We start from the raw sequence: 61,834 nt of genomic DNA on the forward strand, positions 1-61,834 counted from the left end.
TTCTCTCTCCAAACGCCATCTTTCTGGCTTGTTTCTGCTCAGAGCAAGGATACTTGGGGGCAACCAATGGAACTCTTGTGATATTAACTTTGGCTCACACTCAGGAACGTTGGCTTGGCTAAAAAAATGAACCCTTTCCATCTAGAAGAATTAGGGGTATGCCTACCATTAATTGAGCTCTTATTATGGGCCAGATGCTATGATGCATTTTTAAAGTTCTTTACCATATTTCAAGATAATTTTAGACTTATAAAACATGCAAAAATTGTACAAAGTTCCCACATACCCTTCGCCAAGCTTATTGCCCCATTTTACACACCAGTACTTTTCCTCATTACACACTTGCCTCTGGATGTGCTACAGCCAGATCCCTGGGTAGTTATTTGTAAGGCATTTCCCTCTTATTCTTAGTTGTTTGCTGTTGTACATGACCTCTCCACCTTACAACAGTTAGACCCTCTGCCCTGGACAGGAAGTGTCTTCCTCCATAGTTCTTCCTTCCCCCAGAGAAGAAGTAATAAGTAAGGCAAGGCCGCTCAGCAATCTAAGAGGATCCCTTGTATTGGGGCTGGTAAAATGCAGAGTTTCCTCTCATTGAAAGGATCGGGGTTGTTCTTAAATTAGAGGTTTATATCCCGGGCTTCTCTATTAAAATCACAGAGAAAAGAGTTGTAATTAGAAGAATAAAAGGAGAAATCTAACATGAGCCAGGCAAAGGAATTATTCTCTGGACATCTCACAATATCTACCAAATACCGCTGGCTCTGCCTTAGCGGAATCATCTACAACCAATAAATGCGGAAAATCGTTTATTAAGCACCAACAATGTATGAAACTCTTAGCTAAGTGCATTACATTTATTATCTTCTCCCTCAGAAGAATCCTAATGGTTAACTATTCTATTTTCATTTTGCAACCGAAGATACTGAGACTTAGACATAAAAATACTTTGCCAATATCACACAGATGCATTAGAGAACTCATGCTTGCCCTTCCACACATTGCACTTAAATTTTTTAAAGCATGGGTAGTTACCGTTTCCACCTTACCTTTATTTCTTGAATGAGTGTTTCATCTTCCGGCACATCGGGGTCAATTGCAATGACAATGCCTTCATAGCCATTGTTATTCAGCTGAATGAGTGAATTGCTCAGGGCCCCTTCCAGAAGGTGAAGGACCAAGATGAAAACAGAACTCTTAAATGGCCCCATTACTACACATCTCCCTGTGATTATTCTCTTGGAAAAATTTTGGTTCTAGAGTCATCCTTCTTTACCCCTATTTATATGACTACAGAGACACACATTTTCCCAAGTTATCAGAGGTGGTTTATCACAGGACTTTAACCCCTTGACCCAAAATTGTTTCACTTTTTCATTTGTCTCCAATATGAGGAACAATGCCTTAGTCTTAAATCTTGTGTACTTTAAATATTTTATTTGAGAGGGTCATTAGCCTTGCCCTCACCTTTGCCAGATGCTGGGAAAGAGGGTGGGAAGACCACATCCGGTTCCCTAGAAGGATTCACAGGTGTCAAGCGGCTTAGCCACTGAAGGATGTTTACTTCTTATAAATGATTGCCCAACTAGGGATACTGGCCCACACAAGGTCACCCTCCAACCTCTGCCTGCCCCGGGGTGGCCTGGCTGTTTTATGCATTCAATAACTATTCATTAAGTGTGAGTCTTATATCCAGTTATCCCTCGATGTGGTCATTTTTATCCTCATCGATCTTGACATAACCTTAGCACTTCTTGGTGCTTCCTTAGATAATCCCTTGTACCAAAAGCATTAGCAAACAACATAGATATTATTGAATATTTCCTATTTGTGAGAATAGATAAAAATTTATATATCACTGTGCAAAGCAAACTCAAGTTTCCTCGTCAGACCTCTATTGCTCAATAAAATTCAAATTACATTATTTTACTGAAATTCAAATTAACACCATTATTTTACTGAAATTAAATGTCTCTCAGAACATGAACTATGGGCTGCCAGCTACTACCTACATTCATTGAAGTTTGCCAAACTTCAGATGAAAACTCAAATTAGTTCACCACTTTCCTGTAGTATTCAGATTACTTGAAATAGCCCTTCATCCCATCACTTTATTTGGTCTTCACAGGATGCTAAGCATCAGTTTCAACTTGTCTGTCCCTTTTCATTGACATTGGCTCATAAAAATTAAATTATTACTTACCACTAATAATTGGGCTTAAGTATGTAATATTTATGCATTCAAAAGTGAAGCATTTAATAGAGTGGATGTACTCAATTTCAAAGTGGTTGTGCAGATAATCCTAAAATGCTTTTATATAAAAATAATTTATTCAATAAATGTATGCATTTATTATGCATATGATATAAAAATTTTAGATTCTAAAATATCTCAAACCCCTAACCACAGGTATCTTTCCTGGGTTCCCTAAAAAACATAAGGCAAGCTTATGTGTTAATGATTTGAGAGTCTGATCCCAGAGCAGTGAGAATGAGGGAAAGGGGAAATGAATAAGGGAAGGCTGAGAAGCAATGAAAGATAAAGTGTTACTAAGCTGACTATTGGGGTACAATGAAGAAACCCAGCAAGTCAACCTGCTGGTGCACCTGCCCTGCCATCTGGGATGTCTCCTAACAGGCTATACAAAGAAACCATGCCTTGGGACAGTCCATTGGAGGGAGGAAGGGAAAGTGTCTGCCTCCTTCTCATATCCTACAGGTGATCAACTTCCCTGAACTTCCTAGGCTGGGTCATCCAGTCCTTCAAATAGCGACTGTACAGAGAAATCCCGTGCCCTGAGGTGTACGAGGAGTCAAGGATTCCCAGTGATGCCTGGTTGGTCTCTGGCAGTGGAACCACTCAGGCCTGTAAGGAGTGTGTAATGATAGAGGTGGAGCAAGTGACCGAGGATCCAGTAGATTAGGTGGTGGTTCTCAACCTGTGGGTCGCGAACAATGAAAATACATCCGCATATCAGATATTTACATTACGATTCATAACAGTAGCAAAATTGCAGTTATGAAGTAGCAACGAAAATAATTTTATGGTTGGGTGTCACCACAACATGAGGAACTGTGTTAAAGGGTCACGGCATTAGGAAGGTTGAGAACCACTGGATTAGAGGAAGCCAAGCCCAGGGAGGTTCCAGGAGACGAGTCCAATACAACTCATTGCTTGAACTGCTCAGATCCACTCATACCCTTCCTTCATGTCTAGCTCCAATATTATAATGTAGAGTTTGGGTTAGTGTGTGTGTGTGTGTGTGTGTGTGTGTGTGTGTGTACAAGCAGTTTCACTTATACCCTGAGAGATAGTACAGGTCCAATCATTCATAGATTCTCCTCCAGGTGGTGGCCAACTGCAATCTCCTGAGAAACCTAGAGCAAGTGTTATTGAAATAAATGGTAGTGCCTAATGCTACAGCATGAATCAAGGCCATTATAGATATTTATTTCCTCCTTCCTTCATCTTCATCACCAATCTCCCTCTTTTAGTCAGCATTTTGGCTGATCTGTGTTGTTTGTTTGCCTGTTGCTGTAACTCAACCCTTTATTTCTGAGGGCTCTAAACTCTTGTTGGGCTGTAGCTCCCGCAGTTGCCTATGACAGGGTCACCTGGTGTGACGGATCCAGTTTAGGTGCTTGGCCTTCCCTGCTGGCTAGGCCTTTGCTGCTTGCTCAATGGAGAGTCCTTGCTGCTGCCACAGTTTCTTTGTCTTGTAACACCACGGGCGTGTCTCTGATTCCCCAGGGAGAGGGCCTAGTTTGGCATGGCCTCCACTGGGCAGGCTGTGGTGGCAGCGCCTCAATCTCTGGTGCCCAAGTCCAGTTTAAACAGATTCTCGGAGGCTTTTGCTCACATAAAGCATTGCACCATGGTACCTGGAATCTGGCTTTCTTGGAGGCAGTTTGGATGGGCCAGGTGACAGGGAGGAAACTTGAGGAAAAGGCAGTTAACACCCTGAGAGACAAACTTTCACCAAAGATATGCTGGATCTCTCTTATGTTTCCTTCTAGGGAAAACCCCCAAATGGTAATCACTATTCTGACTTCCATTGCCACATGGATTAATTTTATTTGTTTTTGTATTTCATATAAACAGAAATATACAGTATGTCTTCTTGTGTCTGGCTACTTTCACATAACATTTTCTGCATAAAGTTCAGCCATGTTATTTTAGGTAGCAGTAATATGTTATTTTTTTCATTGTACTTCATCGTAAAAATATGCCACAATTTACTTACCAATTCCTGTTAGTGAACATGTGTATTATTTCCTGTTTGGGCTATTATAAGTAAAACTGCCATAGGTGCAAGCATTGATTTTAGTTGGATATGTACCAAGAGTGGTATTGCTGGGTTATAGGTTGTATATATGCCTAACTTTAGTTGATCTGCCAAACTCTTTTCAAAGTGATTGTACCAGTTGTTCCACATTTCTACCAGTACCTGGTACTGCCAGTTTTTATTATTTTAGCTACCCTGGTACAAGTGCAATCATATTGTACTGTGGTTTTAATTTACATTTTCCTTTATAACTAACTAGAGGCTCGATGCATGAAATTTGTGCAAGGGGCTCATCCCCACCTACCGCAGCGGCTGCCGGCCTCTGCCCTGGCCCCCGCTGCCGTGGCTTCATCCAGAAGCCCGCCCGGAAGGATGTCCAGTCTAATTAGTATATTACGCTTTTATTATTATAGATGTTACATACCTTTTCACATACTTATTTTCATTTTGATATCCTCTATTGTGAAGTGCCTGTTCAAGTTTTTTTGCCCAACTTTTAATCAGGTTGTCTTTATCTTATTGATTTATTGAGTCCTTTATTGGATATATGTATTGCAAATATCTTTTTCAAGTTTGTGGCTTGTCTTAATGGTACCCTTGAACGAGCAGAGATTCTTAATTTTAATGGAGTCCAATTTAACCTTTTCTTTTATGGATAATGTTTTATGTGGTCATATTTAAGATAGCTTTCCCAAGTTCATAAAGATATTATGCAGCCCTGATCGGTTTGGCTCAGTGGATAAAGCATTGGCCTACGGACTGAAGGGTCTCCGGTTTGATTCCGGTCAAGGGCATGTACCTTGGTTGCGGGCACATCCCCAGTAGGGGGTGTTCAGGAGGCAGCTGATCGATGTTTTTCTCTCATCGATGTTTCTAACTCTCTATCCCTCTCCCTTCCTCTCTGTAAAAAATCAGTAAAATATATATTTTTTAAAAAGATATTATACAATATTCTGTACTAGACACTTTATTGTTTTACCTTTCACTTTCAGGTCCATGATCTACCTCAAATTATTTTTGTGTATATTATGTAAATTCAGGATTTTTGTCTTGTTTTGTTTTCCTTTATGTACAGCGATAGGCCCAGTTCATTTATTGAAAGGACAACACTTTCCTCCACTGAATTGCAGTTGTTCTTTTGTTGTGAATGATGTGACCACAGATGTTCAGGTCTTTTTGGACTCCCTGTTCTGTTCTATGGTCTATGTGACTGTCCTTATCCTGGTGTCACAGTGTCTTAATTCCTGCTGCTTTGTAAGTCTTGATATCTGGTAGTGTGAACACTCCAGATTTTTTTCTCTTTAAAATTATTTTTGCTATTTTAGATCCTTTTTATTTCAATATAACATTTAGAACCAGCTTATAAACTCTACCCCCAAAAATCTGCAGGCTTGGATAGAATTGCATTGAATCAGTTTGAGGAGAACAGACATCTCTATAATACTGAGTCTTTTAATCTATGGACACGGCATAGCTCTTCATTTTAAGTTTTATTTAATTAATCTTAACCATGTTTTATAATTTTCAGGGTAGAAGCCTTGTGCATCTTTTATTAGATTTATTTCTAGGGTTTTTTTGGTGCTATTGTAAGTGGTATTTTTATAAAATTTTATTTTCTAATTGTTTATAGGTGGTATATAGAAATATAATAGATTTTTATGTATTGATCTTATATTTAGTGAGCTTGCTAGATTCACTTATTATTTCTAGTATGTACTTTGTAGATTCTCTTGTATTTTATATGTTAATTAGAAGCCCGGTGCATGAAATTCATGCACTTGGGGGAGGGGTTCCTTAGCACGGATTGTGAGAGGGCACAGACCAGGCTGAGGGACCCTACTGGTGCAGGATTAAGGCTGGGGAGGGATGCAGGAGGTTGGCCAGCTGGGGAGGGACTGCAGGAGGGCTCCAGGGCATGTCCGGCTCATCTCGGTCAGTCCCCAATCAACCAGACCCCAGCAGCAAGCTAACCTACCGGTCAGAGCATCTGCCTCCTGGTGGTCAGTGTACATCATAGTGAGAGGTTGAGTGGCCTTAGCATATTACACTTTGATTGGCTGAATGACCAACCAGACAACTGGACACTTAGCATATTAGGCTTTTATTATATAGGATAATTATGTAATTTGTGAATACTTCTTCCTTTCCAATCTCATATCTTTTATTTTGTTTCCTTCCCTGATTGCACCAGCTATGACCTCCTGTTAATGTTGATTACAAATGGAGAAAATATCTTTTTTCTTGTTTACAAACTCAGGTGGAAAAGCATTCTATATTATACCATTAAATATACTATTATCTAGAGATATTTTGTAGATACTTTTATCAAATTAAGAAAGTCTCTATTTCTAGATTCCGAAGAAGTTTCATTTTTAAAAATCATGAATAGGTGTAGAGTTTTATCAAATGCTCTTTATGCATCTATTGAGAAGTCAGTGTGATTTTTCTTCTTTATTTACTTCTAGAATAATTCCACTTCATCATGATGTTGTATCTTTTTCAAATTGCAAAGATTTTGTTCAGTATGTTTGCACCTATGTTCATGTGAGAGAGTGGTCTTACTTTTCCATTTTTATAATGCCCTTGCCAGATATTAGTATTAAGGCTATCTGGCCTCATAAAATGAGTTGGGACTTATTTCCTCTTTTTCTATTCTCTGGAACAGTTTATTTAAAACTGTAGTACTTCTTAAGTTTCATTCTGATATTGTTTTAGCTTTACCATGTAAGTTTTGAATATTTTCTTTTTTATTACATTTTTTTGGGTGACATTGGTTAATAAGATCATATAGGTGTCAAGTATACATCTCTATGATACATGATTTGTATATTGAGTTGTATGCCTACCACCCAAAGTCAGATCATCTTCTAACTTTCATTTTGAGTTCTCTCTCTCTTTCTCATTTGCATATAAGTCATATAGAAATGTGTTGCTTAATTTTCAGACATTTGGGGATTTTCTAGTTACTCCATTATTGATTTCTAGTTTTATTCCACTATAGTCAGAAAACATATTAAGATTTAAATCCTTTGAAATTTTTTGAGACTTGCTTTTTGCCTCAGCTTATGGTTTATTTTGGTAAAATGTTCCATATGCTTTTGAGAAAAGTGTGTATGCTGTAGTTGGTGGGAAAGTGTTCTATTTTGTTAGGCCAAGTTGGTTAATCATGTGATTCATATATTCTCTATTCCTATCAATTTCTTGTCTACTTATTCTTTCAGTGACTGTGAGGTGTGTTAAAATCTCCAATTTTGATTGCGAATTTGTTCATTTCTTTTTTTTTTTTTTAGTTCCATCAACTTTTGCTTTATATATTTTAAGGCTTTGCTTTTGGTGCATGCAAATTTTGGATTGCATTACAAAATGTTTTTCTATCTCTAATAATATCACTTGTATCAAAATCTAGTTTATAGGATATTTGCTACGGCATACTGGTATTTTGAAGGTTGAATATTTAAAACAAAACAAATACAACTCAGCTAATACAATGCCTGACATGCAGATTCATTCAGTAAACAAAACATCTTTATATTTCCCCTTCTCTCTCAATTATCCAAGTCTTAGCCTTGAAGGGAGAGATAGGAGAGAATCCATCAAGATGGAGAAAGCTGGGACTTTACATTAGTTGGCAACACATAAGGATGACCAAGGTATATTTTAAGGACATTGATGTTCAACCCCCAGTTCATTACTTGTTTCAGGCCATGAGGAAACAGGTATTCATAATTACTGGTGGAAGAAAAATTGGTATAGATGTTTTAGAAGGAAATACTTATCAATATTTAAGGATGAGTATCTTTTTTAAAAATATTTTTTTATTGATTTCAGAGAGGAAGGGAGAAGGAGAGAGAGATAAAAACATCAAGGATGAGAGAGAATCATTAATTGGCTGCCTCCTGCATGCCCCCTACTAGGGACTGAGCCTGCAACTCCAGCATGTATCCTGACCAGAAATTGAACCATGACCTCTTGGTTCATAGGTCAGTGCTCAACCACTGAGCAACACCAGCCAGGCAATGATGTGTATCTTTTAACATAGCAATTCTACTCTTAGGAATTTACCCTACAGATAATACTTACATAGGTACACAAGATTACATATTCAAGGGACAACACACAGGAACATACAATTATATGTACAAAGGTAATAGAATTTGTCTCAAAACCTACTTTATAATAATAAGAAACTAAATTACCAATGTCCATTAATAAAATAAGAAGTAAGCTTATTTGTTTTATATTTATTTTGTTTGTCACATCTTACTTAAACATCTGAACTTTCTATAATAGCATGTATTACTTTTTAATGGAAATAAATTTATACATAAAAATAAAAATATTGGACTAATGGCCATCATTTTGAAATCCTAACATATTAACATAAGAGTGGTGGTCTTGTCTTCTCTACTTTTAATTTCTAATCTTTTCCCTCCTCTTTTCCATTTTACTCTCTTCTTTTCCTTTTATCTTTTTTTTGGGAGGGCTCTCACATCTTCTTTCCTTTATTGGTGTGAAATAAGATCATGTCAATTTTAAGAAATGTTTCTTTTGGATGTTTGTTCATTTATCTTGCTTCTGTTCCACAGTGTCAAGTAGATAGAAAGCAATTGCCCACTGTATGGGATAGCTTTCTTCTTTTTGTGCAATTGAGTCAATTGCTTTGAGGCAATTGATCTCAGAAAGTAGTGTTTTGATAAGACTCATCAGCTTGTAGCTAGGAGGGAGTGGGAAATGAAATTGGCCACCATCTGGGTCACTCCCCACCCATCCCAGAAACCCTCTTGCTGATAAGAGCTAGACGTTTACACACAGGAGGGATTTATAGAGGGTGCCATTCCTTTTGACCTTTGAGGACAAGCTCTAATTACCTTCCTGGTAATATGATCATCTGTTTCTGTGTCCTTGACTGCTTCTCACTCTACCATCATCTGTATCCCTCACTTTCATGTTTTATTTTGTCTTTTTCTTTGTGCCTGATCTGTGTCTTTTCTCCTTCCTATGATACATACACAGTAAATCAGATTCTCAATTCTTCAGAGCCCACTACTCATCTGACTTCCTCTCTGCTTCTATTCCTATTTTCCTGTATTTTACATTCACAGATCTATTTATTATTATTATTATTATTATTATTATTATCCTCACCTGATGATATGCTTAGAGGGAGGAAGGGAGAGAGAGAAACATTGATGTGACAGGGAAACATTGATCAGCCATCCTCCACACGCTCCCTAACCAGGGATCAAATCAGTAACCCAGGTATGTGAACTGACCAGGAATCAAACCACAACCCTTCGCTGTAGGGACTACACTCACTCAACTGAGCCACGCTGGCTGGGCCATAACACAGATCTTAACACATAATGCAGCATCTACCCAACTTTATATCCATTCCCTGTCTTCATTTTTTCATCAGTTGGAATTTCTACCAGCCTTATGAATCCAATTCTTTGACATGGACCATCTTCATCTTATCTAAAATATTTTTTTCTCTTCTTTCTTGTATTCTCATCTTCATTTAAATCAGGCTCAGTATTGTGACCTTTGTTCCTTTCACTAAGGCCACTTTATTTTCATGAATCAAATATCCTTATAAATGACCCCCTTTTCTTCCTCTTTATAAACAGGATTTCTCAATCTTGGCACTGTTGACATTTCTGTCCAAGTAATTCCTTGTTGGGACTCTACTGTGATTGTGGGATATTCATCATCATCCCTGGCCTCTACTCATTTGATCCGCTGCAGTGTGCAGGCATTGCTGAATGTCCTCTTGGGAAGTAACCAGCCAAGCTGAGAACTGTTGCTATAAAGCTTGCTAACAGACAAGGGTACAATAAGTTTGTTCATATTAAGTTTCTCTTGGAGCGAAACTTACATAAAATAAAATGCACTTGGCAAATATACACAGATAAATTAATTTTGAAAAATATATACATCCAGGTAACCAACATCCCAATCAATAAATATAACATTTTCATTGATCCAGAATGTTTTTTGTGCCCCTTCTAGTCAACTTTTACACTTTTGCTCTGAGATAGCCACTGGTATGATGTTTATATCTTTTGCCCATTTTTATTGGCTTCTTTGTCTTTTTATTACTGATTTATAATATTTTTTATATATTATGGTTATGATTTCTTTGTCAGGTATTTGTGTTGTGGATATTTTCTTCCACTCTGTAGCTTGCCTTTTTCATTTATTTATGTTGCCCTTTAAAAAAATATATATTGGTATTGATTTCAGAGAGGAAGGGAGTGGAAGAGAGAGATAGAAACATCAATGATGAAAGAGAATCATTGATTGGCTGCCTCCTGCATGCCTCCTACTGGGGATCAAGCCCACATGTGTCCCTGACTGGGAATCGAACTGTGACTTCCTGGTCTATAGATTGATGCTCAACCACTGAGCAATGCTGGCCAGGCATTAATGCTGACCTTTGATGAGCACAAATATTTAGTTTTAATGCAGTCCAACTAATGTTTTCTTTTATGCTTTGTGTTTCGTCTGTTCTGAGAAGTCTTTCAACACTATAACTGTGAAGATATTATTTTCTATTTTTAAAAGTTTATATCTTAACTCATTTATTTCTATAATCTACCGTGAATTCATATTTTATTAAGGTTGGAATAAAAATGTTTTCCCAAATATGTGTCTAGTTGTTCCAATATCATTTATTGACAAGAACTCTTTCACTCATTGGGTTGCCTTTCCCCACTGACTTGCACATGCCTTTATAGAAAATCTATTGACCATAGGTGTATGTATTAAAATAAGTTTAGAACTATGTCTTTATTTTTTACTTAAAGCCTTATGAAAATTATAACCATTCGCTTGGAATAACACCTAAGACAATAACCTGGAAAGCTACTTTGATGAGAGTAAAAACTGAGAAACAATAAATTCAACAGACCTCTGTTACAAAACCAGTGTCAGGGGAAAAGGATAATACCCACATTTTAAGGTTAATTTTCACAGTGATCTGTGGTATAGCTAACCAAATGGCTAGAGGTAAAGAATTTTACAAGAGGCACCATATATAAAATGCACATTGATCTTTAGTCATAAACAAGCAATCTGTTCTGAAGAGATAGAGAGAATGAAAATTTAAAGTAACTAAACAATTGCTTATATCATTCAGACGTAACCTCCTCTTCTCTACTTTGGGCTATTTTTTTCTCTTCAATGAAAGGAGCTTTTCTTGACTCTGATTCGACTTTGACCTTGCCTTGTTTGTCTTTAAAGAATTATCTTGGAAAATAATTTTTATTATTTTATTCATAGCCTAGACGTAAGGGCTTTCTACTTTACCCTCAAAATGAGGGTCATAAAATATTTTTTGTCTTTTTATTACGTAAAAACATGATCTGTAGTATGCAAAATTCAAAGCACTTTTAACAGTTTTGATGTTAATTTGTTTTTATTGGTATGTTTTTGTAAAATGCAAAGGGCATGGTTTTTACATTTAAGAACCAAGGTAATTTTGTTCATAGTAATTCTATTTCATTCTCTTTTCTGTCTGCTCTCCTTTTCTTGTTTAAAATACAATGTGTTACAACTATAGTGAGGCAAATGATTCCTATCAAACCCATTGCTATTAAAACTCCTTTCAATATAAGATCATCTCTGGCAAGTACAGGAGCAGAATTTGGAAGAATAAACAATGATGCCTGAGCAATATTAGATACTGCAGATTTTAAGGAGTTCTTATCTATTGTTCGTATTGCCACATAAATTCTGTGGCTTTCTTGTGTCTCTCCATCAGGTTGATGTTCAGGTCCATTTATGAAAAGCTTTGGTGAAAATGTAAATATCTCCTTGGTGCCAGCTGGTTGGGGATTTAGCTTTGATGTATTCACTAAAATGGCATTGTTAAAATCATTTTGAATATTCTGTAGACTTTTACTCATTCTTATTTCATAGCTGTTAGCTGAAATTAAAAATATAAATGGGAAGGTTAAGTCATTCTGAGTAGGTTTTTTAATTAGCAACAAAAAGTCAAGAACAAACATAACAAGAAATATACACATGAAAAAAACTTTAATGCATTATCTAAGAACTCATATTAAAACCTAAACAAGAGGAAAGACATTGTTTTTTGAATAGTAAGACTCAGCATAATAAAGATAGTTTTCTCTTATTTTTTGAATTTTATAGGATTCTATATTGAAAAGTTTAAATGGAAAATAAATAATCAAGATTGGCCATATGAAGTCTAAAAAATAGCAATGTTGAAGGACTAACCTTATCAGATATAAAAACACTATAATGCTTTAATAACAAAAATTTCAGTACTGGTACATGAATAGACATACCAAAAACAGGCCAAATCCATTCAGGAATTTAGTATATAAATAATAGAGATAGAATTCATTAATGGGGGAAATACAAATTTCTTGATAATGGTGGTGTGATAATTGGGTAAAAAGCTGGAAAAACAATATGACCTATACTACAAACTTTTTTTTTTCAGGATAAATTCTGAAGTGATCAAAAAGTTTGATGTAAAAAATAAAAATATTAAGTATTTAGTAGGTGACATGGATGGATTCCAGTTAATCTTGAAATTCGAGAGGCTCTTCTAATTAAAATTCAAAATTCAGAAGACATAAACAAAAAATGGATAAATTTGAGTATATAAAATGAAAAACTTCTGCATGAGGAAAAATTCCTACCTCTTAAGCAAAATATAAACATAAATGTTAAGTCACAAAAATATTTACGATTTAAATCAAATGTAAAGCTTAATTCTGGTAATAGCTGAGTGGCTTCTCTTGGACTAACTCTCCAGCAGACAACAGGCATGAACTCTGAAGAAAGGAAAAAATCTATTGAAGCACTGGACTTGGATAAAAAGCAGATAGAAACCAGAGGAAAGAGAACCTTTAAAAGAAGGGAACCAGACTGGAAATGATTTACATTTATGTAGCTTTTCTTCTGAGGGCACTTACCACTTCAGCACATATAACTGACACTGATACAAAAAGCCACTATCTTATTGGGCTAAGAAGTCAGAGAACCAAGTATGGGATGACCAGACTGTTTGAAAATGGAAGGAGGCCCAGAAGGACGAGTTCAAAATATTCTCTCAGATCATTTGAAGACTCAATATTATGCATGTGTGGGCACAAAATCAAGGGATCAAGGGAAAAGCAATAGCTGGAAGCTGAGAACTGAGCAGTTTTATGCTAATGCCCACCACAGGGGAGATACAGAGTTTGGAGTATGAGTCTTGCCAAGTTAGAAAAATTGGCAAAACTCTTCAGAAGAATACCGGATTCCAGAGTCTGTAATTTGAAACCACATGTCCGATATATACCAAAAAATTACTAGCCAACAATTTGTGAAAAACGAAAGAGGTGACAAAAGCACATATTTATGAGTTAAACGTTTACCTTCTTGCTAGTTGGTTTATTCATGGCTAGTTGGTTAATTTTAGCATTGCTGATTGCTAAATCAGTTAAAGCTGAGTGATCTCAGCAACTTAATCCAGCCATTCCCCCCAGGTATTTTTTGTGTTCTGAGGTTTTGTGTAACAAGTTTGAATCATCATGTTCATCAATAAGGTCTCTCTATTGGAGAAAAGTTCTCTCTATTCCCTTCTAATGTCCATTATGATATCAATTATATACTAAGGTCCCATTTGGTTGTAGTTATTCTTTTCAAGCCATTAAAAACCAATAATTCCACATCTTCACTTTCTTTCTTCTCTTTTAACAGTGGTGTAGTCGAAACTATTGGGGGTTTTGAAAAAAATGGTTCCTAGTAGTAATGGGAGTCTGAGCTCCTGTTTGTCTCTTTTGACACACTGCCATGCTTCTGAGGGCAGTGAGAGAAAGGGGGAATACTAGAGAGCAGGCATCACTCTTCCCTTTATTTATTTGTTTTTAAATATATTTTTATTGATGTCAGAGAGGAAGGGAGAGGGAGAGAGACAGACAGACACATCAATGATGAGAAAGAATCACTGATTGGCTGCCTCCTGCATGCCCCACACTGGGTATCTAGCCCTCAACCTGGGCATGTGCCCTGACTGGGCATTGAACCATGACCTACTGATTCATAGGTTGATGCTCAACCTCTAAGCCATACCAGCTGGGCTCACTCTTATATTTAAATAGAAATGGGATTGAGTGTTTCTGGCCCTTACGCCAATAAGACACTAGAGAAGTTTCTAGCAATGCAAACTAGTAGCCCAGGGAACTTACTGGGCACACTTTCTCTTCCTTTTCTGATTTCATATGTATCATTTCATTTCTTATACACAATGTCTTATGAAATAGAGAGCTTTAGTCCTCTTTTCCATATAAGGAAACCGAGGCCAACAGAATTTAAGCAACCTGCCAAAGACGAAACAGCCGAACTTAAAACCAGAGTGGGAATGATTTTTTCCCCTTACATCTAAGTTACAGCTGTTTCCGCTATATAAGGTGCATGTCCATCCCACAGTTTCACTCCTTTCTTCTCTGGCAAGAACAGAGATTTTGATAAAAGAATAGAGGATAAACCTACAATATTGACTGTTTCTCAGCGGCACAGAATTATTTGTAATTGAGACTTTTCGGCAGTGTAGTAAACGGAGACTTATAAACCAAAGAAAGATGGTCAAAGTTGGAAGCAAGACTGGCAAAGGTCCAAGGTGGTCACTATCATTGTCAGATATTGAACAAAACAAAACAAAACACCAGCAGTCAATAAAATTGGCTCCTCTAGGCTCCCAGAGGCATCAGGAAATAAGCCATTTAATGTGTAATCAACGATAATGTTTTTGTGTGTGTGACGGCAAATGATTGGGAAGATTTTCTTTGAGGAAAGTTATTCTGTTGAATTACCATGGAGATCAAAAGATGAGGTAGGTGGGAGCCTGAATGCTGGAAAGTTAAAAAGGAACTTCATCAACATTTGCCCAAGCAATGGTAAGAAAGCCCCGAGCCAGGGAATGGGTCCCAGCCTTCCCAACAAAACGATGGCCAGAAGTAGGAGAGGAAAATGTGCCAACTTTACATGACTTATGGAAATTATTGTCTTAAACCCATCTTCTAAATCTGAACAAGTAGTCACTATCTTCAGAAAACGAATTTCCTGCAGTCCGTGCTCTGTGATACAGAATCTGTTTCTGCTGATAAGACCACCATTGCATGTGGTATCCATGTTTCCAGTCAAGGTTTCTGTTTGATTAGTGCTGGGCAGTGTACGAAGGCCTCTTCAATCCTGGGGGAGCTGGCATACTCTCATTCCTGGACTCCACGATATGAAGCCTTAGCAATAAAAAATTTTCATGACAACCCCCTGTCACTTTGTCATCTCTAAACTCCCGAAGTTAATCTTATTTCATTCACACCGGATATAATTATTAGAAATGCCTCTTGGTAGAAAAATAGGTAATGAAACCAAGAAACCTACCCTGGCCCTGATCGAAGTCTTCTCCAGGCGCTGTCCAAGATAAAGTCACCTCCTCTTCCACCTGTACAGCTTCCAGGTCGATGATTCTGCATGGTGGAAGCGCGTCAGGGTGGGGGCCAGCCGGAACTCCCAGCACAGAAAAGGAGCCCCCCGAACTTGTTCGGCTAAAGCCCCACTTTTGCTCCTCCTCACTCCTGCCCAGTGATTTTCTTGGGACATTCATCTGAATATTACCTGGGACACCGAAGAAAAGAATAGACAAAACAACAAATTACAACCTCCTGAATAGCTTGTTTTTGACAGATTGTTGATATTTTAAAACTTTTTTTCTTTACTACATTTTTAGAACAACTGAGTTTGTTTAGTCCACAATTCATTCATTCATCTATTCATTCATTCAATAACTATTTTGAGGGCATAGCGTCCACAATTCATTCATTCGTCTATTCATTCATTCAATAACTATTTTGAGGGCATATCCTGTGCCAGTAATCATGAATGTAAGAAGGAAAAAAGGCAGGGTACTATAAAATAAAATAAAATAAAATAAAATAAAATAAAATAAAATACTATAAATTAAAATAAAACAAAACAAGTATATAATTTACAGTGTTATCAAGGAAATTATGTTTAAAGGTTTCCTAAAGTATGAGTATGTGTCAGCTGGGTAAAGAGTGGAGGTAAGAATATCCTAGGCTGAAGGAAGAGGTTGTATAAAAGTCTGAGGTGAAGAAGAGATATGCAGATTAGAAAAACTTAATTAAGGTGAGGAGGATAGTAGTTTGACATGAGACAGGAGAAAAGTTCATGCAGGACCTTGTGGGCCATGTAGTGGTTTTAGAGTTTAGTCTTTCATGCTGCAGAAGCAGAGCAGTAACATGATCACAGTTGTCCTCTAACACAGCGGTTCTCAACCTGTGGGTCACGAACAATGAAAGTACATCCTGCATATCAGATATTTACATTATGATTCATAACAGTAGCAAAATTACAGTTATGAAGTAGCAACGAAAATAATTTTATGGTTGGGTCACCACAACATGAGGAACTGTATTAAAGGGTCGCGGCATTAGGAAGGTTGAGAGTCTAACAGGTTCCTCTGGCTGCTCTCGGTGGAGAATGGATTCAAGCACAGCAAGTAAAGAGGCCACTGAGATAGCCATTGCCAACAGTCCAGACGAGAAAAGATGGCAGGTTGGGCTGGGCGAGAGCAGTGGAGAGGAGGCAAGAAGTAGGCAGTTTGAGGTGTGTTTTGGAGATGAAATCAGCAAAAGCTGGTGGTAGATTTGAATCTGTCAAAAGAGAAAATTGGTGAACAACAACAACAAAAAAGTACCTCCCAAGTTTTTAAAGTGAGTTACTTGGGCCCTGGCCAGTGTTGCTCAGTGGTTGCAGAGTTGGCCCACACACCCAAGGGTTGCAGGTTTGACTCAGTTTGGGGCCTATACCTGGGTTGCAGGTTCAATCCCCGACTCTGGTAGGGGCATGTGTGGGAGATAACCATCAGTGTGTCTCTCTCACATCTATGTTTCTCTCTCTCTCCCCCCTTCCCACCTCCCTCCTTTCTATTCTCTCTTAAAAATATATCAAAGGGAAAAATGCCCTCAGATGAGGATGAACAAAACAACAAAAAAGAGTAAGCTACTTGGGAGGAGAAGCAGTTTAATGTGAAGGAGACTAAAACTGTAAGTTTTACAAGGTTTGTGATTCCTGGAAAACATCTCATCGAAATGTCAGTCAGTTAGAGATGGATTTTAATCTCCCAAAGAGGTTTTAGCTGGATTTAATAATTTAGAAGTTATGAATTTGGAAGTTAGAGTCTTATAGATATTATTAAAGCTATATGGATTAATGAGATTATCTAATAACAATTTCAACTATAATGATAAATTGCATTTATTGAATGCCTGGCTTACCATGTGCCAGGCACTTTTCTAAGTATCTGATGTGTATCAAATATTTAATTTTCCCAGCAATGCTATGAGGAGGGTATAATTATTACACCCATTTTTACCAATGATGAAACTGAAGTACACAGAAGCTAAGTAACTTGCCCAAAGTCACACAGCAAAGAATTCAGGAGCATAAGAGGTAATCAAGAGAGGGTCCTATCAGAGAAACAAGGAAATGACAAAGGAGAAATCAATCAGTTGTGTCAGATACTGCTAAAGTCAGGTAAAAAGGGAATTGAACTGTGTCCTTTGAATTTAACAGTAGGGAGGTTATTGGTGACTAGGGCCAGAGCTAGGCCCGTGGAATGATTTGATAGGAGAGTGATTCGAATGGAAGTCGTTGCAGTGAACAGAGTAGTAGATGGGAGGTGAGAAAGTATAGACAGCAGGTTTACTTCAAGGAACCTGACGATGGGGACTAGAAAGGTGGGCAGTAGCTGAAGAGGAACCAACAAAACGTATTTAATATGGGAAGGAATACATCATACTTGACTGCTGCTCAGAGGGATGAGGGGCGCACACAGGAGGCAGAGCCCGCCCTTGGGGAGGAGGAAAGGAGTAGATGCTATTGTGTCTGGAGATTTGGTGGTGTAAACAGCAGCTTTCACTTTTCAGTGAAGTGTGTGCTCAAGGTCATCATCTGAAAATTAGCTGATAAAGTGAATATTGTGTATGGCAGGCATGCCTAGGGAAACCTAACTTTTCTTTCTAGGCTATTAAGGGCCCATATGAAGGACGCAGATAAAAACACAGTTGAATATTACTTTTCTAATCTCACAGTACGCGAGATGATGATATTTTTATCCTGTAAGAGTATGAGTTTTAAAAAGATTCTCAGACCAGTCAGTAACCTGTAAACTCCTTGAGTGGAATCAAGTCTCATTCTACCTGGTGTCCCAAGATCCTAGGACTGAGCCTGTCACCTGGTAGGCCTTCAAAAATCTGATTTATAAATGAAAGAGGGAATATCTATTTAGAAATGAAGTATTATATTTAGATACAAAAGAATTCATTATAGCTGATAAAATACATGAAAAGTACTCGTAAACATTCTGCAGTTTTGAAAATAAAAGCACTTAGAAATGTTTCTGAGATTTTATTTTATAAAATAATGTAGTATATTTCTGTTTGTTATACTTTATTCACTGTTTTCTATCAGGAACTATAATAATGGTGTTGAAAAGATGTGGATCTTCTATTTATTTGGCCCTTTTATCTTGAAGGAAGACATAGCATCTTCAGGAAGCACTCAGTTATTTGTAATATCCAAACTCTTGTTTTTTCGGGAACTCATTTCCTGTGTGGATTGTTTGGGTTATTTGCTTCCCTCTTCTAACTGCTAACTACCAAGTGCCTCTTTCTCTTGCCTAAACTGCTGTAGAGGAAAAGCAGGAGCTGGAACTGAGAAAACTCAATAAATCTCTTTATCTGTTAGTAATTCTGACAAAACAGTCACAAGAAGGAGCTCAAAATAATGACTAAAATGGAGGTAGGAGACATCTGTGGTAATTACCTATTCCCTTCCTGTAATCTACTACCATGAATCTTTGAAGAGTAAAGAGATAGTCAACAACTTATGCACTGACTTAAGTATAAAGTTTTGAAATTCCATCTCTCTTTTTCTTTCACTTCTTTTCCCCTCCTCTCTCAAACACACACACACACACACATACACACACACTCACTTATCAGTTATATACATATTACATGATGTTACTCAAATAGCAGTGCTAATGATTCTTACCATTGGTTATGTAACCTGGTACATACATAGCATGACTCCCTGGAAAAGAGTGGAGGCCTAGGGCGCTTATGCTGGGAGAGTGATTGACATGCACTTTCAAGCTATATCTACCATTTACAGCAAAGGAGAAAAAATACCTCGAGTAAATTCCATCATTTTTTATAACATCAGCACCTGTAGGTATATAAAAAAAACTCAATGTCAACATGTCATCACAGCTGAATACTAATATTTAATTAAATCATTAAGAAATAAGAGTCATGCCCTAGTGGTTTGGCTCAACGGATAGAGCGTCGGCCTGCGGACTGAACGATTTGGGTCAAGGGCACATGTCCAGGTTGTGGACTCGATCCGCAGTGGAGCGGGGGAGGAGGGGAGGGAGGAGGGGTGGGGAGGGTGCGGGGCGTACAACAGGCAGCCCTGATCAATGATTCTCTCTCATCATTGATGTTTCTATCTCTCTTTCTCCCTCTCCCGTCCTCTCTGAAATCAATAAAAATATGTTTAAAAAAAGAAATAAGATTCACTCCCCTTATGTCCATAGTAATGGTCATAACTATTTCTGATATTATCAGGTGGTTAAAAATCTAATGGCTCCATAATTTCTCCATGTAGTTCCTTAACCTATGAAAAATTATTTTCTAAAAATAAATGAGTTGTACCTGCTTCAGTGCTAAGAAAGCATTTAATTATCACCTTTAGAGCTCTCCTTCCTATCCCTGAATAATACTAGTTTCCCACAGAAACCAAGCATATTTTAAAGCTTGTTTACAGTCATAGATCCTTTTAAGATAAAAGTGATCTGTTCCCAGGAAATTAATATGCATGCACATATGCATATTTTCATATAATTTCAAGGAGTTTATGAATATCCTTGAAGCCCTGATTAAAAAAAATATTCCTGATTGAAAAAAATATTTGTAGTTGATTTTTAAAAGTGTGAAATCATTTAACTTTTTCATTAGAGGGTACATGGAACTGCTGTTCTGATTGGAAGGGGCTCACTGACTTGGCGTTTGACAGGGTTTGGTTCCACCCAACGCTGCCTTGCTTCAGGAGACCGCTGAAAGCTTGGCCCGTGCTAGACTTCTCTCCTTTTGTATGGAACCTCAGGGAGCAGTTCGGTTCCAAACCACGTCCGGGACTGAGTGGCAGGAAGGCTTAGACTGCAGGGCAGCAGGGAGGTACAGCTCAGCCCAAGTGCAGATCACACTCCCTGTGCAAGTGCAGTGGCCACACTGGTCAAGCAGCCTGTCCTGTTCCCATACCACACACCCAGCCTGCACGCTGGCTTTGCATCTTCACTAAAGTGAGTGTCCTAGAGTCCCTACGGCAGAGGAAGGGCTGCTCCTCAGCACGAGAAAAGTAAGAATATATTTAATTAAAATAAAAAGTGCTGAGCATAGTAGGTTTAGAAATTGTTTTGTGTACTGACTGGTGATTTAATGCTGAATAAGGCCTATCGTTGTTGAGAAATGATAATGGAAAATTTCTCTAAGCCGTGGTTTATTTATCGATTTTATTTAGCAGATAAATACCACTTCCAATATAAAAATAAGTATTAGACAATACATGTGTGCTAAGGAAAAAAAATCTAAATTGACACTTTAATGCCTAAACAATCTTTTTTCATTGTTTCTTTCATTAGAGTATAAATTTAGACATCAAATAAAATGGTTCCAGGGAATAAATATTAAAGCCTATTGAGTCTATTCAAGTGATCTTTCCTAAGATAACGTTCTCCTGGAGGCCAGCCTGCAGGCTGGGCAAAGTGGGAACATTCTGCAAAGTGCAATTTTGGACTCCATACAAAAAATGAAAGGTGTGGCCAAGGGTAAGCAATCAAGGGTATGCAAGGTCATTTGGATCCATTCCAATGGACAAAACAAGAGGACTTCTCTGGTATCCCTCTGAGGTAGACTTGAACTAACATCCTTTAAATGAATGTTTGTTTCATAAATGGCATACAAGATTGCCATGGCAACATATTCATGGGTTTTCTCTGAAACAATAGAGGGAAGGAAAATGATTTTATTAGAAGATCCTACACTTGGGGTTGCTAACATAGACTTTGAGGCCCATTGTCATTCTGAGAATTTAGTTTAGGAAAAAACCCCAAAACAGAACAGGAAAGATAAAACAGCCAAGGAGTTTGTTTTTAGAGGTCAGAAAAGTTCATCAGGAAGAGCCCCAGATGCTGCTGTTTGCCAGCTGGCTGTCGTGCTGTCTGTGTGTGAGGAGGAAGCTCTGACTCTCCCCGTGCGGAGTGAGTGCTTTAAAGTCGGGTTTTGTTTTGCTTTTCTGTATTTTCCCAGCAGTGGCAAAATCTCTATCTGGATTCCACTAGGCTTGCTGGCTTGGCCTTCTTGTGACCAAATCACACGTGCAAACGGCACTGGCCATGCCCTCTTATTGACCCGGCTACTTGGCTAAAGAAAGTCGAGGGTAATCTTGTGGGTTACAAGTTCAATTTGCAATTTTCTCTTTGCTATTGGGTTCAAGGAGAGAAAAATGGGTTCATCGTCATTGCATCCCCCTTCTTGGGTTTCCATTTGCTCTTTTAATTGTTCAATCTGATGAGTTCAGTGAATAGTGAAGCTGGTGAGTCTTGGCGGAATGTGGGCCAAGAGCACAGGACCTGCTCCCGTGTGGCCTCACTGAATGTGGCCAGCGTCACTGGGCAGGTGGGAGCCAGGACCTAGCGACTCTCCCACCAGTTTGCTCACGCACAGACACTCTGCAGAGCTTCATGGATACTCTCTTTTTCCAAGTTCACGTTCGCTTTCCTTGTGCACATGTAACCTGTAGCTACTTTGTGTATCAGTGATGCTATGAGAATTTGAGAACCTCACTAGACTTGGTGAGCAAAATGATTGAACTGAAAGAATATTAAAGATGAGCTTGATAAGGATGCTGCAGCATCACAGCAGCTCTTGAGCACATGAGAAATGACATGACATTGCTTGTTACCTGCTCCATCATCAAGAAGTTTCAGCGTAACGGGCCCTTCAGTCTCTGGCTCAATAGTAGCAGTTACAGTGGCGTTGAGGATGGGGTAAAAGCCCTTCCTCACATTGGCATAGATCATCACGGGGTCGGGAAAAGAGGTGCTGTCTTTTTCTACAAAGGCCTCCACAGTAGCAGGAGGCTCGGCCGAGTGGGAGGCACGAGAGGTCACTGTCACTTTCAAGGACTGAAGAGAATGGTGGGTGTTGTTCAGTGCGTAAGTCCAGGGCCCCGGCTGCAAAACAAAGGGGTTCTGCTTTGTCAGATGTGAAGAAAAAGTTAAACCCTTCATTTTAAACCATAAATCTAGGTGCCTAGAGTTTTTTGTTCTTATCTTATTGATGTTGCATTTTCTAACATACCACAAACGAATGTCAGGAATAGTAATATTGCTTAAAATTCAGTATTTACATGGCTCTCACAGCACAACCCATTTACATTATTCGGCACCTCTTTAAGGAATTATAGCCTGAATTTATCTGTGGAGAACGCATCTTGAGTCACATTTTAGAAGATGATAACATTGTTTCAAAGCTTTAAAGTACTTTGCAAATATTAATCTGAGCCCCTCCACCCAAAAGGATAGTCAATGTTTTTATTTCTTTTATGTAAGGGAGAAAATTACAGTAAATTAAGCAGACAATTGTGATTTACATGGATAACCTTTCCTAGAGGCAATATTATCCTACCTTTCCTCCACTTCCCATAAACCCTCAACATACCCCAAAATCTCAAGCAACAAAACTCACCTACACTATTAGGGATGAAGAAAAGGAATACTCTTTTTAATTGGTCAGGATTCTATAACATCTTTGTTGAGTTCCTTATAAAAATATTGCTAAATGTCATCCTATTTTGCTTGTCTAAACTACTGGGGCGGGGGGGGGCGGGGGGGCGGGGGAGACATACAAAATAATGTCTGAAAAAAAAAGCTTAAACGGCAATGTAGCAGAAGTTTGTTCTTTTGATTAAACTGTACATAAATCCTCCTTTTCCTCTCTTTCCTGCTGCTGCTCCTTAAACCCTGGAAGTAGGAGAAGGAACACAATCGAGCAGGAGGAACAAGAGAGGAAACAGTGGGTGGGGTGTGACTGTGACTCAGTGTGGAAAGGTAAGATGCCACCACACCTCACCCAGCCTTCTTTGTGAGATTCATGTGCTTTACCATTTTCCAGTGAAGTCACATTTCAGGCATCAAGATCATCTATATCTATCTACCTACCTATCTCTATTGTAATCATAAAATTAGTAACAGATACATAGCAGGAAACTCCACATCAGAAACTTCTCTTTGGGTGTAATATGTGTGTTCCTATAGGCCAGTGGTTCCCAAACTTATTTGGCCTACCGCCCCCTTTCCAGAAAAAATATTACTCAGCGCCCCCTGGAAATTAATTTTTTTTTAAAATTTTAATAGCAATTAAACAGAAAGATATATGTATTAATGTTTCTACCTTTTTCGTAAAATATAGTAAAGAAAGGTGTAAATTAGAAACATTGAAGTTTAAAATTATGAAACTATTTATTGAACTCAGAATAGAAAGGTAATACAAAAAAAGTTAAAACAAATGCACCTGTGGCCATCACCGCCCCCCTGGATCGCTGCAGCGCCCATCAGGGGGCGGTAGCGCCCACTTTGGGAATCACTGCTATAGGCCTTATAGGGCACCTCATCCAGACTAAGAGGTCAGGCAAAGGCAGTGAGAAGCAGGTAAAGTGTTCCTGGCCCTTGTGCACAGGTGTGTACAGAACATGATGAGTTTGAAGAAAAGTTCAGTAGGAGCAGAACACAGGATGTTTGGGAGAAGGGTTAAGAGATAAACTTGGGCAGAAGCTGGAAGATGAAGGGCTTGGTATATAAAAGTAACCACATGGGTTTTATCCTGAGACCACCAAAGAGTTTTGAATAGGAGGCAGGTTTGACTTGGGTAGTGCTTCAATGCAGAAGGATCACCTGATAGAGAGATGAATGCTAGCCTAGAGGCAGGGAGGCTGGGGGAGGGAGAGCCACCAGTTATGAGGGGGGGCTGCATTCAGTTAGTGCAAGAGTAATTGTGGTCAATTCACCACCCTGCTTAGAACCTTTAGTGGTTTCCCTTTGCCTTTAGAATTCAAACTTCTACTCCCTTCAAACTCCTACTCCCTTTACTGTCCTGCGGAGCCCCCTCCTGTTTATCTGTCTAGCTCTAGCCTCATCACTCCCTCCACTTTTCTCCCCCTAAATACCCATCTTACATGCTACTCAGTAGCTCATCCATATTGAACGACTTGTAGTTCCATGAAGAGCCATATTCCTTTTCTCTGAGCCTTTCTGTGTGCTGTTCACTCTGCTCAGAATGCCATTCACACCTTTGTCCCCTTTATCCTCCATATTTCCATTTTTATATTTTCACTTCGGGAAGCATTCTCCCACCCCCACACCCGTCCCATCTGCACATCCCTCCTGTATGTCTGAGAACCCTGTTCTTGTTCATATCATGGCATTTTATTATGAAGCACCTAAAACAAGACTCAACACATAGTAGGTGCTTAAAAATATGTATTGCATGTATTCATAACATAAATTCTAAGTAGAGGGTTTTTCTAAGTGCACAGATAAGTCTGTCTATGTAGATTTTGTAAAGACGGAAGTAAGCAAAAATAAATTATTTTTACTGCATACATACTAATTTCCTTTGTTAAAGTTTTGAACATACATTAATTGTTCCCCTTAAAATTTTAGCATTCACAAAATGCCCTCATAATTTAAAGTAAAATTTTGCTATATCAGAATAGGATTTCCTTTACACAATGCACTTAATTATGTGATTCAACTGAAAGTGTTTTACTTGACTAAATGTTGTCATTATGAACAAGCTCAGAACACCTACCTGAGCAGTTCCTGGAATCCAGAGACGAGCAGTCCTCAAAGCTTGATTGATGGTAAAGTTATGTGTGTAGTATTTTCTCCCATTAGGTTCAAACAGTTCAATGTCAGGGGGTCCACTGGTCTGCCATGTGACTAGAAAGGTAGTATCATTGCCCATACTGTTATCCACAGTCACAGTGCTTTTCAATTGATGGTGAGGTTTAACATTCTCACCCATACTTTCAAGCTGTTCAAAAGAATACATATATATGAAGGTTTCTAGTGTATGCATAATCATTCCATCTTTTTCTTTTGTGACAAAAATGAATAGTAAAAAAAATTACTTAATTCTGACATGTTTTATATTTACATAAATCATTTTTCATGTAAAAATTTATTGCCAAAGCAAAATATAGTATATAAGTACAGTAGTTGTAAAATATTTTGTTACAGTTAATACAAGTGTCATGCAACAGCATTTAATCATTGTCTATTCTCAATGGATACAAGTTTATAAATAACCTCGAAAAATTTTATTTATTCAATAAATACATTGGTAACACTGTAAAATTCTCAAACTTGGGAAACATATAAACTTTTTTTGGTGAGTGACAGCAGAGACATTGTGGACTATTTGCTAAAATCAGTTTAACAAGGGTTTGTGAACTGCTGACCTCTATACCATATTCTGTGCTGGGCCCTGAGCTCTTGAAGGAGGTTAGATGTGGTTTCTGCTCAGAGTCTAGTGGGGCTAATGACAAAAGCAAGTGGGGAGAGGTGGCCAAATTTGAGAACATAAGTTTGATTTGAGCCATATGAATAATATTTTGTTACTTTTTAACACATTTGTTTTTATTTCATACTAGAAGCCCGGTGCACAAATTCGTGCACAGGTGGGGTCCAGCCCACCAGCACCCATCAGGGCTGATAGGGCTGGGCTGGTCAGGGGGAGGGGCCCTGGGCAGTTGGCGGGCTGGCCCCACCCCCTGGTCGAACTCTGGTAGAACTCCCAGTCGAGGGGACAATTTGCATATTACCATTTATTATATAGGATTATCGAAGAGGAAATCACAGGTAGGAAGATCATTCAGAAAGCCAATTGCAGTCTAATATATATTGTCATTTATAATTCACCTTTCTTCACTTCTCTTTAAAAATTTTTTTTTTATTGTTGACAGTATTACAGATAACCCCCAACACCCTCTCCCTTTTAGACTTCTAATCATGGGATGATGGTTATTGCCTCTACTGTGTACATATAATTATGTTAAAAATTTTCTAGGAATAATTTACTGACTTCATTGTTCCTGTGAAGCCATTAACTTGGCAGGTTCACTTACCATCTGTGAGGAAACAGCAGATGAAATTTTGTTCAGTTGTGTTCAAAATATCTTTAAACTACTTAGAAGAAAAATTTGAGCCCCTTTAAAAATTAGCTTGATTAGAGGATGCTTTTGTGAACAAAATCAAATAAACTGTGGTTGTTAAAAAGATATTTAGGAATTTTTAGAATTTAATGGAATAGTTGATACTTTTTATATGCGAGAGGAGCTTCAAAGAAGTTTTTGGATAAGCTAAAGTAAAATGGATTCTGATTTATGGAAAGTTATTATGGAACTGAAACTAAATACATGATTTTTAATTTTTCTCCTGGGCCTTACCTCCACTGCATTCCCATCCTCACCCCCATTTTGAGCCATGAGGAAGGAGCAAGTTCTGCTTATAGAACTTGAAAAGCAATTACAGAAAATGACTCCTAGGGCTGAGAAGTACGGACATCAGGTAGAAAGGAAGCCTGGCTCTGGTGATGCCAGGAAGCTCATTACATATTCAAATAAGGTGAATGAGGCAATGAACCCAATTGATCTATTTTCGTTGTCCCCCTCCTCCTCCCCGCACCAGCTATAAGTATAACATTGAGGAGATTCTGACCTGAATACATTGTTGAAAAATGTCTCCAGTTCCTGAGGAAATTCTACTGAAAGCATCAATCATGCTATTGGAGGTTGATTTATCTGGAACAAAGAACTTTAAACCCCCTGAAATACATGATTTGGATGTTAACTCTTAAAATGTATAACAGAATACAAAAATAAAATTTAGGCCGTTTCCAACAACTTTTCTGTGCATAAGGGGGTTGGTTCGGGAGAGCTAGGAGCAGTGCTTGATTTGCTTTGCATGGCGCCCTCACAGTCACATAGTGAGCAGCCCAGAGGGGTGGTTTTGTCTCTTCTGTCCACAGATGTAATATGAGGGTCTAGAACTCTACTCCGTACATGGTAAAAACTCAATACATACATGTTTATTAGTCTTATAATGAATATAATTCCTGGATAATCTAGGTTAATTGTGATCTATACTGCTATATATTTATATTTACATTTTGAAAACATTTTCAAAAGTAATTCAGTAAAACTTAACTTTCAGTTTTCAAGTCAGCATACCCATTTTCATTGAATATAAGAATATAAGATAAGATTATTCTGTGCCTCATTTAGAAAAAGACATGTGGCTTACAATATAATATGTCTTTATCATAGAAGTCAGTGCATTTCATCTTAAACATATTTTTAGTTCCATGATCATACATGCTCAGGCTGGTTTAACTAAGAAATTATAAAAAATATTTTCATTGGATGAGTATAATTGTCACCTTCCAAGTAAAATGGAAAAAAATATTCAGCAAAATTTAGGCAACTTTTAGCAACGATTCGTGTGTATTTTTCCTTAAGAAAGCGGTTTGTATTTTTTTTTCAATTCAGCCATGTATTCTGTTGGCATAATCTGGTTTTACTGTTGTGCTTTGAATATTCAAATTGAAAGGAAATGCTTTAAGGGATACATTTTTAGGAATTTATTTACCTGTAAGATGTGAAAGTTCCTCCAGGTTTTTGTCCGCAGATGCACCCAGGGCAATGGTGTGAATGGTTGAACCACTGCTGAACACAGTGAGTAAGCAGTTGCTGATATGCTCATCATGTCCACTGGTCACTAATATCAACACAGAGCCGTAGGCTTTTCCATTCAGTTTTTCAGCCACCTGAACATGGAGTATCGGTCATTCGGAAGGAAATGCAATTCAAATTGTCTTATTGAGGAGAAAAATTCATCCTGAAATTCCCCACCAGTGGGCATATGCCTCTCTGAGGTCCTCTGTAGCTCCTGCACTCCATGCGCATCCCCATTTAGTCCTCACCACCCCATCACAGCACCTGTCATCCTACACACCCTTGCCCGTGTGCTTGTGCTCAGGGACTCTTCTGTTCCAGTCACCATGATGTGCCACTAGTTCAGAATAGAGTGCCCCAAGGAGGATATGAGGGAACTTGACCGTGTGAGATCTGGCTTTTGAGAGCCAGTGAGTGACCAATAGGGCCCTAGAACAGTGGTTCTCAACTATGGCTCACATTAGAATCAGATGGGGAGCTTTAACATTTTTAGTGGCCAGGCCACACCCCTGATCAATTAAATCAGACTCTCTGGAGATGAGACCTAGGCATCAGGATTTAATTCCCAAGTGATTTCAATGGGCAGCCAAGGTTGAGCAACATTTGCCTATAGGCAGCAACAATGGCAATTGATGTGTCTTGCTTGATACCAGATGTTTGATTAATGGCTGCATCCCAGACGCTGAATCCAAAGTTATGCTAATTTAGATGAACTCTAACATTCCTGAAACATATCTCTGTTCTTGAGTTGTATATGCTTGAAGTCTGGTATGACTGCAGGCAGGAGCCAGATAGGCTGATTTTGACTGGAAAACCCAAGGGTAAGATTGGCCACAGCTAGGATAGTCCCAGAATTGACAGGGACAGTTTCAGCAAGTCTCCAGATGATGCTGAAGTCTCCCCATCTGGGCCATTCTTTTCATTGATTCACTCCTCCCTTCAACAAGCAGTTATTAAGCAACTATTGCATGTCAGGTATTTTGTTAGGCACAGGGAATACAATGGTGAACAAGACATGGTTCCTGACCTTAACGATGATCCATCATTGCTCTCCTATAGTGAGGCTGTATGACCACATTGTAACAGACTGCCCCAAATCGGATAAAAACACGAAGGAAAGGAATGTGATAGTGATCCCAGACTTGGGGTACTGTACCTCAAATCCCCTCTTAAGCCCTGAGCAGATGCTGGTTTCCGGGTCAGCTGACACAGTGGCAGGCAGATGTGAAACCAGCAGCTTTCGGTCGTCATCATTGTTAATTTGGTGTAGCTGGGCTCTGATCTCCCCGTTGCTGTTGAAACTGACAATGCCCACAAAGGTATGACTTTCAACAATCTGCATCAAGTAAAATTCTGCTGCTTGTTGCAGTCGAAGGAGTCTGTCAGCCTATGTCCCCAAAAGGAAAAAAGGTAACAACATTTGGTTGGTAAACAAAAGTATGATTAAGTTACCTAATAAGCAAAGATCTCTGCTAATTCTTTAGGGTTTTGATTTGCAAGTTTTTTGAGTTGTAAAGAGTGACACCATGCTAGAATATCGTTAGATTAACTGCAGGCTCAAAAATGGATGCTTTTCTGGGAGAAGAGATTGGTTTGGGACTGTCCCTGACAAGCTGTTCATAGTTACCACTCTCTCAGAATACACATCCTCACTATTTCTCTCCAACTCAGAATTCTTTTAAAACTCAGCTCTTTCTTTTAAATTTCAATCTGGGTAAGAGAAAATATTGCAAAGAAGTGGAGAATGGCACTCAGAAGTATCTATCCTGGCACTAACTTCTGTTATAGTGTTCATCTTAGCCTGGGCACATCATCTGTAAAGTGGGAATCTATACTAATAAAAGGGTAACATGCTAATTAGACCAGACATCTTCCGGACATCCTTCTGGACAAAGCCACAGTGGCGGGGGCCAAGGCAGAGGTGGCTAGGGGTGATCAGGCCGGAAGGGGAGCGCAGTTAGGGGCAATCAGACCAGCAGGGGAGGGCAGTTAGGATGATCAGGCTGGCAGGGGAGGGCAGTTAGGGGCAATCAGGCAGGCAGGCAGGCAAGTGGTTAGGAGCCAGTGGTCCTGGATTGCCGCTTGTTGCAGCAATGTCTGACTGCTGGTTTAGGCCTGATCCTGCAGGGGTCCCGGATTGGAGAGGGTGCAAGCCGGGCTGAGGGACCACTCACCCTGGTGCTGTGCATGGATTTCATGCACCAGGCCTCTAGTAATAATATATTTCTTACTTACTAAAATAGAATTGCTGTGAGGATCAACTGAGATATGTGTACGACTGTACAGTTACTCCTTGAACTACTAACCAAGTATAAAGTAATATTAGTGACCAGTCTGGGGCAGGTGATGCTGCTGATTAATTCATTAGGGTCACTTGTTTTGATGGCTGTGAACTGGAAGCTGAGCTTCGGTGACCACAGTGATAACCTTGTTCAGGTCTCCATCTAGAACCCAGGCATCTCTCTCAACATCTGTACCTGCACTTTGCACTGCTTAGGAAACATCACCAATTTAATGTCCCACAGGTATCTCAAACTCTACACACTTTGACTTCATTGCCTTCTTTCCCAACTATTATTTCTCTTATAATACTGAGAGGTAAGGTGGTAGAGTGGATAAAACAAGGACTTGCCTTCAACTTTTGCTAACTATGTGACTAGAGAGAAATTACTTATTTTTTTTTTAGCTTCAGGTTTCTATCTGCAAAATGGATACATAGTAACCACTTAGTAAATTTGCTCTTGCTCACATGACAGTCATCATCTCATTCTTCTCAATTATGCCGTCTACTCCTAACAAGTTAAACTAGCAAGCTGGAGCTCTCTTTTATTGTCCCTGTTACCAGCCAGCCCCCACATCCCTGACCATGTCCTATCAACTCGATGTCTTCAGTTTCTCTCAAATTCATTCCACATCTCCATCCTATCTGTCAATTCCTTAGAGCCACCCAATGTCAGTTATAGCCATACTAGTTGATACACCTTCCCTGAACAAATCCTTCTAATTTTGCCTCTCAGTCATTGCACATACTCTTCCCTACCTTGGAATGTCCTCTTCCCTCACCTCCCTCAATTCACCCAACCCAGCAGGTACTTTCATATCCTTCAAGGTGCAACGCTAAGTTCCCTTGCTCAGTGAAGTCTTCCTCAGTCCCTTTCTTCTACAGAACTAGATGCTGCTTCGCAACTCTGTGGAGCTTCAACACACTCAGTTGTATTTATCCACACACGTGTCATGTCTCCCTCACCACGTTGTATTTCAAAGCAGAGACACTATTCTGTCATTTCTGTATCCCCCAAGCCAGCATAGTTTAGGCCCCTGGTAAGTAAATTAATATCAATGACAGTGTTACAAGGAAAAGGAAGGGAGTTGGCTTTCCCATGAGTTTGTTACTTCAGGCTTATTTCTCATCTGCTTCTTTCAAGTACAACTATCTTTCCTTTCACTAAATCCATGCTTACTCAACACAGGCAGATAGCTGATATAAATTACCCTGAGACCATATTTGAGAAGAATGTGCCCTTGTCAAACTACAAGTAGGCAAGATTGCAAAATTACCTAGAAGCTGAATGTATTAGTGGTGTTCCTAATATTTCAGAGACCAGCCAGGAAAGACAAATTTTCTAGGACTGCTGATTCAGACAATAAAAGAGGATAAACTCTCCCTTAGGACAAATATTATTATAAAATAATAGCTACCAGTTATGAACCAAAAACTTAATATTATCTTATTTATTTCATCTCAACAACCCTATGAAGTAGATAGTGGTTTGCTGTAAATGTTTAAAAACTGGTTTTCTGGTGTGTGTGTGTGTGTGTGTGTGAGAGAGAGAGAGAGAGAGAGAGAGAGAGAGAGAGAGAGAGAGAGAAGAAGAAGAAGAAGAAGAAGAAGAAGAAGAAGAAGAAGAAGAAGAAGAAGAAGAAGAAGAAGAAGAAGAAGGAGAGAGAAAGTGGAAAACCCTGATTTGTTGCAGTTGACAATTTCTGTGGAGTAAATACTCCCACTAAGGCTGATGTCAAGCTGTCCATGTGATGTCACTGAATGCACAGTTGGAAGAGATGTGTAGCAGACCCATACAGGTATATAAAGAGCAGAAATGACCTCAAGAGCATAGATCAGAGGTCAGTGGGCATTTTCTGCAAAAGGGTAGGTAGTAGATGTTTCAGGCTTGGTTTCAGAGACTAAGACGTAAACCAGTATCTGAGAGTTGTGGCGCTTTGGAGAGTGGGTTTCTGGAGGGCTGCTAGATTGTCAGACAACTGAGATACGGTTTTCTGTCCACAGTGACATGGAAAATGTACACATAATGGATATGCACATTCCCTGCCAATTCACAGTCTTGCCTCCACCAAGGATCTTGCCTAGTGAGTGGAATGTGGACAGACCAGAGCCTTTCATTACATGTAAGAGTTTTGGAAAAGGGTCTTGGTGGGAAAATGTTGCAGTTAGTAATAAAAATAAAGGTTAGGAATTATCTATATATTTCATTTATCTGCATTATCTCAATTTCTGGGATACATTCTGAATTTGTTCCTCCTGCCCCCAAGCAAAGATGATGTCTATGACTACTCCAAACTTTTGGCCTCTCCCTCCTCTGCCCTTAGCCGTTGAAAATAAAAAAGAATTAAGAACTGATAGGAAAAAATGATGAATGTTTTACAACCATGTGGTTCAAGAATGTTACCTCTGCCATCTTGCTGGACACATCCAGCACTAAACAGACCACTTTGTCCCCCGCCTGGACAAGGGAGAAGGTGGGCGGAGGCGGAAGCTCGGTCCCATTCATGGGAGAGCTGTGATGAAAGTCAGTGGAGTCTGAGATTACATCCCACGTACTTCTGAGGCTGCACATTTGGTTCTGTCGGTTTGGAGCTTCTTGGTTGTGGGTACTCGCATTGCAGAATTCAACCACCTGGAAGAAGAGCAAAGCCTGTGAGAGAGTAAAGCTCTTCTGTCATGCTAGACATGCGGCTCGTGCTCAAGCAACTAAAGGTAAAAGGGAAGGCGAGCTGAAACGTGGGGAAGAAGTGCCACAGTAATGTCCTTCTTTACTTCAAAACTGACATCAAATATACACCTAACCTTTGGCACCCTTTGCTTGAAATACTGGCACCCTTGTACCAAGATCAAGTTCTGTTATAGTTTATTTGCACTTGGATAACAGAGAGCAGACCACATATATATATCTTAATCTAAAAAAAAACAAAACAATCTCCCACCTTCCTTAGCATGATATTGTGTTAAAGAAAACACCCCTAGAGATGATATCTTGGTCAGCTTATTTCTTGAAATTATATTTAATGACTACTGCTCCTTTATGGATCAGTCAACATATATTGACCTAGTTCAAATATTGATCTCTGTAAAAACAGGATAAGGAGAAAACCAACTTAAATCTACTTCCTGATCTTTCTCCTTATTTGGAAATATAGGTAGAATTCATTTAATAATATTAGGCCTGTGTCAACAACCCTGTAAAGGTGTGGTTTTCATTTTAAAGTAATGTGTTACCATCTATTCCCCATGGCTATATTCCTACAAAGAATAGCTGCTTCCTGTTAATGGAACCAGGGGCACTTAAAGCTAGAAGAATCTCTTCATCCCAGTTCTAATTCCATAGAAGAGGAAATGGAAGCTTCAAAGGGTTAATAATTGCATAAGAACACAAGTTTCTTAGTAGAATGGCGAGACAGGAGTAGAACCTACTCTCTTTGTTGTTACTTGTTTTTAACTCTGTTTCATGACTGTGGTTAGGTGATTGTAAAGCTTATCTGACTGGGTATTAATGCGTCGATCTTTCAAAGGATCACAAGGACAGTGTCTAGTCACATCAATGTGGGTGAAATACATGAAATTAGATTGGCTTCATACACTAAAGCTATAAATTAAAAACGTAATGGATCACACAAAAATACTAAGAAATATCACTTCAAATTTAAGGAATGACTCCGTCTTGACTAAAACCAGACTGAAGAAAAAAGTTATCTAAAAATCAGTGTGTCAGTCCAAGGGGTATTGGTCGGCTGTGGGAACAGACAACTTCACAGAGACGCATGCCCATGGTGCTTTAAGCTCAGTGGAGCAGAGATGACTCACAGACGTGACCTTCAGGTTTTTGTGAAGATGGATAGATACATCTGGTCAGGAAGGCTGATGCCACTGAACCCCTGTATCACCTAAGTCCCTCCTTTCTGATTCCATGCTCTCACAGCAGGCTTCTGGTGAGGAATTGACTGTTCCATGCTGCTTCCTTCAGAGAGAAAATGGACTGGACTAAAGAGGCAAATATTGGATGCCCATGGCAGAGTACTCTTTTAAAATAATTTTTAAATTGGTGTTCTGGATTTATACACTAGTCTCTTGCCAGTTGGTGTGTAATGATGACAAGGTTGAGTTTCCCAACCTGCAAAGCCAGGGGTTAGTTGACTTCCCTTAGTAGAACCTGAAATTTTCTTTTTAAGTTCTAGACCAGTGGTTCTCAACCTTCTGGCCCTTTAAATACAGTTCCTCATGTTGTGACCCAACCATAAAATTATTTTCGTTGCTACTTCATAACTGTAATGTTGCTACTGTTATGAATCATAATGTAAATATCTGATATGCAGGATGGTCTTAGGCTACCCCTGTGAAAGGGTCGTTCGACCACCAAAAGGGTCGCAACCCACAGGTTGAGAACCGCTGTTCTAGACTATGTGAAACAATGGAAAGATAATTAGTGCAATTAAAATAGGAGTGGATTGCTACCTCAAATGACAGCAGCGATCCTGTGTTATATCCCTCATTAACCCAGTACACCTTCCTGTGAAAAGATACAGGAACACCACTATGTGAGCAATTTATTTTTAGGTTTATAGGGCTCCCATTGTTAAAAACACCTTCTCTGGAAAGCAAATAATCACTTTTCTTAAGGAATCTATTTTTGGTGATCATCTTTGCGGTCTCAATTACTTTATAATCTGTAAAATAAAAAGTAGATAAACTCTATGGTCCCCCAAGCTCTAAAAAATAGTGAATCTTATATATTTTTTTTAAATATATTTTATTGATTTTTTTACAGAGAGGAAGGGAGAGAGATAGAGAGCCAGAAACATCGATGAGAGAGAAACACCGATCAGCTGCCTCCTGCACATCTCCCACTGGGGAAGTGCCCGCAACCCAGGTACATGCCCTTGACCGGAATCGAACCCGGGACCCCTCAGTCTGCAGGCAGACGCCCTATCCACCGAGCCAAACCAGTTTCGGCAATGAATCTTATATTTTTTGTTTAAATGTTTAAAACATATCAGTCTGCCTTGGGGAGAGATGAGATCTTGTAGAAGTGTGTCATTCCAAGGCCATACTTACAGAAGATAGACTTTGCATGAACATTATTGATGCTGCTGCATTCTGCGTGCTATTGTATAAAAACATGCAACCTCCTTGGAAAAGCTCACTGGTAATACAGTTCTCTTGGGGGCAAGGGCCTTTTTCACACACAAATATGCCCGTAATGTCAGATGAGCACCTAAAAATAGAAAGAAAAATTAGGTCTATTTTAGAAATACTTGTGTTTCTTCTTCACTAGCTCATATAATAATGAGTTGCAAAGACTGTAGCTTGCTAAAGACACATAAAATATTTTTAAAACTGCTCTATTAAAGTTCAATTTAGAAATGGCCTCCACTTTATTTTAAAGAATTTGATCTTGATGAGAGGTTTTGTATTGCTAAGGGCTTTACCAACTAAACAAGGTCAAAGCAAAAGTTACCAGGAAATCAACGTGAACTTTTGGAATTCCACGGAAGAGCATGAGAGGCAGTATCCCAAGTCAGGGCTCCTTTGAGCTCATTGCCATTGGACATCAGAGGAAGAAGAGAATGGACACGTAGTGATATTTGAAAGGATTCCTTCCTAAATAGGTCATCTCAAATCGTTGAAGGGAGTGAAAAACAATACAACCTTTAGGAGAGGAATCAGTCAACACCTACCAAAATTACAGCTCGGCGTACCCTTTGAGTCAGTAATTCTTGGAAGTTATTTAATACATATACAGATCGGCCTGCATACATGAGAAATGGCACATATATAGCATTATCACCTGTAGTAATATTGGCAGTAAAAGATTGGGAACAACCCACTTGTACAACAGGAGAGTGACTGAAAAATTGTGTTACATCCACATAATAAAACACTATGTAATTTTAAAAAAAGAATGAAGAAAATACACATTTTTTAAAAATCTTCTAGAGAAATCATGAAAAAATAAGAAACTAATAAAAATGGTTATCTAGAGGGAATGAGAGAGCACAGGGTAAAGACAATGGTGGGTGTGAGATATCTAAGAATATCACTTTTGGATATTTGAGTCATGTAAGCATTTAAAAAATGTAATAACATTACAAAACTGAAAATTGTCCATTAAGTTTTAGCTGCCATTATAAACTTAACTATAGAGTAAAAAATAAATAAACTGAATTTTTAGCATGAGAAAATTACTAACCTTGTTACTTCAATTTGATTTTGCCCATTTATGTAGAAAGGTTTTTCATTGTTATATTCATCAAACACACCCCAACGGAGATGGGCCCATTCGTGGACAAACACTCTGCCTGCGGATGAGAGAGCTTTTGTTTTGAGTTCCTAAAATCTCAGCAATGGACTTGCTAATCAGTGAAGATGTAACAGTACTTGACTATGTGTACTCATTCCAAAGGGTTGAAGTATAATTCTCTCTTCTACTTTCATCTTTCTCACCCCATTCTCATCACCTCTCCTTTACCCCGCCCCCCATCATCATAAAAGAGGCAGAGTCCCATATGTCTAGTCCCATAAATGCAAACCGGTGATTTGCTGGTACATCTATTTGAAACTAGTGAGCAGTCCTACATCTTCTCATTTCCTCAATGAAGCTGCCTAACAGGCTTCTATTGAGATTCATATAGGCCTATAACGTCAGGATTTGGGGAAAAGAAAAGAAGCATATTTAAGTGCAATGAACTGAACGTTTATGTGCCAACAAAATTCAGATGTTGAAATCCTAATCCCCAATGTGATGGTATTAGGAGGTAGGGGCCTTTTGGGGGTCATTAGATCATGAGGGTGGAACCCCATAATTGATTAGTGACCTTATAAAAGAGATTCCAGCCCTGGCTGATGTTACTTGGTGGTTAGAGTGTCGGCCTGCACACAGAAGGTTTTCGGGTTTGATTCCCAGTCAAGGGCATGTACCTGGGTTGCAGATTCCAACCCCTGCATAAGTTGGGGCGTGTGTGGGAGGCAACCAATTGATATGACTCTCTCACATCAATGTTTCTCTCTCTCTCTCTCTCTCTCTCTCTCTCTCTCTCTTTTCCTCCCTTCCACTCTCTCTAAAAAAAAAAGTCAATGCAAGAAATATCCTTGGGTGAGGATTAAGAACAACAACAACAACAACAATAAGAGAGAGAGAATCCAGAGTGCTCCTTTCCTTTTCTGCCAGGTGAGGACACAATGAGAAGATGGCTGTTTATATACCAGGAAGGGTATATTCAGTGTCACCTGCCGGTGCCTTGATCTTGGACTTCCAGGCTCCAGAACTGTGAGAAATTTCTGCTGTTTATAAGCCACCTAGTCTGTGATAGTCTGTTATAGCAGCCCAGACAAACTAAGATACCAAATAAGCAAATAAACTTTTCTTATTCTTCAGAACAATGAAGAATAATTCTACTATCCAGAACGATGATTAAAATATTGCAGTCAGAGAGAAAGAAGGAGCAAAGAAATCACAGAACTTCCTCTCTAGCATAGATGTTTCCTTTTTTTTTATACCTGATTCTTCACATTTATATTTATTTGCAACCCTTAGCTCATGGAAACCCTCATCCTCAGCATGCAATCCTTTATAACTTTTTCTCTACCTCTCAAAATATTGCATTTCCTTCAACATTCAGATCAAAAACTGACTTCTCCTTCCGTGATGCTTTTCAGTTTAACTCCCCTTTCAAAGTGCACTTTAAAAAAAAATTGTTAAAGTTATGGAAACCCAGGAAGTGCTTGCTCAGTTGACTCAAGCTGTGGCATATTGTGCAATTTTTTGACCTTGGGACAAAGGAAGGAAGGGAATAGTGTAAGTTGAAAGTGTTAAGGAAAAGTTTGTGCCTACTCATGGAATTTAGAAGTGCTGATGAAGTTATATATTTATGCAGTGATTATCAGCAACACATAGTTACCAGAAAAAAAAAAACTCTTACAAAGTTTTAAGTGTCTTATAAAATGTGATTTATAGAGCATGTTGCCCCAACTCCTGCTAGCTATATAGAGGATAACAGAATCTGTTTAGATTTAAATGGGGGTAATCATAGTAACATTATTGGAAGGCAATACTATTCTCCTATGTAATAAAGAGCTAATATGCTAATTAGACTGGACAGCCGAACGACCTTCCGGATGTCCTTCCGGATGACCTTCCGGATGAAGTTGGGGCTGCGAGGGCCAAGCCCCTTGCACAAATTTCGTGCATTGGGCCGCTAATAAAAAACAAAAAATTAAAAAATTAAGACTGGGATGGTTGGTCCTTGACCTGCTGCTCTTTTCTCACCATAGTTTCTCCCTCAGATCTCACCCACTAAATGTCTACTTTCCCAAACTCCAGCCACACACATTCAACCACAGGCTGTTTTTTTTTTTCTACCAGGATAGTTCACTGCTCCTCACAATCAACTTGCCTCAATCCATACTTGTAGATTTCCCCCTTTAAGTTGGTTCCTTCCATTTCTGCGAAAAACTTGGTGTGTCCCTAATGCTGCTCACATACATCCCCCTTAACCTTCATACTTTAGCACTTCAGACCTCTAGTTCTCCTTTTCCCTTCTGGAATATCTCTCATCACGTAGAGTTGTTAGGATTCAACAAGATAACATTTGAAAAGCAAACAGCACAGCATCTAGAACATGGAAAATTCTCATTGTTGTTATTACTACCTTTCCTGTCCTCCTCATCTCACTGCCTCCACATTCCAGTCTCATGGCCTTGTACCTGACCTTCTCTTAGTTGTTCTCCTTTTATCCAGTTTTCCCTCATTGATATGAAGAAGCCAGATTATCCTCACAGTCCATTTCATCATCTCAAAGCAATGCTTTGATGTTGGCACTCCTGTGTTTATAAGCTTTCAGTGGTGAATTACTAATTTGGGCATTTGAAGCTCTCCATCACTAACCCCCATGTGTATTTCAGCATTTTCACCTACTACTTCACTGCCCACAGTCACTCTGCCCCATTAATAGGATCTACTGTTCACATGTCTAAATATGCCCTGGATTCTTCTGCTAGAACAAATTTATCCATACTATTTCCATTGCTCTCTCCCCCTTTTCCTTTTATTAAAATGATATTCAACCTTGAAGATCCACTGCTCAATGAAGCCATTTCTGACCATCCTTAGCTCAAAATGTTTTCTCCTTTCACTAAATTCTTACAGTACTAACTGTCTGGACCATTAACCTGGTGCTTAATTCTTTTTGGCCCACTTTGTTCCTCATTTTTTCATGGGTGTGTGGCCTATCTCCCAACCATATGGTAAGTCTTTGGCAAATTTCAGGTTCTCTGAGTCCTTTTCAGCACTAAGCCCAGAATATTGTAAAAAGTAATGGCAAATGTCTATTTCTTACCTCGGGATCCATAGCCAGCTGTTAAGTCATCATTCAGTAGAAAGTCAGGTGTGAAATAGATGTGTTTCCCCTCTTTTCCACACCCTCTATATTGTAGGGTATATGGATCACCTCCATGTGCCCCAGACGAGGCAGTCACTATAACATTTGCCTAAATGAAAAGAAATACCTTGTAACACTCTATAGCTCAACTGTGATGTTGGTGACATAAACATATACACAATAAATACTTTGAACAGTACACTTCAGATCTGTACATTATATTCAAATTTAAAAACATATTTTTAAAGTGCCTTATAGATGGAGTTTAAAATGCATTCACAACTAAATATCAACAAAATTATTTGGCACTTTAAAGACCATCTACATTTCCCTGATTGCCAGTGAGGTTGAACATCTTTTCATATATCTATTGGCTGTTTGTATGTCTTCTTGGGAGAGGTGTATTTTCAGGTCCTCTGCCCATGTTTTGATTGGAATGTTTATTTGTTTGGTGTTGAATTTTATGAGTTCTTTATATATTTGGGAAATTAAACCTTTATCAGAGCTACTGTTTGCAAATATCATCTCCCATCTTGTTAGCTGCCTGTTTGTTTAGTTGTCCATTTATTTTGCTGTGCAGAAGCTCTTCAGTTTGATATAGTCCCATTCATTTATTTTTGCCTTTACCTCCCTTGCCTTTGGGGTCAAGTCCATCAAATATTCTACTACAATGAGATACCACCTTACACCAGTTAGAGTGGCCATTATCAACAAGACAAGCAACAACAAGTGTTAGAGAGGTTGTGGAAAAAAGGGAACCCTCATTCACTGCTGGTGGGAATGTAGACTGGTACAACAACTATGGAAAGCAGTTTGGCAATTCCTCAAAAAATTAAAAATTATCATACGACCCAACAATCCCACTCCTGGTATATATCCAAAAAACTCAAAATAATTTATATGCAAAGATATATGTACCCTAATGTTCATTACAGCATTATTCACAGTGGCCAAAGAGTTGGAAACAGCTAAAGTACCCTACAATGGAGGACTGGATACAGAAGATGTGGTATATATACACAATGGAGTACTACACGATCATAAGAAAGAATGAAATAGCATCATTTACAACAACCAGATGGACCTTGAGAATATTATGTGAAGTGAAATGAGTCAAACAGAAAAAGCTAAGAGCTATATGATTTAACTCATATGTGGAATATAATACTGAAACTTATGAACACAAACAGCAGTGTGGTGGTTGCCAGAGGGAGGAAGGTGGGGGAAGAAAGGGGTTCTAATATGTGATGACAAGAGATTTGACTTTGGGTGGTGAGCGCATGGTCTTATATACAAATTTTGTCAATTAGTAATCCACACATGAATCCTATATGTTCATGTTGAGTAATGTCACCCCTATAAAATTTTTTAAAAACACATAAACCATCTACATTTTAACAGTTTAGCAAATTCCCACAGAGTTTCATTTCTTCCATTTGCCCTCCCAGTTTCCCAGATTAAAATTTTCTGAAATTGCACTGAGCTGTGCCACCTTCAGATGGGGGTCCAAGATGGCAGCACAGGAAGATGCTGAACTCGCCTCCTCCCTTGGACATGGACACACAGAATCTATAGCTACATATGGGTCATTTTCCTCCAAAAAATCTGCAAACTAAACTGCTCTTCCATGAAGAAAAGATAAAAGGACCACATTGAGATGGGTAGGGAAGCAGAGACAAGCATCTCTAATGTAGCGACACACGATAGGGAGGATACACCAGTCTGCTGCTTCCCCCAGAGGAGAGAGCTACATCACCGGGGGTCTGAACTGGAGAGACAAGCCCCACACATGTGTGGCTTAGAAAACCAATGGGGCTGCTGTCCAAGGGGCCCAAAGGGCTTTAGGGAACTGAGGTTCTTCTTTTAAAGGGCTTATGTGACGTTTCATTTGTCCGGGGACCCAGTACAAAAGAAGAAGTTTGCAAAGCACCACCAGTGGTTCTCAACCTTCCCAATGCTGCGACCCTTTAATACAGTTCCTCATGTTGTGGTGACCCCCAACCATAAAATTATTTTTGTTGCTACTTCATAAGTGTAATTTTGCTACTGTTATGAATCATAATGTAAATATCTGATATGCAGGATGTATTTTCATTGTTCGCGACCCACAGGTTGAGAACCGCTGAAGGAGATTCATTCACTAATCTTAAAGCACCTGTGGATGGAGCAGAGAAAAGTTGAAACTCTCTCTGGAGATGGAGGCACTGGCAGATTCTATTTTTGCATTCTCCACCCGCCCTGCTAGCACAAGTGAGTGAGATTGGGTGTTGCACCCCCCCCCCATACACACACACACTGCATTGCTAGGACGGGCAGGATGAGTCATTTCTACACTTTCCCATCACCTTGCTGAAATGGGAGAGTGGGGTTGCAAGATTCAACCACTCCCTGGGTGGGGAAGATGAGCAGAAAGTCACCAGGAAAGCCAGTTGCAACACTCTCCCACTCCCTGGCTGCGGCCTGCGAGCACCAACATCACAGCATCCCCCTGCTCCCTCCCTAAAGGCAGCATGTGTGCATGTGCACACACAGACAAGACATTTTCTCGAGGCATCACTGAAGCCGAGGCATGACAGTTAAGGGTTTCTTGCTGCCTTACTGAAGACAGCCAGCATCACCTAGGAAACTCTTCCAGATCTCCTGATCTGAAGACCAGCAGGGGTAATGATTATGGATATATTCAAGAACTTTAAAAGCTGCTGCCTGAGAGTCTGGCTTCCAAATAGACTTGAAACTAGGTGCTAAATAAGATTCCTCTCCTTGAGAAACTGACAGGTCTTGCCACTCCCTCAACAATGGGGACCTATTAAGAATAAATCAGACTGTTTAAACATCACAAAGGGTTAAGAGACAACCAAGAGCTAGGGCAAAGTTGAATAACAAGGTTCATCACCTATACAAGCCAACTCATTCAAGACTGAGAGAAGTAGCTGTCTTACCTAATACACAGAAATGGAGTTAAACAAAGTGATGAAACAAAGAAATATATTCCAAATAAAAGAACAAGACAAAAACTCAGAAAAATCTTAATTATATAAAGAAGTAATCTACCTGATAAAGAATTCAAATGAATGGCCATAAAGTTGTTTAGCAAACTTGGGAAAAGAATGGATGAACGTAGTGAGAACTTCAACAAAGAAAGAGAACATAAAAGAAAGTATCAAACAGAAGATATAACACTGAAGCATACAATAACTGAACTGAAGAATATACTAGAGAGGTTCAAAAACATATTGGATAAAGCAGAAGAACAGATCAGTGAGCTGTAAGAAAAAGCATTGGAACTCACACAAGCAGAGCAACACAAGGAGAAGATAATTTTTAAAAAGTGAATATGGCTGAAAAGACTCATAGGACAACATTGAAAGAAATAACATTTGCATTTACAGATCCAAGAAGGCGAAAAGAGAGAGAGAAATGGGGCAGAAAAGTATTTGAAGAAATAATTGCTGAAAACTTCTTAACCTGGGGAAGTGAACAGACATCCAGGTCCAGAAAGCCCAGAGAGTTCCAAATAAGGTAAACCCAAAGACATACACACCAAGACACATTATAATTAAAATGGCAAAAGATAAAGACAATTTTGAAAGCAGTGAGAGAAAACAACTTATTTCATACAAGGGAAACCCCATAAGGCTATCAGAAGATATTTCAGCAGAAATTTTATGGGCCAGAAGGGAGCAGCAAGACATATTAAAAGTACTGAAAAAAAATTAATTTTCAACCAAGAATACTCTATCAGCAAGGTTATCATTCAGAATTCAAGGAGAAATAGAGAGTCTTCCAGGAAAGCAAAATCCAAAGAAGTTTGTCACCACTAATTTATCTTTACAAGAAATGTTAAGGGATTTTTTTAAGCTGAAAAGAAATGGCACTAATTAATAACAAGAAAACACATCAAAGTAAAAATCCTACCGATAAAGGTAAATATATATTTAAAGCAATGGAGTCATCACTTATAAAGGTATTATGAAGTTAAAAGAAAAAGGTAGTAAAATTAACTAAAATTACAGTAATTAGTTAAGGTATGCATAAAATAAAAAGATATAAAATGTGACATCAAAAATATAAAACATGGTAAGGGGAGTAGAAGTGTAGAGTTTTAGAATGTGCTGAAATGTGACTTGCTATCAATTTAAAGCAGACTGTTTTATGGATATAGGCTGCTCTATGTGAGCTTTATAGTAACCACAAAACAAAAACCCATAGCAGATACACAAAAGATAATGAGAAAGGAATGTAAGCATAATACCAAATAAAGTAATCAAACCACAGGGAAAGAGCAAGAGAAGAGAAAAAGAACACATAGAAACTACAAAACAGCTAATAAAAAATTAACAAAATATCAATAATTACATATCCCATCTAATGAAAGGGTAATATGCAAATTAACCATCACTCCATCACAAAGATGTTGGTGCCCATACCCACAAGATGATAGCGCCCAGTTCCCTCAGCCTCGCCAGAGTCCCCCAGTCCTGGGGGGCGGCCACTGAGAGTAGGCAGCATGAGCGGCCTGGCAGAATGCTTGCTTCGTCGCCGTGGCGATGAGGCAAGCATTCCGCCCCTGCCGCAGAGGGCCTCTGGGCAGCGGGTGCGAAGTGGATGGTGTGGATGCTTGCGTCATCACTGCAGCGATGAGGCAAGCATCCCGCCCCGGCCATGGAAGACCTCATGGCAGCGTGCGTGTGTGTGCGGAGCAGCTGGGGTGGCCACGGAGAGCCTCGGTGCCGCAGAGAGTCTCTAGGCAGTGGGCATGGAGCGGCCAGACCCCACAGAGAGCAGAGAACCACGGGTTGTGGGCCTCAGTCATCAGGGCTCCCGGATTGGAGAGGGCTCCCCTGAGGGCTCCCAGATTGAAGAGGGTGCAGGTCGGGCTGAGGGACCCACCCCCTATGCATGAATTTCATGCACCGGGCCTCTAGTCTATCAATAATTACTTAAATGTAAATGGACAAACGCAATTCAAAACCACAATGAGATATCGCCTCATACCTGTCAGAATGGTTATCCTATATAATAAAAGCCTAATATGCAAATTAACCAAACGGTAGAATGACCAGTCAGGGGGGGGGGGGGGCGGCAGCAAGCAAGTGGCTCCATGCCAGCCAAGATGGGTGCCAGTGGGCAGAGGGAGGAGATGTCAATGGGGGGGAGGGGGAGCAGCAACCAGTGGTGGTAGAGGGGGGATCAGGAGGTGGGGCTGGCCACTCACCAGCCAGCCCTGTTCCCCAATCAGCCCACAGGTTGCCTCCCGCAAAGGGAGGCCAGACTGTGGCTTAGGCCCACTCCCTAGGGCCCCTGGTCTGCAAGAGGGCACAAGCCGGGCTAAAGGACCTCTCCCTGAGTGCCCGAATTTCATGCACCCGGGCCTCTAGTTATAAAATAAGACAAGAATAACATTGATGAGGATGTAAAAACCTGGGATCTTTTATTCACTGTTGGTAAGAATGTAAATTGGTGCAATCACTATGGAACACAGTATGAAGTTTCCTCATAAAATGAGAACTAAAACTGGCATATGATCAAACAATTGCAATTCTAGATATTTATTGAAGAAAATGAAAGCAATTAATTAATTAATTAATTAATTAAAATGATAGATGCACTGTACATTCATTTCAGCATTATTTACAACTAGAGGCCCGGTGCACAAAAATTTGTGCACTCAGGGGGGTCCCTCAGCCCGGCCTATGCCCTCTTGCAGTCTGGGACCCCTCGGAGGATGTCCACCTGCTGGCTTAGGACCGCTCCCTCGGGGATCGGGCCCAAGCTGGCAGTCAGACATCTCTCTGGCAGCCCGGCAGCCCTTGGGGCATGTCCACTTGCCAGCAGGGAGAAGACCTAAGCTGAAGTCAGACATCTTTAGCACTGCTGTGGAGGCAGGAGAGGCTCCCACCACCACTGCTGTACTGGCAGCCATCAGCCTGGCTTGTGGCTGAGCAGAGGTCCCCCTGTGGGAGCGCACTGACCACCAGGGGGCAGCTCCTGCATTGAGCATCTGCCTCCTGGTGGTCAGTGTGTGTCATGGTGACCAGTCATTCCCAGTCGTTCTGCTATTAGGGTCAATTTGCATATTACCCTTTTATTATATAGGATAGAGTCCTGGTGCACGGGTGGGGGCCAGCTGGTTTGCCCTGAAGGGTGGCCCAGATCAGGGTGGGGGTCCCGCTGGGGTGCCTGGCCAGCCTAGATGAGGGGCTGATGGCTGTTTTCAGGCTGCCTGCACCCCCTTCAGGGTGGGGTCCCCACTGGGTGCCTGGCCGGTCTGGGGTGAGGGGCTGATGGCTGTTTGCAGCTGGTCACACCCCCTTCAGGGTGGCGGTCCCTACTGGGGTGCCTGGCCAGCCTGGGTGAGGGGCTGATGGCTGTTTGCAGGCTGGTCAAGCCCCCCCACCCCGGTGGGGACCCTCACCCCATGGAGGTTTGGCCAGCCTGGGTGAGGGACTGATGGCTGTTTTCAGGCTAGTCACACCCCTTTTAGAGTGGGGGTCCCCACTGGGGTGCCTGACCAGTCTGGGTGAGGGGCTGAGGGCCATTTTCAGGCTGGCCAAGCCCCCTGGCGATGGAAGCTCCCAGCCTCCTATTTTTTTCTTTTTTCTGGGATTTATTTACCTTCTACAATTGAAACTTTGTAGCCTTGAGAGAAGCTCAGAGCTGGCCAGGGTGGGCAGGAGGGAAGCCTCCTGCTTGCTCCAGCTCCGTGGCCACAGCCGGTTGAAAGCAGGTATCTGGGGTTTATTTACCTTCTATAATTGAAACTTTGTTGCTTTGAGTGGAGCTCAGAGCCCGCTGCGGCAAGCAGGAAGCTTGGCTTCTCCATCATTGGGGCAACCAAGCCTCCTCCTTGCTCCAGCTTTGTGGCTGCCGGCCGCCATCTTCGTTGGGTTAATTTGCATATAGTTGCTTTGATTGGTTGGTGGGCATGGCTTTAGGTATAGCGAAAGTATGGTCAATTTGCATGTTTGTCTTTTATTAGTGTAGATAGCCAACATATGGGGAAAAACCTTAGTATCAATCAAAGGATGAATGGATAAAAAAGATATTATAAATATGATATATGTATATATACATATTACAGGCCCAATGCACAAAAGTCATGCAAAGGCCTTGGCCCCCGTACATGTGGTTGCTGCCTCTGCCTCAGCCCCCTCTACCACTGTGGCTTTGTCCGGAAGGAAGGAAGTGCATTAGGCTTTTGTTATTATAGATGTAATATATGTATATATATTACATATATTATATAATACACACACACACAATGAAATAACAAAGAATGTAATCTTGCCATTGCAACAACATGGATAGACCTGGAAGCCTTATGCTAAGTGAAAGAAGTCAGAGAGAAAGACAAATACTGCATGATTTCACTTATATGTGGAATCTAAAAAACAAAACCAGACTCATAGAGAACAGATTAGTGGTTGTCAGAGGACAGGAGGGTTGGGGTGTGGAAATGGGTAAAGGGGATCAAGGTATAAACTTTCAGATATAAAACATGTCATGGGGATGTAAGGCAACACCTACAAAAAGAGCTACAGATGCCATGCCCTTGTCATTTGGACAAAATCTCATTTCTATTTCCTGAAATTTGTCCTGAAGCAAAAGAGAAATTGCTTTGCAAAGGATGGAATACTCAGGCTGTTCAGGATTAGCATTCTACCTTGTAGACCACAGTAACCCAGTGCCTGCCTACTATTCCTAACCCTTTCTCTCCTCCCCGCCTTCCTACCTACGTGAAACTAGATTCACAGGAATCATCTTGCTTGTCCTTGAGTCCTCCATAGTGCCTAGAATGGATACTGTGCATAATTATTATCCACTAAGAGTTGCCTTAATTGATAATATGAGGTTAAAGAAATTGGTATCCAACAGATATATGAACAGCCTTTAATGACTATTATTTCCTTTAATCTTTCTGTTCAGTCATATTCTCATTTTTGCTTTAGTTATTTATTTCTTCATTGGGATCAGGAATACTACCTGGTTAGGGGGTTGGTTATCTCCAATACTTCTTTGTTCCACAGATGGCCAAACTGGTTAATGCAATCTCTATAGAAAGCTAGAGACAACATAGCTTAGTGCAAAGAACATGGGTTTGGGAATCAAATAGACACAGAAATTTTCCTAATTTACACGCTGGCAGAAGACAGTCATATTTTTATATGCATGGGTGGCCAATGTTTCTCTCTGGACATGCCTGTTTACTGCCCCGACAGATTATAAAGATAGTCATAACTGGAATTGTTCCCTTTACAGCTCAGACTTAATAGATAAAGCTAGTTTTTGGTCCTTAACCAGAAATTTCAGGAAAGACCCTGTAGGTTACAAAGTAAAGCAATCTGAGAGGCTACCTGAGCAATGGCATTTTGCTTACCTTTTAGTGCAAAATTTGTACTCCTTTATTATATATCTATATATTTTGTGGTTAACAATCTTCCCAATACTGTATTTGCATATTAATATCAATGATTTATTTTTGCATAAGTTCTCACTTTTAAAGTTTGAACACAGTATTTTGGTTGTTTCACCCTCCCACCCTTGATTTAGGCTCATTTAATGAAACTGAATTCTTACCTTTTCATATGATTCTTGTTTAACTTTGCTGTAATTATTAGCTTTCCACATGGCAGGTATTAAAATCTTTGTATTTCTGAAAAACACTCTTCTCTTGGTAGCATTGAACAGGTAAAAAGAAGCTTCGGTTACCATTTCCTATAACCAAATAAAAGAAAAGCTTGTTTTATCCTTTATCATTGTAAGTCCTTTATGTTTGAATTTGCTAGTCACACTTGAATAAAGTAATAGTAACAAATAATGGAAACATTTTGAAGGAGCCCATTTCTATTAGAGACAGCATTAGACTTGAAAACTTAGGAACAAACTAAACTTAAATGGTTTTCTAGAGAAGATTTTTAGGACACTAATTACGTGTCTGGGCTTGCCTATATAATTTTCCAATTTTGTGAAAGGCTTTTAAGCTTTTACCAAACAAATCCTTTTCATGTCACACCTGTGGGCATGTTCGAGACCACACCTTACAAATGTTACTAATTTCACTAAAGCGTTAACGAAAGGAGGCTCCTAAGTGATGGAGTTGTGATCCTTCCTTGTTGTAAGGTGAAAATAGTCAATTAGAGAACATTCAGGTAAAAAGCAAGAACTTTGCTCTTTGGCACTCCATCCAGACTACCACTCTTTCTGTCTGAGAATTCTCACCCTCAGGAGGGAATCCAACCACATGATTTTAATAAGCACAAAATCATGCTTATTCATCAGTCAAACATCTGTTCTTTGTTGCCACAGTACATTATTTCTTAAGTTGCCACCCCAAAACAGTCATGCAGGAACACAAAAAACACTAAAATTAGTAGTAATCAACAACAAAAAGTAAAAGAGGACGAGATCAACCGTCTGTGAACTGAGACTACCCAGAATTAGGTGAACACTCTGGCTTGCCCATAATCATAACGTTTGGTGCAATCTTTCAGAAACGCCGCTCTCTTTACGGCTCAAATTACAAATCAGAAGGGGTTGTTAGCTCCCTACAGAAGGCTACAGGTCTGTTCTAATGGGATAATGAACTTGACTTCATTTTTGCCACTCACCTTGATGTTTGGGATGAGGTTCTGATCCTCGGACACCCGAGGATTGATTGCAATGAGTAACCCATCATACCCGTTGTCTCGAAGCTGCACTCCAGCTCCCAGGAATAGGAGTTCTGGACTTAGAGCCACCAGGAGAGTCGCAATCTTCAGGCAGCAAACAGTACCTGCTTTGTCCCCGTGGGTCATGTTGTAGAGAAGCCTCAGACTGGTTTACTCACACTGGTCCTGCTAGATGCATTGTGCCAGGTGACAGGGCAAAATAGTTTCATTATGAACTTGAAGGTTCTAGAACTTGTAGTGAAGGAGGTGCCTTCTTTGCAAAATCAGGGGTGGATCTATCTGAGACCTGCCTCTGCAAGTCCCTTTTCTCCAGGCAATGCCACACTTGCCTGTTCTGCGGCTGAGCTTTCTCCTGAATCATAGTTGGGCAATGAATCTTCCACCTCATACTCATTTTATATTTCTCTGAAGGGAGAGGAAAATAAGACAAAAGGAGCTTGAAAGAGAGAGGCCTGGGTGGCCGGGCTGGAAATCAGAGAATCTGGATTGTTCTATCCACTTTCACCAGAAACACAAAAATCTATAGTGATTTTCCTCTCCTTATCCTTGACAGCCTTCTCCATCCGTCAGCGCAACTACTTCCCCACCGCACTCGAGTCATATTTGTTTGTTGTTAAGATTCCTCTGTCTGGTTATTTTGAAGATTTAGAAATCCATCCTGCGGCCCTGTGCCTAGGGCCTTGGGTCAGATAGTCTGGGCAAGCTCTCAGCTAATGGCTGGGGCAGGGTATCAGGTATCCCCCAGGGAGCGCCAAGTGCTGGGAACGTGGATGCCTGAGCAGACCACAGAGGCCTGTCCCTCTGCCCTGGCTGCCTTCTTTCCTCTGGGGCTGGGCAAAGAATGAATTTCTCCTCCAGCAACTCTCTCTTGAGGGCGAGACTCTGCCTCAGTCAGCCTTCCATTCCTCCAGTACCCATTACAGGTTCTGGATTGAAGTAGGCCTCTCAACTATTTGATGAGTGATCAATAATGCCTGATAAATTACATAATGCTTTAGAGTTTACAAATGAACACACTTAAATGTAAATTCCCTGATGCAGGTATGGTTTTTACTTTTTCAATGAAGGCACTGAGTCTCGTAGAGATTATGAAAATTAGCCAATGGGGGTGGGAACTAGCATTTATTGTGTGATGGGTTTTATTGCCCCAAGTTTATGACAAAAATCAGGCTCGGAAAATCTAAGTAACTTGTTCGAGATTGTACAAGTGTTGTCATAGTGCAAGGATGTGACCAACTAACTTTAAATTCCATTGTTTTCCACTATATCATGTTCACTCATGTTCTCAAGAAACTAGAAATGAAATGTGAAGAGCTGCAATGTTGACGGGCATTGAAGGCTGTCCCTCTGCTTAGAACCTCTTCTCTCACTGCTTCTCACCTGCTTTCCTTCACATTCCAATTCTGGCCCCGAGCTCCCTAACTTTCAAACCCCCTCTTTCTTAGCATCAGACCCCTCTCCTTTGAAGCATATTTATGGTTATGATGTCACATTTATACTGTGCAATTGGTCGTCTGCTTCCTGCTGAAGGGCATGTGAGAGAGGAGCCTCTGTTTTGATCATTACCTCCTCAGCACCTAGCTCAGTGAACTCTCAGTAAATATGTGTTGATTGAAGAAATGGAGTCAGGAGAAGTAAATAAAAGCCAGATTACGAAAGAGCCATGAGTTATAGTGTGACATTACTCCCCCCGCCCCTTATTTGATGGTATTCCTTCCAGAAGGTGTCTCTTCCAGAAAGTTCTGGAACTTTCCCTCTTGCTCCCTCTTGGCAGACAGCTGTTTGGTACTGGTGCTCCCCCTGGGTGTGGAGGAGAATGGAATGTCGCTCGTCATCACTTGCTGCCAGAGCTGCTCACTCTACAGCTCAGAAATCGGCTTAGCTGTCTTATCTTCAGCGGCTAATTCCCAGCTGTGGGTTTTTCCTGCTCGCTCACTGTGTCTGCAGAATGGAAATCCACAGGTGTGGCAAGTCCAAAGGCTTTGCCTGAAACTGTGACTCAATGAATGGAACAATGCTCTTTATTTTCAACTTTCCTTGGCAGTTTATTTTCAACTTTCCTTGGCAGTTTATTTTCTTATGCCAATCTCTTGTGACTTTAAGAAAACATATTTCCATCAGCAAAGAAATATGCTTAAAAATTCAACTCATAAGCCACTATGTGAGAGTAGCTTTTGGCCAAGAATAGGGGAAGAGTTCCTTCTTGCCTCCATACAAACTTGTATAAGTAGTTCACTGGTTGAAGGGCCATTGAGGGCTGATTTCTCTTCACTTATCCTTTTTTTAAAAAATATATTTTTATTGATTTCAGAGAGGAATGGAGAGGGAGAGATAGAAGCATCAATGATGAAAGAAAATCACTGATTGGCTGTCTCCTGCTCGCCCCCACTGGGGATTGAGCCAGCAACCTGAGCATGTGCCCTGACCTTCTGGTTCATAGATCAAGAGGCTCAAACACTGAGCCATGTCAGCTGGGCTCTTCACTTATTGACAGTTACAATGGCTCTCCTAGAATGTGGGTGTGAGAATATTGGCTATAGAGTGCATACAGCTCTATAAGGAACAGACATAAGTGAACAATGTTGTTCAACTCCACCTGGGTTGAAACCTGAACAAGCTACTCAGGCCTTGCTTACCCTGGACGGAGAGTCTGGGCATGACATTCATTGCTGTCTATCTGCTTTTTGCTTCCTTGGTTCTGGAACCCAATCCCCAGGTCTGGCCACTTGACTGTATTCCACTTTCATCATCTGTCCCTTACAAGATTCCCAGTCACTGACCTATTCTCTGGGAGAGCCACATTCACTCCTGAAAGCCTGTTCCCACCACCTCTGTTTTGACCTACCCTCAGAACCCTTCTTTGCTGTCAGTAACCAGGCCTGTTGAAGATCTCTTCTTACTGCCTTCTCCTTTGGCCAGGCTGACCCTGCAGGAGAAAACTGACTTGATTAAGTGACTTAAGAGTTATTTCTGAACAGAGTATCCACTTCTGATAAAGTGTGACTTTGAGAACAGAAAGAACAACTATTCTCTCATTCAAAAAATATTCACGCCCTTAGATCTGAATGCTCATGTCCTCAGATTTTATGATATCGAAGAAATGAAATATGCCTGAAGTGAAAAAAATGGGAATAAAATGTTAAGCATTTATTCAATGTTGTAGAAACTATAGGAATTTGCTCTGTTCTTATCTGATTTCAAGAAAATAAGTTATTCAATTTCAGTAACTAAAGAATCTAAAGCACATCTTTGTTCATTGTCTGATGGCGCAGTTCAACCTGTTCCCAAAAGGCCTCTCTGTTTCTTTTTAGAGTCTGCTGGTGGAGACCCACAACCAAAGTGAGTAAAATATGTACCTGGTGTCAGAGAAGTCAGGCGATTTCACATCCCGAGGAGTCCAAAAGGCTGTGGATTTTTACGTCTCAGGCTTTTGTTACAGTTCTTGCAGCAATCCCACTCAGAAGAGGAGAAGAGAGTCTACTGTGTAACCGGGCTACAAGATTTATGGCCACTATAGTTTTTGAAATAAATAAACAATGGAAGTGAGACAAACTGTTAAGACTAAGAACTTGAAAGCCGAAGTTTGCCGAGGACTCAGAAGGCACGTTTCATACCTTCCTTACCGGTTTTCTTCATCCATGGTTTCACTTTATGCGGTTTCAGTTACCTGCAGTCAATCTCAGTCTGAAAATGTTAAGTGGCAATTTGCAAAAATAATAAATTAATACATTTTAAATTGTGCTCCATTCTGAGGAGCATGATGAAATCTCATGCTGTCCTGAGCCAGCCTGCCCAGGCGGTGAATCATCCCTTTGTCCAGCATAACCATGCTGTGTACACTACCTACCCTTCAGTCACTTAGGAGCCATCTTGGTTTCAGATTGATTATCACAGTATCACTGTGCTTGTGTTCAAGTAATCCGTATTTTACTTAAGAATGGTCCCAAAATGGCAAGAGTAGTGATTCTGGCAATCCGGATATGCCAAAGAGAAGCCATAAAGCACTTCCTTTAAGTGAAAAAGTGAGCACAGTATAGTAAGCTATCTTGAGAGACCACATTCACATAATTTTTATTACAGTACTAGAGGCCTGGTGCATGAAATTCATGCACGGGTAGGGTCCCTAGGCCTGGCCAGCAATCAGGGCCGATCTGTGGGGTGACCGGCAGGGCAATCAGGGGGCCCCTGCTGGCACCTGTGTTGGAGGTGACCAGCAGGGTGATCAGGAGAGTGGCATTGGCCCACTCGCTGGCCGGCACCACCCCCGACTGCCGCCGCCGGTTGCCTCCCTCTGTGGTGCGACTGGTGGGGTGATGGGGGGACCCCCACTGGCACCCGCCTTGGCTGGCCTGGGGCCTGTGGACTGGGGGAAGCTCCTGCATTGAGTGTCTGCCCCCTGGTGGTCAGTGCACGTCATAGTGAACGGTTGTTCCACCAGTCATTCTGCCATTCAGTCCATTTGCATATTAGGCTTTTATTATATAGGACAGTGTTATACTTATTCTATTTTACTGTTATTGTTAATCTCTTACAATGTCTAATTTATAAGTTAAACTTTATCACAGATATGCATGGATAGGAAAAAAACAGTATACTTAGGGATCAGTACTGTTCACAGTTGCAGACATCCACTGGAGGGCTTGGACAGCACCCTGTGGGTAGAGGGGAACTACTGTACTCATTTTCAAAGCAAAGGAGTGAAGTGCATGGTCCAGATGGGGTCCAGGAAGTGTTTTGTGACTCACCACAATGCCAAAGCATGGAGCTCTTACACTTCCTTTCTAGTTTCTTCAATTCTCCCCATGCAGCCTTTTACCTCCAGGCCTTTGCTACGAAGCCTCCTCCTCACCCTCACTGTGGCAATAACTCTGCAGATGACTTTGTACATAAAAAAAACCTCCAAAGTTTGCCAAAATAAATGGGAAACAAGAACTACTTTTAATGATAAGCCAATAAAGAAAATGTGGAATATTCCTCATTTGCCAAATGGGCATAAAACTGCCTCCTATAAAATCTCTTCTCTGTTACATCTGATTGTAATAGCATCATGTCAAGATAAGCTGTTATCATTATTCCTATCATCATGTTGCAGAGAAAAAAAGAAAAAGAAAGTACAAATGTAAGGGAACTTTTTAAAAGAGATGAAAAATAAGCAGGGAGACTCAGAGAACAATAAATGAAAGCAGAAGCACAGAATTCGAACTCTATTTTCTGAGTCTCCCTCCTGTTTTCTTCCTGCTCTGATTCTGACCTCGATAAGTCTCTAAAGCTCAAGGGCTCTGCCAGAATTCCCCGCTGTCCCAACTCCACCCCAAAGGGCATCAGGTCTTTTGGTTTTCCTTCCTCTCCTCTGCTACTTCTGATACTCCATTTAACCACACCAGCCCTGTGCAAAGCAGAAAGCAACTGCAACCAGTTAAAAGATCTAGCAATTGGGGCACTAGGGCTCCCCCTTCTGTTCTTGGGGTGCAGGTACCTGGAGCTCTGAATTTCCAGAAAAAACTCCAGACAAAATTGACCTGCAGGAGCTTCCCTTCAAGAGTGCTATTTAGAGTAGTGTTTTTAAAGTATTTTTAAAATTGATTTTTAGAGAGAGGAAGGGAGGGAGGAAGGGAGTGAGGGAGGGAGAGAGAGAGAGAGAGAGAGAGAGAGAGAAACATTGATTTGTTGTTCCACTTATTTTTTTAAAAATATATTTTATTGATTTTTTACAGAGAGGAAGGGAGAGGGACAGAGAGCTAGAAACATCGATGAGAGAGAAACATCGATCAGCTGCCTCCTGCACACTCCCCACTGGGGATGTGCCCGAAACCCAGGTACATGCCCTTGACTGGAATAGAACCTGGGACCCTTCAGTCCGCAGGCCGACGCTCTATCCACTGAGCCAAACCAGTTAGGGCTGTTGTTCCACTTATCTATGCATTCATTGGTTGCTTCCAGAGATCAAACCTGCAACCTCAGTGCATGGGGGCAACGCCCTAACCAACTGAGCAACCAGGTCAGGGCTTATACTTGAGTCAAGTTTTAATGTACCTAAGAATCACCTGTTCAGATGCAGATTTTGACCCTGTAGGTTAAGGTGAGGCCAATATAGTGCAGGTTTTCCAAACTCCCAGGTGCTGCTCTGGCTGCTGGTCCTTGAGCCGTACAGTTGGAGTAACTCTGTATCAGAAGGGCTCCCAGGGAACATCCAGGGATGTATTTGGTGATTACAACCCTTTCACCAGAAAGTGGCAGTCTTTGTAGTCTTTAAATATATTTTTTTATCTGATGGGAAAGGCCTGTGTTTTCTTCAGGACTAAGGAAAAAAATATTCTATTACTTATGCATTATATGGTGACACCAGTGTTTATTCTTTGTAAAGAAACAACTACAGAGTTAAAAAAAGACAATGCCCAACAACACAGACATATAGGTTTTAAATCTCAAAAGTCACAATCACTATTATTAAAGCTTCTGCCTCAAATTCAATCTTTTTTTCTTATTCATCATATGTGAGCCATGATAAGATTGTTTTAATAATCTCCAATTTGTAGCCTCAAGCAAGTAATTCCCAAAGATGTACATTATACAATTGGGGAATGCTTCCTTAACTTTTATTTCTCTCTCTTTTTTAATTAATTAATTCATTTATTCAAAAATTAAATTGTGTCCAATCTACCCAAAGAAAGCTGTTAAAAAGATAAAACTGTGTTTCTACTTGATGCCTGGCACTGTTTTAAGTGCTGGATATAAGAGTAAATGAAATGGGCCAAGTCCTTGTTCTGGTGAAGTTTACATCCCAGAGAAGGGAGAGAGACAACAAACAAATATAATGGAATATCTATTGAAAGTGTTATGGAGAATAAGAAATCAGGTAATGGGCAGGAGGAAATGAGAGAGTGGAAGTTGGGGGTTGCTATTTTGTATCAGGTGGTTGGGTAGGCCTCACAGATTAGATTATTGGAGTGAAGGAAGGAACCATGCATATATCTGAGAGAGAAATAATGCAGGAAGAGAGCAGGGCAAGTGGGAAGGCCCTGAAACTGGAGGGTTTCTGGAGGGGAGTCAGCACTGGAGAGAGCCCCGAGAGTTGCCTTAGAGGAGTCCTGGGCCTGGAGGGAGCCATGGCATGGAGGTCCTGTCTAGTGCACAGTGGAGTGACACGGTAGATTTGATCTGACTTTCAGATTTCCAATTTTTTTGCGAGGAGGCCAAGGGTAGAAGCAGGGGCCAGTGAGGGGCTCATTGTTGATGCAGGTGAGACAGTGGAGATGTTCAGAGCTCAGCGAACAGTTTTGATTATCTTCATTTAGCCTTTCTTCAGCTTCCTAGGAGTTTCTTTTCCCTCTGCACTAACTAATTTTTCTGTGGAGGTGAAACAAAACCCCTTAATAAGAGAAAAATCACTAAGTATTTATTTGACGGCCCAAAGGTGCCTGGTATAATGTTGACAACAGAGAGATAAAATGAGAAACAATGACAAGAAAATAATCTGAGGTTTGTAGTTATCTGTAGTCAAATTGATACCATTATAATTTTTTTAAATAATGTATTTTTATTGATTTCAGAGAGGAGAGAAGAGGGAGAGAGAGATAGAAACATCAATGATGAGAATCATTCACTGGCTGCCTCCTGCACAGCCCCTACTGGGGATTGAGCTTGCAACCTGGGCATGTGCCTTGACTGGGAATTGAACTGTGACCTCCTGGGTCATAGGTCAATGCTCAACCACTGAGCCACACTGAGCAATACCATGTAATTTAACCTAGTTATTAATAATTGGAAAGGAGCAAAGGGAAGGTCAAATATTATAGGCATTCTTTTGTGCAGCTTTGCCAGGAAACTGTTCCAGGGGTGGGCATGAATGGAGTGTTTGTGTGAACTAATATAAATTCAAAGTAAACATCATTACATAAAAGGGTACGGTCTTTTTTTTTTTTTAGTTTTATTCATTTCAAACGGGCCGGATCCGTAGTTTGCCCACGGCTGGTTTAGACACATGCCCAGTAAAGTCTGGGTGAAATAGGAAAGGAACTTGTCTGTCAGTCACACCTGGGAACAGGTCCTTGGCCAGAGTAGGAGTGGCCACGGCAAGCACCGGAAGATTTAAGATATTTAATCTACTAAACAAAGGCGTTTGCTCTGGCTTCCCTGCATTCACCCGCATGGCTCACAGCCATGTGGACCCCACACAATGGACTGATGGACTGCAACTAGCCTAATGCTGCATCGGGCCCAGCTCCATCATGGACAGGAAACTTTGGACACTGGCTTCGCTTCTAGCATTGCTGAGTCCCTGGACTGGATTAAGGGAAGTTGTATTTTGGAAACCCAGAGATGTAATTCCATGCTAATAAAAATCACCCATCCTCCTGTGGGAGTCTCAGAAAATTATTTTTTCTCAAGATATCATCAGGACCCAACCACTAGCACCCAGTGGGGAAGGGTATCCCTCAGTTTCACCAATAACAAAATGATGTAAAAATATAGTCCAAACATACAAGGCACGGCGCTCTCTAAATGGTAGCTATAGTTAATATTATCAATATGATTATCAGTTACTGTCAGCTGGGGGCCCCTTGCTCCTCAGAGGCCTATGTATAATTGGCTTTTACCCATGTTGGTTCCATGGCCTGTGGAAGACCAAGTCCCCCTCCCAGATCCCTGTAGCTACCTGGACACCTGACATATTCAGACTCCTGTTTCCTAGATCTACATGTGCTGCTTCTGTGCTTCACATCGTTTCAAAGGTATTGTTTAGAGTTTTCCAAAGAAACAGGTACAAATTTTGTTTGTGAGAAATTTAGACTTCATTGAAGAGCTCATAGGGAAAGCTAAAGAGGTGTTTGTCACAGAAAAGTAAAACAAAACTTTTACATCACTGAAGGTATCAGCATTCTTTAAATAATTTTCTACAATTGTGCAGCGCCCCCTGGACTCCAGGTTACCTCAGTACCTTTCTATCTTGAGGGATCTTCATCTCCTTCTTTCTCTCTTTCCCTTCCTTTCAGGAGAAAAATCAACCAGCTAACCATCACCAACAAAATCCATGCCTGGCCTCATGCAGAGCCAGGTCCCTGCTCCTCTCAATCCTGCGCTCCCCTCAGGCAGGGTGAGAGGATTAGATGGAGCCCCCCAGGCCACAGCACCTCAAACATTTCTAAAGTGTTCTCCCCAAGAGGGATATGGCCCATGAGAGTTTTTAAAGACCATTCTGGCTTAGGCACTCGTTTTCCTGGATGGCTTCAAAAGCCACTCCAGCTCATCTCTATTTCTTCTCCTCTAAATTCAAAGTCAGATGGTCAAATCTCAGAGGGAAGGCAGGGGAGGTTGAGGGGAAGGACTTGTATGCATGCATATAAGCCTAACCAATGGACACAGACACTAGGGGGGTGAGGGCATGAGGGGGTGTGGGGGTGGGAGGCAATGGCGGGGGTAAGAACACATATGTAATACCTTAATCAATAAAGAAAATAAATTTAAAACATGAAATCAAAGTATCTTATTTTAAAGAGGTAAATTTGAGAACCTCTTATCAGAATAACAACCTTTTCTTTTATGTGCGCCATGCTCTTATAAGTTTCCCACGAATTTAGAAATTTGTGACACTTCTAATGAAAATCACCTTTCAAAGAAAAAAAATGACTCTTCTGTTCTTTTTTCTTGTGATGTCATTTCTATTCTTTAATGTTACTATTTTCCCTTTAACTAATTGGGCATAGCTTAGGTTTCAAGTTTTTCCCAAATCCCACAGCTCCTAGAATCCTACTTTGATCCCAGTTTTCTTGAATAATCTCCTATTGTGATTATTTCAAGAGGTTTGGCTGTGGCTTACTTGAAAATTCCAATGAAGGCCCTGCTTAAATTGAGACAGTCTTTGATCTCCTTTCTTTAGTCCTTACTACTCACCTATTCTTTTTTGTCTTCCATATGAATAAACTCCTCTGCCTTTTTCTATTCTCCTCCAAAAAGGCTAGGGAGCAGTTTAAAAAAATATATTATTAGAATGCATATTTTACTACACAGCTGTTTTCATTGAGAGAATTATGCTAAGCGAAATAAGCCAGCCAGAGAAAGGTAAGTATCACATGATCTCACTCATTTGTGGAATATAATGAACAACATAAACTGATGAACAAAAACAGACACAGAAGCATCGAACAGACCGTCAAACCTCAGAGGGAAAGCATGAGAGGGTGGTGGTGGTGGTGGTGGTGGTGGTGTGTGTTTGTGTGTGTGTGTGTGGGGGGGCGGGGATAAGAGATCAACCAAAGGACTTGTATGCATGCATATGAGCATAACCAAAGGACACAGACAGTAAGGGGGTGAGGGCCTGTGCTGGGGGGCGAGGGACGGGCTGGGAGAGGTCAATGGGGGGAAAAGGAGACATATATAATACTTTCAACAATAAAGAAGTAAAAAAAAAGTAATGGGATGTTTCTGAGTAATGATTCTTTAGGGTCACAAAGGTAGAAAAAATAAAAAAAATCAATTTTGTAATATAATGCTAGAATTGGTTCCTAAAAGATAATAATTTTAAAAATAAAAAATATAATGAATGATACATTTTAGCCAAAATCAAATGTTCATATTATAAAAGTATTAAGAGTATTTAAAAAACCAATCATTATAAGCAACTGACAAGTTTTTAAACAGAAACTTTTCTCCTTAGCTGGTTTTGCCCAGTGGATAGAGCGTTGGCCTGTGGGCTGACAGGTCCCAGGTTCAATTCCAGTCGAGGGCATGTGCCCAGGTTGGGGGCTCGCTCCCCAGTAGGGGAGCATGCAGGAGGCAGCCGATCCATGATTCTCTCTCATCATTGATGTTTCTATCTCTCTCTCCCTCTCCCTTCCTCTCTGAAATCAATAAAAACAATTTTTTTAAAAAAATAAATAAATAAAAAGAAATTTTCACCCTAGTTGGTTTGGTCAGTGGGTAGGCTTACTGAAGGTTTCAATTCCGGTTGGGGCACATGCCGGGGTTGCGGGCTTGATCCCCTGTGGGGGACATGCAGGAGGCAGCCGATTAATGATTCTCACTTATCATTGATGTTTCTATCTCTCTCTCCCTTTCCCTTCCTCTCTAAAATCAATAAAATAGTATAAAATAAATAAAGAAAAAGAAAATTTTCAGGGAGCATTTTGTCTTTTTCAGCCAAGAATAAATAAATGAATTTTTTGTGTGTCATGATTTATCCTAAATGCCTTTATATCACATACATGTTTTATCTCCACATGGATGAGCTGTCACAGATTATAGCAATATGTCACACATTGTAGATGACTTACTATGCAGGGGATAAAGTCAAAATATTAAAATGTAAGAGTCTCAGAATATGTTAACATTTTCTGCCACTTTTGCTTTGAATTATATAAATTTTTACTGGCATTCACCTTTAATCCTGCATAATAACAATCGTGTAGAAGCCGTAGTTAAATGGTTAAATGATTGAGCTTTGAAGTTAGATGGCCTGGATTGAAATCCCAGTTCTGCTTTTTACTGGCTGCATGCCCCTTAGGTAAGTTATTAAATATCTCCGTGCCTCAGCTTCTACATCTGTAAAATTGACATAAAGTTTAAAGTGCACATAGTGATTAGAACAGCATCGAGGTCAGAGTAACAGTTTAACAAATATTAATCCCTGTTAATTATGGCCTTTCTCCTGTGTGTGTGGCCCCTGCTTGAGCACTGTTAGTTTCCTACCCCCATAGTCAGCCTTCCTCTTTCATGTTGGCAGAACCCATCTTATGACAGGGTTCAAACATGTCTGATGTGCATTTTCCCAAGCCTCCCTCCTACTGGGGTACCACTATGTGACCCTGACTCCAGCCAATAATCCAAGGGGTAGTTTGCTAGCAGTGGGCAGATGGAGGAGAAGGAGGTGGTTCTGTTGGGATCCTTTATAGCTGGGGTGGGGACTGTCTGCCCCCATCTCCCCCCTCTCCCCCCTCTCCCCTACTAAGGCCAGTGAAATCATTTGGTCTGGCCCAGCCAAGGCAACCACAGGTGGGACTCCAAAATTCAATAAATATAGGGGCTTTTAAAAAAATAGCAACATAGATTTATATTAAGTGAATTATATTAAGTGAATGATGTTATCAATATCCAAATGGCCCTTGGCAGAAAAAAGGTTCCCCACTCCTGCTTTATGGAAAAGATAATGGAGGATTAACCCTATGAAAATTTAGGGTTCTGGTACCTCAATGAATTTTCTTGGGTTTAATGGTCTGGGACATATTAGTTTGTCCTTTCAAAATGAAAGCTATTTCACTTTTCATTCCCTTAGATCAGTGTTTCTCAACCTTGGCTGCACATTAGAATCACCTGGGAATC

At 40.2% G+C, this 61,834-nt stretch overlaps 2 protein-coding genes across 3 annotated transcripts in view; both read right to left on the minus strand.

Moving 5' to 3' along the window:
• The window catches only part of LOC102427976 (calcium-activated chloride channel regulator 1), a 32,673-nt gene extending 31,462 nt beyond the window's left edge, over positions 1-1,211 (minus strand). Inside the window, exon 1 of the mRNA XM_006093915.1 lies at positions 1,050-1,211. Coding sequence (XP_006093977.1) covers positions 1,050-1,211 — 162 coding nt within the window. The remainder of the gene's footprint in view (positions 1-1,049) is intronic.
• Positions 1,212-11,478: 10,267 nt separating this feature from the next.
• Positions 11,479-49,748, minus strand: LOC102428295 (calcium-activated chloride channel regulator 2). Of its 2 annotated transcripts, none has more exons than XM_006093916.3 (14): positions 49,460-49,748; positions 48,429-48,566; positions 39,810-39,960; positions 36,665-36,773; positions 35,530-35,689; positions 32,870-33,097; positions 29,341-29,571; positions 28,099-28,276; positions 27,169-27,275; positions 25,259-25,483; positions 22,353-22,623; positions 19,383-19,556; positions 15,687-15,920; positions 11,479-12,213 (listed from the first exon to the last, which is right to left on the minus strand). In XM_006093916.3, exons 1-14 carry the CDS (start codon positions 49,643-49,645, stop codon positions 11,771-11,773), a joined length of 2,835 nt encoding a protein of 944 aa, XP_006093978.1. In that variant the 5' UTR covers positions 49,646-49,748; the 3' UTR covers positions 11,479-11,770. The 2 variants fall into 2 exon arrangements, with proteins under 2 accessions (XP_006093978.1, XP_023614017.1); XM_023758249.1 differs by lacking the exon at positions 11,479-12,213 and adding an exon at positions 15,400-15,541 and having other exon boundaries at positions 49,460-49,737.
• Positions 49,749-61,834: the final 12,086 nt, after the last annotated feature.

This window comes from Myotis lucifugus, unplaced genomic scaffold (assembly GCF_000147115.1).
Source record: "Myotis lucifugus unplaced genomic scaffold, Myoluc2.0 scaffold_126, whole genome shotgun sequence".
Taxonomy (NCBI): Eukaryota; Metazoa; Chordata; class Mammalia; order Chiroptera; family Vespertilionidae; genus Myotis; species Myotis lucifugus.

Bases quoted from the DNA above. Each gene is read 5' to 3' on its own strand.
- LOC102428295 (XM_006093916.3), bottom strand. From the start codon at position 49,645: ATGACCCACGGGGACAAAGCAGGTACTGTTTGCTGCCTGAAGATTGCG. The intron at 29,572-32,869 runs GTAACATTCTTG...TTGGGGACATAG, and splicing joins TGTCCAGCAAGATGGCAGAG to GCTGACAGACTCCTTCGACT. The intron at 25,484-27,168 runs GTCAGAATCTCC...TCTTTTGAACAG, and splicing joins TTTTTCAACAATGTATTCAG to CTTGAAAGTATGGGTGAGAA.